This window comes from Hippichthys cyanospilos, chromosome 9 (assembly GCF_059441005.1).
Source record: "Hippichthys cyanospilos isolate Australia breed blue-spotted pipefish chromosome 9, RoL_Hcya_1.0, whole genome shotgun sequence".
In the NCBI taxonomy this organism is placed as follows: Eukaryota; Metazoa; Chordata; class Actinopteri; order Syngnathiformes; family Syngnathidae; genus Hippichthys; species Hippichthys cyanospilos.
Window position 1 is genome coordinate 5,269,071 of NC_142377.1, and position 70,292 is coordinate 5,339,362.

General features: G+C 38.3%; 7 protein-coding genes and 1 long non-coding RNA gene across 13 annotated transcripts in view; 3 read left to right on the forward strand and 5 right to left on the reverse strand.

Annotated features, from left to right (window-relative positions):
* Positions 1-1,536: 1,536 nt before the first annotated feature.
* On the forward strand, positions 1,537-7,430 carry LOC148418601 (potassium voltage-gated channel subfamily A member 10-like). Of its 2 annotated transcripts, none has more exons than XM_088423185.1 (3): positions 1,537-1,663; positions 2,725-2,806; positions 3,567-7,430. In XM_088423185.1, exons 2-3 carry the CDS (start codon positions 2,777-2,779, stop codon positions 5,226-5,228), a joined length of 1,692 nt encoding a protein of 563 aa, XP_088279311.1. In that variant the 5' UTR covers positions 1,537-1,663; positions 2,725-2,776; the 3' UTR covers positions 5,229-7,430. The 2 variants fall into 2 exon arrangements, with proteins under 2 accessions (XP_088279311.1, XP_088279312.1); XM_088423186.1 differs by having other exon boundaries at positions 1,608-1,659.
* A 4,913-nt stretch (positions 7,431-12,343) lies between these two features.
* LOC148418602 (uncharacterized) lies at positions 12,344-18,585 on the forward strand. Its single transcript, XM_088423708.1, has 6 exons — positions 12,344-12,476; positions 14,748-15,340; positions 15,487-15,597; positions 16,098-16,159; positions 17,351-17,611; positions 17,842-18,585. Exons 2-6 carry the CDS (start codon positions 14,758-14,760, stop codon positions 17,863-17,865), a joined length of 1,041 nt encoding a protein of 346 aa, XP_088279834.1. The 5' UTR covers positions 12,344-12,476; positions 14,748-14,757; the 3' UTR covers positions 17,866-18,585.
* A 1,900-nt stretch (positions 18,586-20,485) lies between these two features.
* Positions 20,486-22,301, reverse strand: rplp2a (ribosomal protein, large P2a). Its single transcript, XM_088424496.1, has 5 exons — positions 22,156-22,301; positions 21,014-21,137; positions 20,866-20,914; positions 20,703-20,798; positions 20,486-20,612 (listed from the first exon to the last, which is right to left on the reverse strand). Exons 2-5 carry the CDS (start codon positions 21,134-21,136, stop codon positions 20,536-20,538), a joined length of 345 nt encoding a protein of 114 aa, XP_088280622.1. The 5' UTR covers position 21,137; positions 22,156-22,301; the 3' UTR covers positions 20,486-20,535.
* A 431-nt stretch (positions 22,302-22,732) lies between these two features.
* On the reverse strand, positions 22,733-27,066 carry LOC148418604 (uncharacterized). Of its 2 annotated transcripts, none has more exons than XM_088422530.1 (2): positions 25,931-27,066; positions 22,733-25,850 (listed from the first exon to the last, which is right to left on the reverse strand). In XM_088422530.1, exon 2 carries the CDS (start codon positions 25,822-25,824, stop codon positions 25,486-25,488), a length of 339 nt encoding a protein of 112 aa, XP_088278656.1. In that variant the 5' UTR covers positions 25,825-25,850; positions 25,931-27,066; the 3' UTR covers positions 22,733-25,485. The 2 variants fall into 2 exon arrangements, with proteins under 2 accessions (XP_088278656.1, XP_088278655.1); XM_088422529.1 differs by having other exon boundaries at positions 22,733-25,853; positions 25,931-26,607.
* Positions 27,067-30,069: 3,003 nt separating this feature from the next.
* On the reverse strand, positions 30,070-32,573 carry LOC148418605 (adenosine receptor A1-like). Its single transcript, XM_088423810.1, has 2 exons — positions 32,218-32,573; positions 30,070-30,742 (listed from the first exon to the last, which is right to left on the reverse strand). The coding sequence occupies exons 1-2, from the start codon at positions 32,571-32,573 to the stop codon at positions 30,070-30,072; spliced, it is 1,029 nt and encodes a 342-aa protein (XP_088279936.1).
* Positions 32,574-35,600: 3,027 nt separating this feature from the next.
* Positions 35,601-43,641, reverse strand: adora3a.2 (adenosine A3 receptor a.2). Of its 2 annotated transcripts, XM_088423959.1 has the most exons (3): positions 38,400-43,641; positions 36,811-36,843; positions 35,601-36,636 (listed from the first exon to the last, which is right to left on the reverse strand). In XM_088423959.1, exons 1-3 carry the CDS (start codon positions 38,750-38,752, stop codon positions 36,159-36,161), a joined length of 864 nt encoding a protein of 287 aa, XP_088280085.1. In that variant the 5' UTR covers positions 38,753-43,641; the 3' UTR covers positions 35,601-36,158. The 2 variants fall into 2 exon arrangements, with proteins under 2 accessions (XP_088280085.1, XP_088280084.1); XM_088423958.1 differs by having other exon boundaries at positions 35,601-36,843; positions 38,400-43,640.
* A 3,135-nt stretch (positions 43,642-46,776) lies between these two features.
* LOC148418607 (uncharacterized) lies at positions 46,777-51,167 on the reverse strand. Its single transcript, XR_015866643.1, has 3 exons — positions 50,500-51,167; positions 47,322-50,335; positions 46,777-47,224 (listed from the first exon to the last, which is right to left on the reverse strand). It is a non-coding gene; the product is annotated as an uncharacterized LOC148418607 (long non-coding RNA).
* Positions 51,168-59,539: 8,372 nt separating this feature from the next.
* tulp1b (TUB like protein 1b) overlaps positions 59,540-70,292 on the forward strand; it is a 15,327-nt gene continuing 4,574 nt past the window's right edge. Inside the window, exons 1-9 of one of the 3 annotated variants that reach the window (XM_088423846.1) lie at positions 59,540-59,728; positions 61,755-61,884; positions 61,972-62,085; positions 62,155-62,286; positions 65,070-65,189; positions 65,352-65,497; positions 65,568-65,645; positions 68,012-68,176; positions 69,764-69,876. In XM_088423846.1, coding sequence (XP_088279972.1) covers positions 59,624-59,728; positions 61,755-61,884; positions 61,972-62,085; positions 62,155-62,286; positions 65,070-65,189; positions 65,352-65,497; positions 65,568-65,645; positions 68,012-68,176; positions 69,764-69,876 — 1,103 coding nt within the window. In that variant the 5' untranslated portion in view covers positions 59,540-59,623. The remainder of the gene's footprint in view (positions 59,729-61,754; positions 61,885-61,971; positions 62,086-62,154; positions 62,287-65,069; positions 65,190-65,351; positions 65,498-65,567; positions 65,646-68,011; positions 68,177-69,763; positions 69,877-70,292) is intronic. The other 2 variants (XM_088423847.1, XM_088423848.1) reach the window with 2 other exon arrangements.

Consider the following 70,292-nt stretch of genomic DNA (forward strand, 5'->3'; position numbering starts at 1 on the left):
ATGAGTTGAGAACAATTCTGACTTTCAACGAAGCCTGTCGAACCCAAAAGAGCCGCTACCTTTGCCGACACTCACCAACATTCGCCCCTCAGTGATAGAGGCTTTACTTATTAACTCTTTTTTTTTTTTGTATTTCTTTCATGTATTTAAACATGGTCAAACTATGGAATTAAAAATTCTTATTTTAAATGTTTTTAGAGTCCAGCAGTAACCGATCAAAGTTAAAAAAAACAAAACACATATCATTGCAATCAATTATTTCCAGTCATAGAAGTGTTTTTTTTTTTAATCACTTTAATTTTAAATGTCTTACTTTCTGCTTTCTGTATATTGACCCAGTTTTACTCAAAGGCCTTCTTGTGCTTCAGTTGATGGCCGTTTGAAAACAACGGTCAATCACACCCTGAAGTGGACATTAATTGGCTGTCATAATGTTTGGCATAACCTGATTGGCCCCCTTTGTGGGTGGGTTTTTGGTTGTGTGAAGAGTGAATTTAACTTAAAAAATGCCCTAACAGCAATTTTGACAAATTTACACTGATATGAATTCTTTGTAAAAAAAAAAAAAAATTGGATGGATGGATGGATGAAAGGAGTTTGCTTGCACAGAAGCTCGAGTTTAGCCTCCCACATAGATGCGAAACAGCCAGGTGGGACTGACGCCATAGTGAAAGATAAGTAACAAAGAGGCTAATGTAGCCAACTGCTGTAAAGTTCTCTGCTGAACTAAACTCAACAACACCAGCTTTTGAGCAAATCTGTGAGAGACAGGAAGAACTTTTTTTTTTGCTTTATTTTAATGTTAATTTCAAACTATTTGGTTGAAACTAAATACAAGAAAAACTGGTTGAGAGTTTCTTTAAGGCGAGAAGAAAAAGTCATTAATTAGATCAGTTAATTACTCATTTTAATTCAGTTCTGTTTTTCATCTTTGACAATTCTATTTTTGTGGGTGACTGGTGGACTTGATATTTTTTAGCCCTGTAAAAGATACGAAATGTCACCTTGGAGTCCAATAATGAGTGTCGACAGCACATTGATAATCTCCTACTCGCTCCAAATCTATAGCTCACACATTGGGCAAGGTCAGTGAAGGAGCTGTTTTCCCTAAATAGAAGTGGTGCATTTTTACCGCGCTTAAGTGAGGGTATTTCTCAATCATGATGCCAAAAAAAAAAAAAAAAAAAATCAATATTCCTTTGATGTGCTTTTACATAGCATGAGACAGTTGCACAGTTTATGCAGGTGCTCTTCAGGTATTGTCCAGTATTCATTGGAGTGGGGGGCACAATGCAGTCTAATCCCCACGGTGATGCTGGATTGGACGATCCTAGCGTCTGTGCATGCTTACTTTGCGGGAAGGACAAAAAGAAAAAAAGGGGTGGGGGTGGGGGTGGCCCTTCCTTCACACCACGTCAGGCGCTAAATCTCCTATCACGGAGCTGATGGGAGGAGGGGGTGTGAAGCCAGGTGACCCCCTCCCCGCAGCATTTAAACCCTCGCACGAGTGTGTTTTGCATTTGTGCACATGTGGCAGCTCTTGTTTCCTATCAGGTGTTCAATTACCCAAATGGGAGCTTTGATAGAGACGCTCTTGAGTGGTAGTGCGGCTGAGGCAGGAGGGTAGAAGAAGAAGTGGAGGGCACCCCTGCCGAGCCGGTAGGTAAGTAAGTAATTCTGCAAGATCGATTACCTTCGTATGATGCTAAAGTTGTTTGTGTCTTTGCTCAGTGTCAGCTCACAGGAGGACGCAAAGTTTTGTTGTTGTTTTGTTGACGTCGCACGGTTTTTATTCTCTATGCTCTGAAGTGTCTCTGCTGAATATTTGGTTTTGTGCTGCAATGCAAACTAAGACAAAGAGGACTGAGGGTCAAGGGAACGCAGCCAAAACGTCCTATACAGGACACATGGGAACAAGAACAATAGAGTGATCAGCAAATGTTGAATTGAAACAACTGCATTCCTCTTGAAACAAACAAGAAGAGGTTCCTCGATGTAACCTTTAGAGAATACAATGACCTGAATGACTCTTGTCTTCCATGGGTCTTTTCCATGGCCAATAAAGAGAGTGTACAACAATTCCGATGGCTAGATTGCAACCAATGTTTGATTTGATTGGAAAAACTCAAACGTACATAAAAAAATGGCTATATGGTTTATATACTATATATATACATATATAAACACAATCATGTTCTTTTTCTAGTTTGATTCATTTGGGTTTTTTATATTTATGTTTTTCATTTAAAAAATCATTAATATTATTAGTATTAAATTTTAATTGAATGTAATCATAACTTCTTTCAAGTATATTTGATATAATACTGCTGAAAACCAAAAAAATGTAAAAATTGTAAGAAAACTATAAAATTGTAAGAAAACTATGAAACCAGAGAAACCAAAACAAAATAAAAATGGATTTGAATAAAAATGGATGGAAAAAGGGGTTGAATCAAGCCTAAAATTTGCATGAGATATCATTGGATTACAGGCACAGGTGTATCTAATGATTCACCTGATCAGCACACACACGCACCATGCACACACATTCATTCCGTGTAAGCAGTTTCCCGGGCAAACCTGCCGAGGTTTCACTTCCGTCATGAGCCCAAGTCAGAACATTGGGGGTATCAGATGGCGAGTTGTGTGCTGATGCTAACAAAAACGGACAAAAAAAAAGCATTTAACACAGCAGGGTTGCTTTTTGCTCCTCCATCCGTTCAGATTACGGAGAGGCCTGAACCGCCCTGGATGCCAGCCAGTAGGACAAAATTCCATGTGGGACCCCTGTGGGACAGCAATGGAGGTTTGTACAAAATTAATGAACAGTAGAAATAGTAGAAATCCGCAAAAAGGTGCTTATAAAGGCATGTGTAGATTGGACAAGATAACCAAAACACACTTAAAGTTAAGAGTAACATCAAGCATCAGCACCATGCGTCTGGGATCAAGAATCAATCAAGAATATCTTACACAAAAAAATACATTCATTCATCCATTTTTTAGAGACAGTTATTCTCGCAAGGATCACAGGCTTGCTGATGCCTATCCCAGCTGGCTTCGGGCACTAGGTTGGGGACACCCTGAGCTGGTTGCCAGCCAATTGCAGGGAACACAGAGATGAACAACCATTCATGCACTCAATCACATCTAAGGCCAATTTAGTATCTCCAATTAACCTGCCATGCATGTTTTTGGAGTGTGGGAGGGAACCGGAGCACATGGAGAAAACCCACACATGCAAACTCCACGCCAGAAGGCCGGAGCCTTCTGAACTGTCGGCCAAATGTGCCATCCCATCTTCCAGAGGGATGCTAAATCTCAAACATACTAAGACAAAAAAAAAAAACTCAATTAAGTGAAGCAGCACCACCAAATTTCACAACTTTTTAAATGAAGAGCTTCCAAAAAATGGTTCCACAAAACAACTGACAAGTTTATTCAATGTTCTTTTCATTCTTCTTCGAAACTGGCCTTGTGTATGTCATTTCTTTGTTAGTTATTTCTAGATTAGTAATACAAGCAGATCTCTAAAGTATTAATACATCTGCTCTATTTCTCTCAAGGTTCCACTAGTTAACTTTGAAAACGTGGATGATGTGGGCATCAACTTGGGGGACCCCAATGACTCCGGCTACCCAACCTCTCCCACGTCAGAAGCCCCGGATCCCGAGCCATCGCCCCGCCGCCTGGCATCGCCGCGCCCATCGCCACGTCCATCCCCTCGTTGGGGCCGCCGCGAGGGAGCGTCCCCGTCCACACCGTCCAAGGCCACCTCCAGTAGCTGCAGCCTGATCTCTAACTTAAAGCTACTGGTGAGTGGTGACTCGGGTTCCGACGGCGTCTTCAGCAGGATGCCGAGGGACTGCTATGATAACGAGGATTTGTTTGAGAAGACCGGCGTGGAGGAACGAGACCAAAAAGTGGTCATCAACGTGTCGGGCCTGATGTTCGAGACCCAGCTCAGCACACTCAGCCGGTTCCCGGAGACTTTACTCGGCGATCCCACCAAACGAATACGTCATTTCGACCCCATGAGGAATGAATATTTCTTTGACCGTAATCGGCCTTCCTTCGACGGTGTCCTGTACTTCTACCAGTCTGGTGGGAGGGTCTGCAGACCAGCCAACGTCCCATTAGATGTCTTTGCCAGTGAGATTGTTTTCTATCAGCTGGGCCATGAGGCCATGGAGCAGTTCCGTGAAGACGAAGGATTCATCAAAGAGCCCGAGGTCCTGTTGCCCACTAACGAACTCCAAAGACAGTTCTGGCTCCTGTTTGAGTACCCAGAAAGCTCCAGTGCCGCCAAGTCTGTTGCTCTAGTCTCTGTTTTTGTCATCGTAATCTCCATCTTTATCTTTTGTCTGGAGACTCTACCAGAGTTCAGGGAGGATGCCAATTTCATTTCTGGTATGGAGCATGTCCTCAACGGGACCGGGGAAAGTTCAAGTTCCCACCAAGCCGCCAAAAACATTGCAGCCTACCTCACAGACCCTTTTTTTATCATAGAGACCATTTGCATTATCTGGTTTTGCTTTGAGGCTGGAGTCCGCTTTGTCGTATGTCCCAGTAAGAGCGACTTCTTCAACAACATAATGAACATCATCGACATCGTGTCCATCATCCCATACTTTGTCACTCTGGGCACAGAGCTGGCGACCAGTCCCGACGATGACACCAACTCCAGCCAGAACATGTCGCTTGCCATCCTGAGGATCATCCGCCTGGTGAGAGTGTTCCGCATCTTCAAGCTGTCCCGCCATTCCAAGGGACTCCAGATCCTGGGGCAGACCCTAAAAGCGAGCATGCGAGAGCTGGGCTTGCTCATCTTTTTCCTCTTCATTGGTGTCATCCTCTTCTCCAGCGCCATCTTCTTCGCTGAAGTCGACGAGCCCCACACACAGTTCGTCAGCATCCCGGACGGATTCTGGTGGGCGGTCGTCACCATGACCACGGTGGGCTACGGGGACATGTGCCCCATCACCATGGGAGGAAAGATGGTGGGCACACTGTGCGCCATTGCCGGGGTGCTGACAATTGCGCTGCCCGTGCCCGTCATTGTGTCCAACTTCAACTACTTTTACCACCGCGAGACGGAACAGGAAGAGAAGCAGATGATCGACGCCGCCACCGAGGCGCAGAAGAATTCGCTGGAAGACAAGTACAGCAGTGCGGCGTCGCTTGACAAAAGCTCCTGGAATGTGGAGAAGAATGGTTTCCACTTGTAGAATATTTTCTTTAATGTTTAGTTTTTTTGTACTGCTGCAGAATGATAATAGTATTCAGCCTTTTGGACAGTCAAGTAATGTGCAAAAAAGTCAGCACAAAGGGTACCCTTTGACAAGTGCAATTTCCAATCATCCGTTTTAAATAGTGCATACCCACACACACACACACACACACACACATATATATATATATATATATGTATATATATAATTTGTTCTGAATTTTATTTTGAAGAAAACCAAATAAACCATCATAACCACTTTAAGTAGGATCCGCATGATACAATAACCCTATTTAAGGGCTTTCAGTTTATGTTTTTATATTATTTACAACACTAATTTTTTCTTTAAACAAGTTTTTGAAATAATGCAAACACATTTGAACTCATGCAATCTATTGAGAACAAGCAAAAGCAATGGACAACAAAAAAATACACATATTAGTGTATCAACCACACAAGTCCTTTTTTTTTTCTAATTAACGTTTGGAACTAACAACATACACATAAAAAATCATGTCCAAATATGTGCATTATAAATTTAACTTACAGTTCTCGCTTATTGTAGGCATAAAAAGCTAGATTGCAGAGGATGTCATTCAATAATTTGCAACAAAAACGAATTTGTTCTGAAAATTTGTATTTCTTTTTATCTTCTTTGATTCTAACTCAATAGTATGTGGTCATCCTGTAGTCAACAGTGGAGTTACACATAAAATAAATTAGTGGCACAACAAAACTATTAGCGTTATGAAAAAATAATCTGAGAAATAGCAGGACCGTAAACCCAGACTCGATGGAGGGGGCTTTACTGTATAGCTGAATACATTCCTACTTTACAATTACACGAGGAGGAATAAAGTCAAATCTGGTTTGAATAAGTGATCAGCGCAATTAGCTTGATCTTGTCATTTCCTTTTGTTTCCTCTAAATGGCTAAAAGGATTTTATAGTGCGGTTGTGTATATTAAACAATAACAAAACGTATTAATGTGACAAAATGAAAAAAAAATCACAAGAGGACAGTTATACTAGGAAAAATTATTTAAAATACAAATGAAATAAGTGTGCAATATTCACAAAATTATCCTTGTAAAGGCGTAATTTTCAGTATTGGTGGCATATGTAATGAAATGACCAGTGTCCTTGCAATCTGTCCTTGTGGAGACCCCTCGGCTATTCTTCTCCTGTATTACAAAAACAAACAAACAAAAAAATCATTGATTTTGCACATCATATTCAGCAAAATCTATGAGACTTTTAAGGAATGCTTAAAAGTGTCCACATTGTGAGGCATTAAATTGTAGTTGAACATATGACAACTAGTTTGCATGAAGATGAGCTGCCAAATATCAACTGCGAATGGAATTTGCATGCAAAGGTTTTACATTTGCTACGTTCTTGCTATCTGAGCATATTTATGCAATAGAGATCCTTTAATGTAAAGGTAAAAGAGCTAGTCAACTGATTGCACTGAATTTTAATCTCCACATACGCACTTTGTGAGGTTCTTTATGATGTGCAGTGAAGCACATTTATGATCACTGTCCACAAATGTGACATAATGTAAGAGCTATATAAATATGATGGAAGGGGGGCACAAATTCCTTTGCACTAATTAAATTAAATAAACAATGTATCATTTATACTGCATGGCATGAAGGAATAAGGCTCATACTAAAGTTTGTCTTAATGAATGTGGCTAATTATAAGGATTTTAATGGTCTAGTGATAATCAACGAAACCGTTAGATGCGCATGCTGCATTTCGATGACAGTGTGACTCCACGACATGTATAAATAGAGTTTCTGGCGCGATGGCCGAGAATGTCATTTTGCAATAACTGTACTGTGTGCAATAATGTTGCTACACGCGCATCGGGGAACCCTGTTTGACCCCTGGAACACAGCAATAATCCTAGGGAGGCAACAAGATCATTTAGTGACTTGGCTCCTCAGCACTTTGTAAGATAGAAACATTTATTCTTATTACAGTACAGTAGAACCACTGAGAACTGCAGTAGCTAACTCCGTTTGTCATTTTGCATGCACAAATTGGATTTACCAATCAAGAAAGGCGGTGAATGCAAAAGTGTGATGCACAGAATGGAAACTGGAACTAACCCTTGACTCTGACCTTGAACTTAACGACCGGCATGGAGTTGGCCAACTTGAGTTCTTGGTGGTTCAGTTCTAACGAATGAATGAGCGGATGACATGGTAGTTATTGTACAAGGAGTGCCTTTCATTAAACATGTATGCAAACTGTGTGGTGTCTCCTGATCATTGTATGGCTAATAAGTAGAAAAACGGTGTTTTTCGCCTTCAATTAGCAATTTAGCATTGGCACCGTGTACTTACTTTTGCGCCAACATTTACTTTTGTAATAATTTTGACCTAATATATAGTACTAAATTACGTCTAATTGAGGTGATCAGAACTGATATTCTTTTACCTACTTTAAAAAAAATGTATTTTTTCCTAATGTTTTTGCATTAGTCATCCAATAGCTATTTAAACAAAGTTTTGTCTGGTTTTGTACCTTTCTAAAAAAATGTCAGTATTTTTCAATAAAGACTGTGTTTTTTTTTTTTTCAAAATATTTATGTTTTCTCCAAATAGCTTTGATTAGCTTTCATTTTATTTAATTATTTATTTATTTATTTATTTATTTGAATTCATCATCAAATAAATTTGATTCGACCGATAGCTCACGCACATTAAGCGCAGTGTTCTTGATGGTTCACCTTCTGACTCGGTTTTAAACGGCCGATTGAGTAAGAGGATGAATAATTTATAAAAGCATCCAATGTTGAGAACAACTGTGTCCTTGTGCGGACGGTAGATCACTGACTGGATGGTGAGCATCAGGCACGCAGACACACACAAACTAATGTGCACACGCCCACACACAGGTGACTCTCACAAGGTCAATGCTGATGTGATGCTGCTGTCATATATAATTCATCAGGTATTACACCAATGGAATCTGGAGGATTCCATGCAAAGGTCAGCTGAAATGTAACACGGCAGTTTTACACCGCAGACTGACTATATTTCATATTTTGGGAAATTTTAGCTCATGTTATATATATATATATATATATATATATATATATATATATATATATATATATATATATATATATATATATATATATATATATATACTAATTATGATTATTTCTCATTGACTTTGTTTGGGTTTAGGGTTTTGGATTGATATTTTGTGTACGTGATCAATGTTTTTCTGTTTTGTTATATTTGTAAATGTTTTCATGTGTTTGCTTTTTGTGATCTATTTTGAGTATGGTTTCCTCCAATAGCCTAGTATTTTTAAAAAATCATGTTTGTGTTTGTTTTATGTAATATAATGTTGAATGGTTAAAAATGTGTCTAAATTGTATATGGGTGTTACTATACTAACATTTTGATACTTTTCCTAATTATTTTTCGTCGAAAAAAAATTGGCGTTTGTTAACTATCATTTATTATTCTCTAATATGTGTCATGTTTTCATCCAAATATCTTCTCATTTATGTTCTTATAAATAGTTTTGAGATATATTTTTTTCACATTTATCTATCATGTTTTAGTTTCAATTGTGTTTTATATTTTAGTTGTAACCTTTGTTTCCAGTATTGCATTACACACTTATATTACGCAGCATTTTCACGCCACCGTCTAAAAATAGCACAGTCTCATGACTGGATAGCCAAACTCCTCCTCCTTGGAAACAACGGCTGGGTCTTGCACAAAAGGCGGGCAAGTAACAAATCAGCGTGTCGGATTTCTGCTCACTCAGCACACGGTTCAAGAGCAGCATGTAAAACAGGCGTCAAAGTTTAGCGTTTGAGTGAAGTACTGTATGTTATGATGATGCATGGATTGACCTTGATCACAACGTGACCACCTTGGAGCCGCCGTGTCTCATTGACTGGCAACTGACTGGAAGAGTTCCTGAAAAACTGCATGTTAAAGTTTCCCATTTACAATAGGGCCAAGTGAGCAATAAACAATGACTGTAATGTGTTTGGACGCCTCCGGTGAATTGCCACTCTTAAGTGACCGAAATGCATAATGCAGTTAAATGTTAGCGCGCTCTACTGGTAAAAAGTTTATACAACACTTTACAGGAGATAGCTTCCACAGTCAAATGTACTGTGAAGAATTATAAACTTAACATTCACAATTGTTCATTTCTTTGTAGGCTAGAATTACAGCTTTGACAACAAAGTGTGAGTGATTTAATTGATAGCCTGAATATTCATATGTCTTTTGCAGTGTTGGGCAAGTTACTTCAAAACTGTAATGCATTATTTATCACTTATTTCACAGCAATTAGTTACATTACAATATTACTGTATATGAAATGCAAGGCATTACAGTACTACAGCATTACTTTTATATTGCTTTCACCAAAGTAACTGGAAATATGGATTTGCCATTCTAAATGTAGCTCATTACGCTCATTACACATCATGTGGAAGGTTGACTTAAGCCTAAATACAGTACAAATCATTTCATCTGTATTCCATTGCAAACCTTTAAAGACAAAATACAAAATCGTTTTGTACTATTTTAATCCCTTTATTACTTAGCTTCACAGCAATAGTGATGCATTGTTTATGCTTTGGGCCAAAACAAATATTCAAATTCAAGTTCAGTTGGCTAGGCTAAGGACAGACGTCTAAAAAATAGATGGTTTCGGTGGGGCTAATGTTAGCAGGGTTTGTCAAATTACTGGTGCTATTTGGAAAAGTGGACAGCTCTTTAGGTGTCACGCACAAAGTGCACCTAATTATTATATTCTTCTTGTCTTTACCTCTGACGAACCAAAAGTAATGGGCCATTTATGTACGTATTGTGCAAATTTAACCTGTCGTCTGCTGCAACCACATTCATCTCTTCTGTTGTAGACACTAACAACAGCAAGTAGGCATTTTGTCCCGGACTTTTCTCCTCAGATCTCGCTGTGTTTTTGGTGAATTGGGGAAAATAAAAGACCACTTTCAGGCTTTGTACCGAGTAGAATATTACTATTCTGTGTGTGTGTAATATATTACATTACCATGTTACAGCATAAAGTAATACATTACAGTAATTACATTACTTATATAATGCATTACTCCCAACACTGGTCATTAGCATGCCATCCTCTGATAAAGTGTTGTATTATTACTGTAGAGTACAACACCAAAAGTGTTTGAACTTGCTTTGTATGCACTTCTTAAAAAGTATTTAAAAATTAGCTCAGCATGAGATCCAATTTTTATGACTTCATTGGTGTAATGACTTTATGAGTATGACAGACGGGCAGCGCAGTAAAAAAAAAAAAAAAAAAAAAAAAGAGTACCGGTGATAAAAAAAAAAAAAACAGGAATTCCCCTTGACATATAGTCAAATTCATAAACATGATTAAATAACCACACAATAAAGGGAAGACCGTATTGGTGTCCTGAATGCACGAAATGGTGTAAACAATCCAGACTGCCAGTGACTCAAGATGAGGTCATGATAAAAAGAGAGGGGTGGCAACATTGTAAGAACTGGACACTCTTCCCGGAATTTAGCCTGGAGTGACATGTAAGGAAAATCTGCTTAGTTAGAAGTTTATTATGACACTTTTTTGGTTATTGTATTCCAATTTAAAATATTTTCTGTGTATCTTCTTAAAAACTCGATCAATGTTTTACTTCAATAAACAAAAGATTTTCATAATGACAGCACAATTGTCACACATTGGTTGAAATTTGAGGGTTTTGATTCACAGTTTTGTCTGGTGTAAATGGTGAATATGACTTTTGCTAACTGGAGGACGGAGCTCAGGCTTTGCAACAAAGCAAGTCAGGCTTATTAAGCAAGCATTGATATCACAGTACTAGAACATTTGAAACAAAAGTATTCTAACACAAAATATGTAGAGGGAGTCTACAACATTGTCCTCTAGCACAGCGGTTCTCAACATTTTTTCAGTGATGTACCCCCTGCGAACTATGTTTTCCGCCAAGTAGCCCTTAACCAGTGCAAAGCATTTTGGATCAAAGAAGAGCTCTGTTATAAAAAAGAAGTAACGTAATTATTAATAAATATTTGTCCACAAAAAATAACAAAGTGTCAGACCTGTTTTCAAAAATAAATACTTTAAAATAAATATTAGTCCACACAAAAATATTCAACATTATTTTGGTATTACATTAGATATCTGTTCAAAAAATAAATCATTAACTCTTTTCATTAAATTATTAAGACAAAAAAAATCAAAAGAAAGTGTCAGACCTGTTCTTAAAAAGAAATACTAATGAATAAATATTTTTCCGCAGAAAAATATTAAACTTAACGTGTTGTCTTTTGGGATCATAGTAGAGATGTGTTCACAAAAATAAATCATTCACTTAACAGGTAACGAGAGTTGGCGCTTGACAATTTGGGTCGAACCATTCTAGTATGGGGGAGAATCTGGGTTTTAATAATCATGAAATTGAATAACTTACTGAACACACAATTTGTTTCATGAACTTATAGATCTCTGAAACATTATTCAACTTTATTCAATGTTTATTTTGAAGTGATTTTTGCATGTTTGATTGCTTCATTTAAAATATTGAGTACCACCCCTGGAGTTCCTTCAAGTACCTCCAGGGATACCTGAACCCCTATTTGAGAAGCACTCCTCGAGATTATATTCTTTATCATCTGCGAAACAAAACTACTAACATTCGCTGTGTTTCAGCATCACATCCACCTACGATATTTTCAAGATTGCATTCCAGCCTGTGCATTTTGCAAAAAAAATAAAATAATAATAATAATAAAAAGATTTCAAGTTAAAAAAAAATTACTTGAACATTATTCAAAGCATTCTTAATTTTATCCACAGGCCATTTATTCATTCCATTTTAATTTTACATACATAATTGTATATCCTATCATTCATGCCATGTATGGAAGCAAATGTATGATTGAGTGGTTCAGCCAGGTTTTGCGTGTGCGAGAGCCACTTCATGGAAAGGTTGCGTAATAGAGGCATGAAATCTAGTTCAGGTGAAGGGGGAGTTTCCGTTCCCGCCCCCTGTCTTACATTTGTGGTGACGTCACAAAAACTCAGGTGAGGAAAAGGAAGTGGAGCGCAGAGGCGGCCAACAAACAAGAAGCAGCAAAAGGGTAGACTTCCTCTTTTGAAATAGCAAACAGAGGAAAATACGCTGTCAATTTTACACAGCTGACCTTCATTTCATCGAACTGATCTATGTGAGTCTTTCAATGTTGTCTTTTTCAAACAACATCAATCCACAACAATGTTACTATTGTGTACTGTTTATTACGTATGTTGTTGTTAAGGATTAATCCTTTTATGCCGTTACCTTGATATACAGCACTTTCTACGGATAACTTTTAATTGGTTAGCTGTCTTGTATTATCGATGACAACATTTGTATTTATTGTGTATCAACATCAAAAGCTATTGTCTTCTGCAATTTCCTTTAATTTTACGTCACTGTATGTTTTTTTTTTTTTTTTCCCACACTACACTGATATAGGAATGAGGTTGAATTTTGTGTTTTCCGATTGTAAATTATTAGATTGGACCAAATTATTTTTGCTTGCTTTAGATCACAGGTGTCGAACTCCAGTCCTCGAGGGCTGGTATACTGCATGTTTTCAAACCTTCTCTTTCAAACACACCTGGTTCAAATGATTAGGACCATTTGCAAGCTCCTGCAGAGGTTGCTGATGAGTTAATTGTTTGAATCAGGTGAGCTGGGAAGAGAAAAGTTTAAAACATGGAGGATATTGGGAACTTAGACTGGAGTCTGACACCTATGCTTTAGATTTACAGTATTTACAAAGCACACAGAAATGCTTGCAATCCAATCAACAAACTGTACTGTGGCAAAAAAAAAAAAAAGAATTCCAATTGAAGTAAGAAATAAGCAAAAAAAAAGCTAAAGTATATATCAAACATGAAAATGAAAAAAAATTCAGACAGACAGACAGACAGACAGATAGATAGATAGATAGATAGATAGATAGATAGATAGATAGATAGATAGATAGATAGATAGATAGATAGATAGATAGATAGATAGATAGATAGATAGATAGATAGATAGATAGATAGATAGATAGATAGATAGATGGATAAACATAGTACATATTTTTGTCCTGAATGCAAAAGCCGAGAGTAAGTTAGAATGGATTAAACTGTCAAAAATAAGTTTAGAACATCCAGTTGAAGCAAAACTGAAACCCAAAACCCAAGCAACTACAGTAAAGCTCACACAAACACACTTACAAACATATGCACACACCAAAGGAAAATATAAGGTTTAAGAACATCCCCCCATCCATTATTTTAATATTTATATTTTGTTTTGTATTGTATACTACAAACAAATTTAAAAAGAATAAATTCAAAATGATTTAAGCCTGAAAACATTTCTTACACAGGATTTGAAATGTACATTGTTTCTTTTTGTCTGAGTGAATCTATGTCCCTTGTTAATGCACAATAAGACATTGTCAAAAAGTTTTATTAATGAGCAAAAACAAGCCTCTACTTCAACATATTTCGTTCTAATGATTTCCGGCAAAGAGTCATTCACAATATATAGAAATATTAAAACTCAGGTTTATAACGTGATAATTTTTGCTTTATCCATGTCTTTCTTAAAATGAATGAATGACATTGTTTTTCTTTATATAGCCCAATTCGGAATTCATTGCTCCAATAGATGTTAAAATCCAGTCAGCATAATGTGTAGCATAGTGGTTTGTACATGGTAAAGGTGTGGAAACACCTTCTTATTCAAATGATCTGAAGAAACATTGAGGTAAAACAAACAAAAAAAATTTGTCAAGTTGAACACTGTGGACTAAAAGTCATTACTGGTTATTAAGTATCATCTGCATCATCAAACTGACTGAAAAATTACCAAGATGTGCAAAGCTGATTTCTGGGCAATAGGTGTCTACTATGAAGACTCTAAATTATAAAAATATGTTCTGATTTGATCAACGTGTTTGTTGGTTTTTGTTTTTTGTACAAATGTATACCATCATCATATAAAAGACATATACATAGCTAAATTCCACAAAACATAACAAAAAATCCAGTCAAGAAAGTTTATTACCTGTTAATAAAAGAACAAATAAAGCATAGCTAAAAATAAGAAACAAAGGCATAAAGGAAACACTATAGTAAATTACTACATTATTTTGTTTACAGAAAATAAGATTTGAATTTTTTTAAGTGCATGAATGGTGAATACAAATGTAGCAAGTGAAGAAAAAAATGCTAAAAACAAAAAGCAAAAACCTACAGTTATCCATTTATCCATTATATTAGGCACTTATCTAACGAGGGTCGCAGGAATTGGAATTTATCCCGGCCCGTTTCAGGCAGTAGACAGATTATACCCTGATACCTTGCAAACTATTCACGGATACAATCATTCATGTATACAGTATTTACCGCTTTATTTGTGTATAAAGTCTGCTATATTCCCTTTGTGGTTGCAGTTGCCCCACCATGGATACCCAGACATCCCAGCGGTGGCCCAACGACAGTCCTGTGATTTTAGTGGCGCCCAACGACACCCGCCGTCTCCTGGAAGTCTACGTCAAACGTAGCCTAAGCCTCACCGACGGGTCACAGGAAATCAAACATCCTGAACGCAAACTCAAGTGGGTGACCATCCCCAAAAGGCACCGGAGACATTCAAGCGATCCTTCCCTTCATTTGGCCGGGCACTTAGACGACGGTACGTTCCAGTCACCCGAAGCCACTGAAATTCCCCAGGATATTCCGCCAATCGAAAAGTCCAGCAAGAAGTCCAAGAAAAACAAAAAGCCATCCTTGTGGAAAAACTTCCTGGGCCTGTTTTCGCGGAGGAGCAACGAGGAGAAAGACGACGATCAGCATTGTCCGACTGACGGTCGGGAGGCATCTGACGATGACCTGGACCACGCCCCCGTGTGCCTGCCCGCCTCGACTCCGGCCTCCTCGACAAAGAATAAGTCCTCAAAAAAAATCGGTTTGAAAAGAAGGCTCTCCAAGAGGGGTCTGTCCCTCATTAAAATCAACAAAAAAGAGGACATCACTGGAGTAGAAGGTACGATTCCACAAGCACATCTAGTGGACGAGAACTTGACATAGATAGACCAATCAATAGAATCACTTCCTGCTGGCGCACTGGTTGGGAATCTTACATTAGAACATGTGTGGCGTTTTTACCAATGTCCCAATGTTGACTTTCAGCTGTGGTGAGCGTGGAACCGACTCCCTCCTACTACGAGAAGGTGTCCGAGGAACTGGAAAAAATTCTTCATGAGGTCAAGGAAAAAGAAGAAGTGGTGACGATGTCAAATGGTAGGGACATTGTGCATTGTTGCATTGTTTGTTTGGGGACCCCTGGTAGTATACTGTCGCTAAGTTAAACAGGGCAACTCAGATGTGAGACCTGTTCTGGGTCAAGTTAGTTAAGCTAGGTAGGTAGGTTAATTGTCAGTCAACAGACAGATGCTTAGACAGGTAGGTATGTCAAATTGATAGTTTAGGTAACATAGTAGGGATAGGTTGGTATATGTAGTTAGGTTTATTGATATGTAGGTTAGACACTCAGTTAAAGGGTAAATTAGAGGGCTGGCCAGGCAGATGGATGCATGGATGATGGATGGATGGATGGATGGATGGATGGATGGATGGATGGATGGATGGATGGATGGATGGATGGATGGATGGATGGATGGATGGATGGATGGATGGATGGATGGATTAGGTATGTAAGTAGGTAGGTTGTTCCGTAAATGGATGAATGGCAGCTGCTGCTGTAAGGCAGAACAACTCAACATTTTGTTCCTTCCCTCTAGAGGAAGTCATCAACCGGATCATTGCTTTGACAAAGGAGCAAGGAGATGCTATTGATGATAAGGTAAGTGGGTGGTCAGCAGCCAAATCTAAATAAATCTACTTTGCATTTCACATATTACTCGTGGACACATGATTTAACATCAATCGGGTAGGATAGGTTACATCAGGAGGAATGTTTGCTTGGTCATTAACATTGCATCAGCAGGGAAAGCAATACTTTGGAAAAAAATAAAAAATAAATAACACACGTGTGGACTGACCAATGTTTGTCAAAATTAATTTAGTAGGTTAGGGCTGGTACACACCCATTTTTTTTTTGTATGTTATGCAAACTCCACACAAAGATGAAAAATCGTGCATTTAATACTTTTGGTCGTATTGTGTGTGTGGTTCTCAGATAATCTATAAATAATAAATCAAACTATAAATAATAGCTGAGGAATAGGTGACACATCTGACAGGTGTAAGATGTAAAAGCCAAGCTGTTCTGCGCAAACAGAACCGGAATGAACCGGAATATCACTGCTAGCTTGCAAACTGAAGAGAAACCGAAACTCACGGTGCGCATGCTCCGCCGCCACGTTGTCAGATCGGGGAATGCGGCGGGAGGGCTAGCCCTTAATGTTGGATCTTCCTGATTTAAGAAAGCACATGCTTGGACTGAGATGAGCAGAAAATAAATGATTAAACATACTAAAGCGACTAAACACCGTCGACCACATTGAGTTTTCATGACAGCCCTACTAAGTAGACTAAAAAGATAAGTAGAAAGCTTGTTATGTAGGTCAGACTTTATTATGTTTGCACAGCTTTATCACAAAGATGTAGTCACGGAATTCAAAGTTCAAGCTTCAACCTGCCTGTGATATTATTTTGCCTTACATTATGCGTCCTTGGCCAGTGTTGACTTTCAAGCTTGTAAATAATGCCACACCAAGAAATTAGCATGGATGCTGAAGTAGGGGATACAAACGTTTTGAGGAATTCTTTAGCACTGTTAAACTATCAAAGGTAGCTGTTAGCGTTAGCTAAAGTAAGAACACAATCTCCAGTTTAACTGGCGATTAAATTTGTGATGACTATATCCTGGAGAACATTGGTTGTACATTTGATATTAAGCAAATTTTTGTGTCCTGATTTTTAATTTGGAAAGGGGTCCTCCTAAACAAAGCAGCAGTTTTATTAGAACTCACCTATGACAAGGGTTATTTGACAGATGTTTTAATGTCCTTTGTTCTGGTTTTCCATGCAGATTAGAGACAATTCCACTCTGAGCAATTTCTTCCAGAGAATGTCATACTCGTCCTTCCAGAAGTTGGCTGATGCTTATTTGGAGAAGGAGGCATCACCCACACGCAGCCAGCCCACCATCCCATCCACGGCGCCCGAGCTGGTCAAGCTTGCCTTCACGTTGGACTTCACAGCCCGCATCGCGAGCCTCTCTCGCCAAAACGTCGGGCACATCACCGGCCTGGGCAACCGCTACCTGCAAGATCGATTTGAATACAAACAAGTAAGATATTGATCAAAGTTTGCAAACTTCTTATATTGAGTCAAGGCATGCAGTATGTTTTACACTAGAAGACTCTCACAGCACAGCACTAAAGAAAACATATCACGAAAAGAAAACATGGTTCCTCGGTTGCAATTCACTATTTATGAATTCCCCCATTTGTAAATTTCTGTGGATGATTGTGTATTTTGTGACTTACTCATTCTATATTAATCTGTGTCCCTTTGTAGGCGTGTTCAGACCATCCTTGTTGATGGAGGAGGCGACGATAAAAATTGCTGAAAACATTTCCAGGAGTGAACTCAAGATGAGGAGGTGGTGCAAGTTTCCCGTTTGGCTTATTTGTGTTGAAGCCAGAACAACATCATTTGCTGACACGGGTGCAATAAAGACATTCCAAATAGAACTTCATAATAATAGCTGGAGCTACTACTGGGTTGGAGTCACACTGCAGGGTTCTAGTAACATAATTGAATCTGGTCTAAATATGCTTCATCGGAGGTTCATAGATCATTCGATAAGCGGAATAACTGCTGACCAGAGGAGTAAAGCACATAATGTAAAGCTCATTAAAATCAGGGATGGTAAGAGAATCAGTTCAAGCCAATGAGACACTTTAGATTTCTTACATAGTGTTTATGGAGGTTTGTTTACTTCCATAATTATGCTTTGGGACTTATTTGCAATTTGGACATACAGCATGCCGCATTCCACCCGAAATACAGTTTGGAGAACAAAAATAATCACATTTAGCAATGAGTTGCCATCGGGTACTTGGACCGTGTAAATCCAGACTTTGTGTGATGAATGTAATTTCTTGTTGTTAAACGACCCTGTGCAATAATGTTTACAGTCCCACAATTTCACAACTAGGAAAGTGTTAGTTGTTTGTGTTAGTCTTATTTATTATAAGCTCAAATCAAGATGTGAACTGTTGTTTTCAATGTAAATGCAATAAATAAAAATATGGAATCAACAAAGGTTGTCCTGTCATTTTTAAATTTTTTCATTTTCGAAAAACAGCATTAGATTTGGTTGACCTATTAACACTGTAAACCAATGGGAGAAAGTCAAACAAGCACCACGCCTTTTGTCAACCTAATTTATACCGCCTGACTTGTACAAACAGCATTGTGTGGCACGTAATGCGAAATTCTGAGACCAAGTCGAGACCTTTAGGGAACTTTTGGCGTCGTGTTATATAACGCAGAGCCTTGCCACACCCTTTATTGGCCCAACGTACGCTAGTGTGTAATCAAGAGATGGAATGTGACAGTATGTCAGAAACGAGGAGGAAGCGTGCGCCGATGGATCCCACCTGAGGAACAGGTTTCTCCCGCAGGCAGTCCAAGAGGAGGAGCACCTTAATGTCCCATCGCACGACATGCTACTTCCGACTCGGAAATACTACATGGTTACTGGAAACTTATGTACAGATTTTGAAAACAATCCAGCATAGGAAATTCTGAAGCGCTGAAGATCACTCTTTACCCCCAACACTACAGTACAGTAAATGAAATCTTAATGTTTCCCTTAATCTACTGTACGTGCAATGTTGATGTTCCAACAGTGCAGATTGGTGTGGTGGCTCACAATGACATTAAATTAACAACAACCTCTGCATCATTTCCGAACAACCCTTTCACATATATAGGGAAGCAGAAAGTTTTCAATATTGGTGGACAAAAAACATGCTGTACATCCCTAGTTGGTCCAAAATTACATTTCCAGCATAGTCGACTTCCCGTAAGAGCTAATGAGGAAAACAGAATGTGAAGAAAAAAATACAACAGTGATACCACTGTGACATCAGTGTGTGGTTAAGAGATACATGGTATGGTGCAACTTCCTCTAGAAACCACCTAACCTAAACTGATTACAAAACAAATAAGAACATGAATTATATTTATTAAGCAGCATATTAACATTTCAGTTTCATTTATGACATGAGCTTCTGTAACTAAAATATGTCCTTATACCCCAAAGCACTTTTTGTTGTCATTGTTGACGCACAAATTTAGATAAATTTCTAGTTTCTTGGGGGATTTTGAGTAAGAGCTATGGCAATTTCTTGTTTCATTTAGAATATAAACTACATCACAGGTGTCAAAGTCAAGGCCCGGGGGCCAGATCTGGCCCACCACCTCACTTTTTGTGGCCCTTGAAATGCTGATTTGACTTCAGGTTTCTGACTAAAATACCAAAATTGCTAGTTGTAACTTTTAAAAATTTGGGGGAAGAAAAACATTTTCGTATTCTCCAAATCTCTTTTGAACAGTTTTTGCCGGATTCTGATATCAAATCTTGGTAAATGTGTGATCAACACACTTAAAATGCATTTGAATTCAGTCATTCCAACCCTCTGACAGAAACTATCACTATAATGCGGCCCAAAATAAAAATGTGTTTGACACCAAACTACATGGTGTGTTCTTTTGCATTATTTTATGTATGCCACAGTACAGGTTGGGTTTACACAAAGACGTTGTGTAGTCTTGAGCGACTAACAAACAATTGGCAAAATGAGTCACTCCTTGTCATCACTCAGCCAGACTTACTTGTCCGTTGTCTTAGAAAAAAAAAAAAGTGTGTAGTTGTGAGGTCTCACAAGTTGTACGTTACTGCCTCCCACTGGTCAGTTGCGGTACAATAGACATCTTATGTTTCATGTTTCAGCTTTTAGCAGTGATTTTCCCCGCACCAATCCACCCAGAATAGATTAGGCCGACACTTGTAAATGTTACAAAAATTGCAAATTGTTTACAAAAATAACCTGTCAGGACTAATAATTTACTTGACATCCGTTTAAAAAACAAAAAAAAAGAAAAAAAGTCAATCATTTGGAAGCTTTAAAAAAAAAACTAAAACACTATATTCTGTGTAAACCTTTTACTTTTTTATTGCATTTTAGAAATAAAGGCAGATTAATCAAAGAGTCCGAAGCCCATGTCTTCATCTGACTCTTCTGATTCTTCTTTCTTCTCCTCCTTTTTCTCTTCCGCTGAAAAATAATTTTTACAGTTGAGTCACTACAGTATGTGTTTCCCGTAATAATTTAAAATGTATAATTCAACCAGTCACATATACATACCAGCAGCAGGTGCAGCCCCAGCGCTAGCAGCCCCACTTGCAGCAGCAGGAGCTGCCACAGCGCCACCCGCTGGAACGGAGGCTAACTTAGAGAGGCCTGCATGGGGGGAAAAAAAAACAACATTTTTATTTGCTTAACATTGTATTACATCAAATTGATGTACCTGAATTCATGACTTCATTGATGTTTTTCCCTTCCAGTTCACTAATGACCTGCACAGAAATACAGTTCAGGTCAAAAATTGTCCTTAAAAACAGCAGGTCAGGTGAAATTCATTAATGGAAGTAAATACTGCAACATAAACTGCAAACCTTCTTTAAGCGTTCATCATCAGCCTCGATCCCTACGCTGCTCAAAATGGCCTTGATGTCTTTGGCCGCGGGGCTGGTGTTCCCACCGAGCACAGCCAACAAGTAAGCGGCCACGTAACGCATTCTGTCAACAAAACACACACATTCCAGTTTAGTTGACCTCTTCCCTCTAAATACATATTCAATATACTATGTATACCAATCACATCTGGCTTATTTGTAATTACTCAAATACAAATAGAGTTGACGTTATTACATTAATACAAAAGATGCACGTCAGGAGCAACTTGCAAGTATTAACTTTTGCATTGCCAGAAAGAGGAAATTGAAGAAGGCTATGGTCCGTGTGGCTCCCCATTTTCTAGATGACAAATCATGAAACGATGTACCAGTACATAGATGGAGATATACTGTAGAGAGGAAATTATATACAAAATAAACCTCACGAGTGGGCTTCTGCACATTGAAATATTCAGGGCTTTTTATGGTCGAGTCTAGTAAATTACGGCAAATATGTCAAAATTCAAACTGAAGGAACACAATTTGGATGTTCCTGGTCGGATCTTCAGACAACTTGAGCTAATTGCTGTTTTGTTTTGTTTTTTGTTTGTTTTTTAATGTCCAAAGGGAAATAAATTCCACAAATATGTATGCCTAAATGACATTAATTACAACGTTGGCATAAGTCGTACCTGAGGACCTCATGACCACCGGGTGGTCCAATTCGAGAATCTATGTTATGCACGCTCGAGGACCAGTTGTCTTGTCCTAGCCTAGCATAGCATGGCATAGCTTTGCCTGGCCTAGCTTGACCAACATTAGTAGTTGGTGGTCCGATAGGCATTTTTAAACGACGTCACGATAATATTTTGTGTGTGGTATTTACTGTATAAAAAAATGTAATTCGTTTTGTTGTCATAATAAAATCACGACGATAAGGAAGCAGTTAGAACTTAAAACGTGCAGCATGGCGCAGTGTCGGGCCTCCGTTTATGACACAACCCAAATCGGCTGTGCCCCTGGCCCAACACCTTATTTAACGACTATGAAGTGCATGCATGGCGTGTGCGTTTCCATAAATCTTTTAACAGTCACTTAGCCAGCGTACACAAGTAAAAAAAAAATAATAATTTTGGACTTACTTTAAGTCTGAACAGACACGAAACGTAGGTCACGCTCGGAAAACGGAAAAGAGAGGGAAGGCGGGGCGTTGTTATTACCTATTATTGAAAGGCTGCGATCCGATTGGCCCGTTTACACGACAGTCAACAGGGTTACGCTATGTTGCTACTTCCGTGTTTGAAGTACCTTAACGCGCATGCGTAGCAATGACAAATCAACACCTCAGCTCGATGAAGCAAAAGGCAGCCATCTGACGTTGCCATCGTACTGTTAATTTGTTTTATTTATTTATTTTTTAAGTTATCTTTTTTTTTGTTTTGTGCTAGGATACCCTCTATTTACTGTTTGCATCGACCATCCAAATTGTATTATCTGTGTTTCGGGAATCCATTTTCAAGGCAGGTGTAAAAGATAAATGTGAAGGATTTAGACTTGTTTTTCATTACGGACAGCAGGAGGTGCTGCAGGTGTAGCATTTACCATTATTAGTAGCTATAACACACATAATAGCAACTGGAGCTATACCCCCCCCCCCCCCCCCCCCATATAAAATAATATAATGATAAATACACTTATGAATATATTTAAAACATACTGTTGGTTGTTAAGAACACATTTATTTGCAAGTTAATAATTTAATGTATTCCTTTTTAATGAAAAACGGTCGAAATCTTATACAGTGTCCCTTTAAAGATAACTGTAACTGGCTGGCAATCAGTTCAGTTTGGAACAGGCACCAGCAAGCCTGCGACCCGAGTGGAGATAAGCAGTGTTAATGAAATTGTACAAAATCATCTATCTGCATTTATCTGCTTAACTTCCAATAGTATTATCATAGTCCTGATACTACTTGGTTTGCAGCATTTACCACTAACTATATGGGCCTGGTCACATATGTTTAGCACACTGCACAGAAGCCTGCAACTGTTGATTGAGATGGCCACAGCACATTTCAGACAGCCTGGGGAATAAAAGTTAGCATAATTCCAATTGACTAAAAATTCAAAACCTAAAACTATAACACTGGAAGGAGCATTATATCCAAATGACTATACTATGACAAGAAAAGAACAGAATATGGAGAATAATTATAATATATATATATATATATATATATATATGCACACATGCACGCATTACTGGGCTATGCAGGCAATTTTTCAGAGCATTTAAACATCAATAAACTCGCATCAGCAATTAAAATTTATCATTCTATGAGCCAAAACTTAGGATAAGTAATAATAATTTCAAATTATTTGTCCACAAAGTTTGATGAACTCCACCAAGAGCAAGCAAGCTTTAACAATATTGTACACTGAATTAAAAAAATGGCAACTTAATATAAGTGTCACATTTGCGCATGGTGAGTTAGGAGGAGGAAGGAAGGGAACCCCAAAAATGCAGGAAAACTGAGAAAAATGTGTCTCAAAAAAGGAAGTTTTAACAAGGAAATGAGACAGGACCAAACCGGGAGCAAAACTGGATGGACAAAGTATCCCCAGACAGGTGGACCAAATAAAACTAACGAGAACCTAGACAATAAAGGCAGACGCGAGTGAAACAGAAACAAGAACAAAACCCCACAAACTCACAACAACAAAAGCCAACCAAACATGACAATTGAACATGAATGACATAAAATGACAAAAACATATTAACTCAGCAAAAATGGTTGTCCCCAAGTTTTTTCAGTACAAATCCATTCCTCTTTTTTTTCCTCAGAAAGACTTTCATGACTTGCTTGTATAGTTTGTCTTTACGTTCCATTTCCAATAATAGATTTTCTATTGACATGGACGCCAATGCTGAAAGTCGTGTCTGTCCAGTTTCTGTTTTGCTCTTCTTCAGCCATTGTGTGTTAAAAAAAAAGTGTCTGCGGGTCTGGCTTCGATGTGTGCTAACACTAACGTTAGCTGGTTGAGCAGCATGTTTTATTTTCTTTATTTAACTCCTTCCAACCTTCCTGCAGTGAGCGTCCACTTACGCTCAACATGAGGTTTCGTGAAGGTGTTATATGGGTCGATTGCAGCTGTCTAACAAAAATATGGGCCCGTACACAAGATGTCATTGCCAACTACACAGAAGCCTTCTAGTTTTCAAGCGAATGCACAGCTCCTCCAGACTCAGGCAGACATGAAGTCTGCCATGAAGTCTGCCTGGCGACACACAATAGCTGAATTATAATTGGCTTAAAACGCTACACTAAAACTGCGGCACTGAGGAGTGTAACTATATTGATATAATATGACACGAAAAGAACAGAATATGGAGAATAATTTTATATATAAAATATATATATATTTAGTAAAAATAAACTTAAAATGAAATTGACTTTTATTATAGTTATTATACTTATTATCGTTTATTATAGTTATAATTATGTAAGGTTAGGCCAGCAGAGAAGGCCTTGCTGGCCTTGATGATCCACCACTGGTATTATGAACGATTATATAAAGTTATAAATATCACTGTATGTTGAGACTGCTGGCTGACTATCTGCAGCAAGCTGCAGACAGGAACCAACACCCAGGCCAGCAGAAAGGAGACAAACCGCAAGGTTGCTAATCACACATACATCTTTGCAAGTGTTAACTTCATCTGTTTCTTATGTTCCCCTTCTCGTTTGCATGAAAGTCATTTTTTGTCAGTTCCCCTGAAGTAATACATAGGTACAGAGGCAACAGAGAGATGGCTTCAGAGAGTGTTGGAGATCATATCTGAATTGTCACTCACATTCTCCTCATGAGGAAAAAGACACAAGCGTCTTCACACCTTTGTGTCTATTTCTTGTAGATGTTGGGTGAGATCAATCCAAAAAGCATCCACAGAGAATGAATGGACTTAAAGTGACAACATGTAAAATTTCCACTGTTATTCATTTTGAAACCCACTATAAATGTCAATAAGGTGTAAATAAATGTGTTCTATCCGACCAACATATTTTTTTAATATATTTTCGTAGGTCTAGTAATCTCTATTTAGGTTACATGAGGAGTAAAATCGTTAAATCAGTTGCTTTGAATCAAAGTTGAAGTATTTAAATTCAATTCACTTTTATCCATTGTCACTTTATTGCTGCAATTTATTTAAGTAAACATTCAAAGACTGCACAATGTATGGCATGGAAAGTTCAGATGCATTCAAATATGGCAGTTAAAATAAAAAGCCATCAAATGCATTAAAAACTGGTCTGAAAAATCTTAAATCCACTTGAATCAAACTATTTGTGTTATTTACGACGACAGATTGTTTTGTGACGAATTTATGCGTGTACAAATCGACTCAGTTTATAGAGTAGAGCTTTATTTTCCTAAAATGACAAACTCTGTTGAAAACAACTTCAGTCCCATTCAGAGTTCTGCTGGCTCCTCGTCTCCCTTCTGTCTGAGGAGCCAGTCAAAGAGGAAGACCATGGCGTCGGACACAAATTCCACAATCTTCCCGACGTTGCTTACATACCACATTTTGTACGCGCACTCGGCCAGCAACACGAGCAGGAAGACGACCAGGAAGCCGAAGAAGAAACGGTCGATGTAGTAGTTGACCTTCTCTCTGGAGGTCCACTGCGCCCACGGACGCGCCCGTCGGACTTCGCTGTATTTACTGAAGTGCAATAAGGCCGCTTCGGCTTCGTCCACGTCCGACGCCGGAGCCTCCACTTCCTGGTCTCCCCCGTGCGTGTCAGCCATTGCGCAGGCCTTGTATAAAGACCCTTCTTCTGATAACCACAATGAAAGCTTGTTTGGAAACCAAACAAAAAGGCTCTTGGAATTTGACACAAAAGGATGATCATACCTTATTGGATTACACTGGATGATGTAAAGAGAAGAAAAGGCCGCCGAAAAGGCAACCTTTGTTTTAAGTAGAGTGAGGAGCGTGTTGCAGAAGTGATAAATGTAAGGCACCTGGCCTCGCCAAGATGAAAGCTGAGGATTAGGACACACTCAGCACTTTTGAAATCCCTCATCAAGGATGAAGCTGGCAGATGGTGATACTGTTAAGCAGCAGTGTCATTATGTGGGTAATGTGAGACAATATTCGGTCGTATGAGAAGGGTTGGCGAGAGCCCTGTCCAAAACATTTGGGTTATGGTTTCAAAATGGGGGCTGCTTGTGAGGACTTCAAATAATGGTGTCAAGCCAGGTTTGGGATTTTGAAATAAGGGTTAAGATTTCAAGTTTAGGTTTGGAAATTAAATTCGGCTTCAAACCTGGATTAAAAGTTAACATTTGGTTTTCAAATGTATGTTATCATTTCAAAATAGGGTTTCAAACTTGGAGGAGGGGTTTACATTGTGGTTTGTTGTGAATGTTACCATTTCATATTGCATTTTAAGACTAATCCATGCATGAATTCAAATTAAGGTTTGCAGTCTGAGTAGGGTAGAGGTAGTGTAGGCACAGGCACTGATTTATTAAAAAGCAGCAACTGCGACGGTTAGGGCTCTGATCGAGGAAAGCCCAGGGCATTAAGGTTGGCATTAGAATTGGGGTTTTTAACCAGGGTTAGGATTTGAAATTAGGGTCTGAAATTGGTTTAGAGTTTCAAATTCAGGTTTTAAGCATAGTATAAGACTGGTTGGTTTTTGAGGCCAGCTTTAGGATTTCAGGATAGGGTTATGCTGTTAAATTAGAGTTTGAAGGCATGATTTGAGGATTCAAGTTTAGGTTTCAAGCCCAATTTTCAGACACAGCTTTGTCGCGTTCTGCGTTTAGATTTTTAGATTTTTAGTTTGTTCAGCCATTCATTTAGAATTGCAGCCCCGCGTCTGCCTCTCCTCCCCGTCCGTTAGTTTGATTTTGTTCACCTTTTGCCTGCATTTTCCTGCCCCTTGCTTGTCATCCAATCATCTTTTCCTGCCTCTTGTTCTCTCCCAGCTGTTTCGCGTTGTTTTGTAATTATTGTTGTGTGTACATAAGTTGTAGGTTTGTCTCTGCTAGTTGTCGGGTGACACACTCCACTCCACTCCACTCCACTCCACTCCAATGCCACTGCCACTGCCACTCCCACTCCCACTCCGACTCCCACTCCCACTCCCATCTCCACTCCACTCCACTCCACTCCACTCCACTCCACTCCACTCCACTCCACTCCACTCCACTCCACTTGGCACCCCATTTTGAGCATCAAAGCCAAAGAACTTCAAGCAATGTTTTAAGAACACATAGTGTTTTGAGCAAATGTTAGGTCTTCATATTCAGGCTCCAAACAAGCACCGGAAGCCATCATAGGTGTTAGCTTCTCTGGGGAGCTCATCAGAGGCATAACAAATGTTGTGGCCTGTACATCAGCTCCTCAAACAAGTTTTGTGCTGCTGGTGGAAAGCGCACGCATCTGAAACAGAGCTCACGTCCAAGTCAAGAAAAGCAGAGCTGACTCAGCTCACCGGCATGGCGTGAATCATCGCAAAGTGACGCTGCTGTGGCTGCTTTCAAACGCGTCCCAGCCTTCTTAGCCGCTGGCCGCATCCTGTGATCAACCGAATTGCCACTAATGGGTTGCATTCCAACACCGACATGACATCTTTGATACCCCCGGTGGCTTATGTTAGGTTTTGTGATATTATTTGCTGTGCAGTTGTTTTGATCATGTATTTGTTACTTTTGTCATTTTTGATGTGTTTTTTTTTTTTGGTCATATCCTATACTTAATTGTTGCATCTGATGGCATCTGCTTTGTTCGTTGATGTATCAATTGCCCTGCTGTTGCTATGGTCCTTTATTATCTTATATGTGATGGGTATCTGACAGTAATTCTGCCATGGGTTCTCATTAACTTGTCAGAATATTAAGTTCTGAAAGTGTCACAAGATGTCATGTCAAGCAGTCCTAATTTCTTTCTAAATCTTTGGATGTTTTTGTGTGTATTGATTTTACGTCTCCCCTTCCTTATCCCATCTGATTCTGGGTCCAAATCCTGCTCCTCTTGTAAGAGTTAAATTTTCTAATACGTTTTTTCTTCTTTTTTCAAATCTGTGTTTTTAGTTAAGATTAGGGTTTATATTAAGCGCTACGATTACAATGTAAATTTACAACCAATTTTCAAACAAGGATTATGATTATTGTTTGTAATATTAGAAATCAAGATTGGGGATTCAATCTGAGCTAACTGCTATGGTTTAAAATGGACATTTCATGCCAGTGTAAGGGTTTTAAGACATGGCTAAGATTTATAATTAGTTATTAAAATGGGGATAGGATTTTGAATTGAGGCTTTAAACCTAATAAGTTTAGGATTTGATAAGGTTTTGAATTAGGGATTCAAACGCAGTTAGGGTTTGAAATCAATGTTTGAACCTGATGTTAGTGTTTCAGTCTAGATTAGGGTTTTAAACAACGTTTAAGGTTTCTCATCGTAATGTTTCAAATTAGCTGATTCTGGGTTACGCTTTCTAATTACTAGAGTTTTTAATCAGAATTTGAAGACACGTTAAGGATTTTAAGCCTGGGTTTCAAGATAAGGACAGAGTTTCAAAATGAGATAAAGATTTGTAATTAGGCTTTAAAACCAATGTATTACATAAGGGTTTCAAGGTAATCTTAGGTTTTCAAATTAGGGTTTAGAGTTTTAAATTTGGCCTGAAGCAAAAATTAGATTTACAAACCTCCAAAAGGGTTTCATGACAGTCTAATAAGTATTTATTTTTCTGTCTGCACATGCACATGTATTGAACACTTCATTATACCTACAACAACTTTATAGATGAATTTTGGCCCCATTAAGATCGTGTGCGTTCTGTGTATTGCAATATAGTGTGAAAAGAAGAAGTAAATTTGTATGGCGTTATATTTGTGCCACAATTACGAGCACGCAGAAAAAACATTTTGAGCGTTGAAAATAAAACTAAGCGAGCGAAAACAGATTTTGAGCGCAGAAAAAAGTTCTTGAAAAGAAGTTTCTCGCTCAAAATTCCTTTTTGCTTGCTAGCAATAGCATTCTCGCGCTCAACATCTCGCTCTCGTTCGCGATACTCCTCCCTCCCTTGCTCAACATCGCGTTTGCTCAACATCGAGCTCTCGCTCGCTCGAGTTGTCCTCTGCGCTCGCTCAGTTCTGCTCACGCGTTACGTTTGTGCCACAAAACCAGCCAATCAGAGCTTGTAAAAGCACATTGATTGACAGCTTTGTATCCAATGAGATTGCTTGTTGTGTTCACCCGGAACGAGCAAACGAGAGTGCGTCACATCACCGTGGGCGGGAGGAGGTGGGCTTATATTATTAAAGTACAAAAACTAACAAGGTATTTCTGTCAAATGATACAATACAGTAATAATAATAATATTAAAAGTAATTCTCCAGCCCAAGTCCGTGTTGACGCACTCTCGTTTGCCCTTTCCGGGTGAACACAGGGCAAACAGAGTGCGTCAACGGATAGCGTACAAGCAATCTCATTGGATACCAAGCTGTCAATCAAAGTGCTTTTACAAGCTCTGATTGGCTGGTTTTGTGGCACAAACGTAACGCGTGAGAAGAACTGAGCGAGCGCAGAGGACGACTCGAGCGAGCGAGAGCTTGATGTTGAGCAAACGCGATGTTGAGCGAGGGAGGGAGGAGTATCGCGAGCGAGAGCGAGATGTTGAGCGAGAGAGGGCTATCCCGAGATGTCTGTGTTTTTAACAACTTATACATCTTTTCAACCAGACATTTTTTGGACGGACACAAGTGATGTCTTTTCTATGTTTTTTCAACCAGTTTTTGCCGGGTTGGGTGAATTGCACCTCCAAAGAACTGTGTTTATCCAGCCACTAAATAAATAAATAAATAAATACATTCGACAGACATGAGAAATAAAAGCTACGGATAAATTTCCCCCCCAAATTGCATAATTTACAATGTTGATGTTCAGCCCTACCCCTAAGCTACGTCTCACAAGCGCCCATGCCACCATTTTGAGAACAGCTGTGTCACTGAATGTGTCACAAAACTACAAAGGGCTCACTTAGCATCGTCTGCACGCTGCAAACCTTGCGGCAAGCCCGCGTCCACTTTCTCAGCAAGTGCTGGCGTGCTGCCGGGATACGGGCTGGCCCCCGCGCAGCGGCGGCACGCCATACAGCCCCGTACCACCTCCAGCAGCGTGACCCTGAAGCGCTTGATCCGGAAGGCGTACACCAGTGGGTTGAGCGCTGAGTTGACATGCGACATGAAGATACCCACGTAAACGGCCATCTTGGGCGTAGCTCGGCCCGGGCGGAAGAAGTCGAGGCAGTTGACTATGTGAAGCGGCAGCCAGCATACGGCGAAGAGCAACACTACCAAAGCCAGGGACTTGGCCAGCTTCAGCTCCTTCCGGTAGTAGCGCTCGCCGTCCGACGTGGCCTCTGCCCGCCGGTTGAGCTGCCGGCGAATGACGCGGAAGATCTCGGCGTACAGCGCGATCATGACGGCCAAGGGGGCCACCACCCATCCGAAGAAGTTGAAGTAGACCATGTAGTCCAGCCGCATGACGGCGGTGAACTCGCACACCATGTAGTCGGAGCCGCTCAGGTTGCCCAGGATGTGACGGTTGTTCCAGCCCACCATGGGAACCAAACCCGTCAGGAAGGAGACCAGCCAGCACAGGCAAACGGCCACGTACGCGCGCCTCTGCGTCACGATGCTGCTGTACCTTTTGAAATCACAATAAAACCATCAAGTGAGATATGGGGCAATGTAAAAACACAGCCTATGCCAGTTATTTGGGCAGACATTTCAATTTTGCTGAAAGCCTGCGATGTACAGTGCATTGATCGGCCAAAGGATATATGATGCTATGGAAAGCATAAACAACAGACTTATCTCAGCAGAATGAGCTGATGTTTGCTTTTGTGTTGCTGAAAGAGATTAAATGAGTGCGGCCGCTTTGCTTTGCAATCAAAATAATTCACAAGCCACTGTACGACCACTAAAGGAGAATTAACAGCAAGACGCCTAAGCCATGGTTGGGGTTTTTGGTTTTCTTTCCAGCCTGGCTTATGGTTTCATATTGCTGTATAAAGAAAGGGTAGATTCTCTAAGTTTGTTTCAAGTTTATGTTTCAAGTTTATGTTTCATTATGGAATTTCCAATTGGAGTTTCAAGATGGAGTTTGAGTTTGAAAATACTGTTTCAAGGTCTAGACGTACGATACATCATTTTTTGCTTCAAATCACGGTCTGTAGCCGCAGTTAGGCTTTAGAATTAAAGCCTCAACCTTGGACTATGATTGCAAATGACAGTTTTGAGTTTCACGTCTCGATTTTATAGAGTTAAAAGCCTATAACCTGACTTTGAATTAATCAATTGATTTTAGAAATGGCCCATGAAAGGTAAAACCTTTCCATCCATCCACTTTTTTTGATCGCTTATCCTCACAAGGGTCACGAGTGCACTGCAGCCTATCGCAGGCAGTTGGCAGGGTACACCCCGACTGAACTGGTTGCCATGCCAATCGCAGCAAATTATATTTAATCAGGTTAGAGATTTGCAGTCACATTAGTTTTTGAAGCAAAGGTTGGGCTCTCAAATTAGATTTTCAGTTCAATAATAGGGTTTCAAATTAATGTTTGAAGCCAGGACTACAGTTTCAAAGTGGCATTTTAGACAGTGGCTGTGTCTCATGTAAGATGTGAAACTTGGGAATGGCAATCAAATTAGGGTTTCGAGACATGCCTCAAAATATAACATACAAGGGTTCCAGTTTCAAAATACAGTAGCTTTTCAAGGCAGGATTGGTTTGAAATTAGGCTTTCAATCTGGAGTTTGTTTTTTATGCTTTCAAGCCTGAGTTAGGGATTCAAATTATGATTCAAAACCAGTATTTGCGTTTCAATCCTGGGCTTGGGTTTTCAAGACATGATTGGAAATCAGGATTTTTAGTCTGGGTTGGGGATTCATACAAGTGTTGGGTGTTTTTAATTAGGGATTGCTCACTAGGTGCCAGAGGACTTTGCTCATTCACTATCAACCCAGCTAAAATGGATTTCTGCCAATGGAATTAAACAAGCAAGACCACTAAAACTTACATTGACATCTAGAGCCATCAGTGGCAGCAGATGAGTTTATAGGAAATGATCACAATGACAAGAGAGCAAAACATGCAGACCCCTTTTTTTTTCCCTTCACCTGGTGGGTATCTTGACCCTCAAGTAGCGGTCAACGGCAATGGCGAGCAGAGACAAGATGGAACCCTGAGTGATGATCACCAGCAGGCAGGACAGGAACAGGCAGGTGTAGAACCGTGTACTGATTCCCAGGCTGATGGTGATGGCCAGTGGGATCACCAGGACACCCACCGCGATGTCGGCCACCGCCAGGGACACGATGAAACAGAATGTGGTGTTCCGCAAGGCCCGGTTCACGCACACCACCAGCACTACTAGCACGTTGCCCACCACCGACGCCAGGGCAATGGCCGCCTCTACCGAGATGTATACGGTGTCCACATGCTCCCGTACCTTCACCCCAGGAGAGGAAGGCATGGTTCACCCCTATGGACGCAGATGGGCCCAGGTTTTGGCTTCCATTTCCCTACAGTCCATTGCGTTCTTCCTGAGATGCTGGAAATGCCGAATACTGGCAGCGACGATTCACAAGTCGAGCACTCTCTCTCTTTCTAGTCTGTGAATACAGGGCAGTGATTGAGGGGAGGGATGTTGTTTTCTGCTGTAGTTGTTAGAATTGTGTGTGTGTAGGTGTGTGCGCGTGTGTTCTCCAAGGATGTGGTCTCAGTGTAATTACTGGAAGGATGCTTTTTGGCAAGGCTTTTTGAGTATAATTTTAATTGGAGATGGATGCATTAGTGCTGATTGCGATGCATGTACATGCCAACATGAGCAAGTGAGGCACCGTCAAGAAATTTCTTGAAGTCTTAAAAAAATATATCTTTGGTTGATGAACTTTTCAGAAGCATTAAGGAAAGGTCCATAGTACTATTGATAGAACTTAAAAATAATAGCCAATTGTGGTGAGTTGCTCAAGCTAACCTAATTTAAGTTGCCTGAGTACTATTGCATTTGTGGTCGGCTATAAATTCACTTGGTGGTGATTTATTTTTTCATGAGAACCTATCCTCAGCTATTTTCTGAAAAACTCGCATATGGCCAGATATCAGACGAATAGGCTGGGTTCACTGTATCGCAAATATAGTCTGATTTCATCAAATTTGGAACTATATTTGTAGTTGTATCTCTAGGTGTATTTTATTCATCAACTCAAAAAACTAGCTTGTATAATATCATCAGTTTATATTTCTGTTTCGTCTGCTGAAAAATTGCATTACGATGACAATGGGTGTCCTTATTCATCTTAAAGGCGCCGTAACATGATACATAAATACTTTCCACGGTATGATATTTGCATATAAATTATGTTTGGCACAATGGCGATTTAATTTCTTAATAGATATGAGTTTTATGGTACTGATCTTTCTAACCAGGGAGTACTGTAAAACATTTTGTTTGCACCACGTAGCTGCCACGCCACCTTGCATCTCGATGCTGGGGGCCACACATCATGCACTATGGTGCTTAATGATACAGCCATCATCTTGACTGCTCATCCTCACAAAACTCAGGTCTGATTAGGTCTATTTCAACAGTGTGAATAACAGAGCCAAAAACATGCTGCTAATACTACTAACCTTCAAATGTAAAACGGTATCTGTACACTACTCTTGTCAACACATCAGTCCTATCAAATCAGTCTCCGTGAAAACCCAGTATTCATAGCAATAGTTCTACCCATGGGTGAATATTTTTACAACTGAACATTGATTGTGCAACTGTGTGCTTCAAAACAAACATCTAGGCCACCTCAGAATTTTCTACAGTAACATGTTGTAGCTAACAATGAAACGCTGCTGTTTACTTGGCAGACTCGGTGCAAAATCCCGCATTCTCGGCTTGGTAACCAAAACGAAACTTAAGACGTGGAAAAGGTCGGTGTATTATCTCCTGCACAGGCGATGCAGGGAGTAGCCAACTGCTCCTGTCTCGCTCCTGTCGTCATAAGCGGACTTCAAGCCGTTTTCATCTGCACGGGTGGGGTCAGAATGAGAGCGCAGAAAAAGTAAGGAATGCTTAGAAATGCATCAATGAAGAAAATGTATTTGTTGGTTTAATGCTCCAAAAAGGTGGCTTTGTGTTTCGGCCGCTTTAACAAAAAATAGCACAATGTTCTTGTAGTTTAAAAAGAAAAATGAACATGAAAATAATTATACAAGATAAGCTGATACATAGAGAAATCCTGTTGAATTTTCATTTACCACTTAAAGAGCCTTCATGTACCCCAGGCATGCCCGTACCCGCATTTGAGGACTGTTGTGAAAAAGATTATATTTTGTGTTTTGTTTTGTTTTTTTTCTTCTCACAAATCTATATTATCAGTCGATCCATACGCTTGGCTGATGTTTTTGCACATTACTGAGCAATATGAAGTGTTGAAAATGCCACACTATCTTTGATGATGCAATGTTCTGAAGTATGGATCATTCATGAATTATAGGACATTGCCACCCATAAATTTTTACATAATCCATAAAGTACAGAGCATATGGTCCACCCCTGACTAATGTTCTTACATAGTTGAAAATGCTCCCTTATTTAATTAAATGTACAGTGGCCCTGAAGTGGAAATCACTAAAACAAAGAACCATAAAAACCAAAACACTAGAGGGCGGTAGAGTTGCGGATTCGGAGTTGCGGATGTTACAATCGTCCCGCATTGACCAGTGTATCTTGAATGGTGGGGACTGGGAGAGTAGTGGGGCGCGAGGCGATGCCGCGGTGTGATGACCCCAAGCAAAAGGATTTGTATTTACCATGTGAAATGTAATTGTGATAGAATAAGAATGGGCATCTTTTTTTTTTTTTTTAGCCACTCTGATGCACTTGGGGTTTTTCTGCTTAGCCAAACCTTTAACCTGTATAAATACTGTAAAAAAAAAAAAAAAAAAAAAAAAAAAAAAAAAAAAAAGTGAACAATTGTTGAAAGTTTTTAAATTGCTTTTTTTTAGGCCTTCTTAGGCCACTTAGGCCTTCAGTGATTTGGCCCCCTCAGAAGCATATGTACGCATTACAGGGCTACACAGGCTATTTTTCCAGAGCAGTTAAACATCAATAAACCCGCATCAGCAATTGAAACTTATCATCATATGTGAAACTGCCAGAACTTACAATAACTAATAATAATTTTAAATTATTTGTCCATAAAGTTTTATGAGGTCCACCAAGTGTCATATCAGTGCAGCATGTTGGCGACGGATGTGGGAAGTTGGATCCAAAATGCAGGGAGACAGGATGAGATGGGCTCAATAAAACTATGTATTACTCGCGGAAGCTGGGCGAAACATGAAACACTAGAGCTACACTAGAGCTGGAAAGAAAGAAAAAACAAATGTGGGGTAAAGTAACTGGGGAAAAAAACAAAAAGCATTTTCACTCATGGAGGCAACACTTTGTGCAGACCATTGTGTGTATATCATGCTCGTAAACATGACCAAAGACAAATACGCAAGTCAATTTTATTTATCAAGCATTTAGAAAAACAATTTCAGTTGAAAAAATGTTTTAAACAATTAAAAAACAAAAATAAAGCAATCAATCAAGTGATATTTATCCGAAGTTAATGATATTAGTTGAATCAGTTGAACTCTTCTGTGGCTTCATCAAACTGTTAACCTCCATTGCTACTGCCGCTATATAAAGCGAACATTATTTTGTACATCCAGCAAAACTCTAATGAGCCTGCTTTTAGTTTTGTCTTGAAAATGCCAGAGAGGGGAGTCACACTCGTTGGGAATGCAGGTGCCTCGGCATGATAGTCCTGCAGTGTTTCGTCCTTCTGTGTCCAGCCTGCATCTGATGCATGCACAAAACCCTGGCAAACTGGTGTAAATTAGCCAAACTGACATATCATTGGGGGTAGAGCTGCAGGTCAGCTTGCAAAGACACGTATTCAGATGTAGGATGATAACAAAAAAAGATTAGGTTGAATTTGTAATTTTGCCCTTAATGGATGTACATCCACTTCAGAAAACAACAATCTGTACGCATGCATGTATAATGTCAGTTTTCCATGAGATTACCACTTGAAGCATGTATTGGCACATTGTTGTCCATGATGTTGCTACTTTGGTTGTTGTCCGTGGTCTGGCTGGACTGAGAAATTTGGAGCTCGTCCCCGCACGTGAAACATCTCCTCCAGATCTTCAGGTAAGCCGCCCTGATCTTGTGTACCCTAAAGGCATACACCAAGGGGTTCACAGCAGAGTTGGCATGGGACATCACGATCCCCACATGGAAAGCGCTAACCGGCACCGTGGCCATTTCAAAGTAGGCGATGCAGTTCAGAACATGTAGTGGGATCCAGCAGAGGGCGAAGAGAACCAAGACCAGGACGAGAGAGCCTGCCAGCTGTCGTTCTTTCTTCAAGTAGATGTGAGATTTGGCCTGGGCTCTGTTGCCCGGCTTTTCTCGAAGATTGCTGCGAATGACGCAGAAGATGTAGCCGTACAGCATCGACATGACTACCAGTGGCGCCAGGCTGCAGAGGAAGAAGTTGAAGTAGACAAGGTAGGACATGGGGATCACGGCTATGAACTGGCAGGTGAGCGTGGAGTTGGGAGACCCCATGGCGGTGGCGTCTCTGTTGTGCCAGCCGAGCATGGGTGCAAAACTTAGAGGCAGCGCGATAAGCCAACACACAGCAACTGCGTACCATGAATGTTTTTGTCTGACCGTCCTTTTGTACCTGAAAACAAAAAGAAAATGGAAGTTTTATTTGGTTGCTTTCAGTGGCAAAATGGAAAATAAATGAAATGGAATTTAGAACATTCAATGTGTCTCAATTGTTGTTCTATAATAATTATAATAAAAATGTTTTTCTCCTTTTGGCTTTCTATCAAGATTTAGTATGCTTCTACCTATACATGCACTATCTCTCCTCCAGACAGGTCCAAACCATCTTAGTCTGGTCTCTCTGAATATTTCTCCAAAACCTCAAACTGTCTTTTCTTCAGTGACACTGTCTCCAGGCCGAACAGCATCGCTGGCCTCATCACAGTCTTTTACAGCTTTCCTTTCATTTTAGCTGAAACTCTTCCATCACACATCACAACTGAGACTTTTTCCAACCGGTTCAGCCTGCCTGCACACGCTTCTTCACCTCTTTTCCACACTGCGTTCCTCTGAACTGTAGACCCTAAATTATTAAAATCTTCCATTTCTTTATCTTCTCCCTTTGTCTTCGCTCCACCACTTGGATCCTTGTCTTTTACACACATATGCTCCATCTTGCCGCAGCTTCCAGGGCCAACCTCCACCACTCTAGCTTCTCTTGCATCTGTTGCTTAGTGTCACTACAGATCACAGTCACCTGTAAACTTCATAGTCCATGGACATCCCTGTCTAAACTCGTCTGTCATTCTGTCCTTCATCGTAGCAAACATGAAGGGGCTTAGAGCTGATCCCTGATGCAGTCCCACCTCCACCTTGAACTTTTCCGTCACTCCAGCAGCACATTTCACGACTGCCCTACTCTCCTCGTACATGTTCTGCACCTATCGAACATACTTTTCTGCACCTCCACAGTTCCTCCCTGCGTATCCTGTCTTTCTCCAGATCTACAGACATAGACCTTCTCTGTACTTTTCTATCAACATCCTCAAAGCAAATTTTGCATTTCTAGTGCACTTTTTTTTCGCATGAAACCATACTGGTCCTCACAAATGCTCACTTCTGCCCTTAGTCTTGCTTAAACTTCTCTTTCCCATAACTTAATTGTATGACTCATCAACTTTATTCCATTGTAGTTACCACAGATTCGCACATCTCCCTTGACTACCAGCGTGTGGTAAAAGTTGCCAAAGCTGAGTATATTCACAGTTCTGCAGCTACAAAATGTCATAAGCCACAGATTCTTTTCAATACGTCATAAACCCCCTACACTGCTTCAGCTATTGTGTACTCGCCTGCTCTCTGCGACCAATTTCTTAAATTTCATGTTTGATATGATCCCTGCTCTCAGGTCAGCCAATAAGTGTGTTTCCACCCCAGAACTACCTGAGCCACACCACCCTTGATTCTTTAAAGCCAACATGCTGGGTTCCTTCAGTGTACAAAACAGCATGTGCTACTGTTAGAAATCTTTATGTGTTATGATTTTAAATTTGACAAACATCTGTTGTCAGGATCTTTTTTTTTTTTCCCTGCAGAGGCTCCTAGCTAAAACAAGCCCTCGTTTCAACCCCCAAGTAGCCTGAAATAATGAAATCATTTAATTAAATTTCATTAATTGAAGGAATTTACCTGAAAGGGATGTACACACGGAGAAAGCGATCCAGCGATATGGCCATGAGTGATAGAATGGACACCAGGGTCAAGAGGATGACCACACAGCTGATGAAGAGGCAGGTGCGGAAGGACGTCTTCACCCTGCCGTCCACCAACACAGCCAGCGGAATGGCCACCAGGCCTACCGCGCCGTCAGCCACCGCCAGAGACACAATCAGACAGTAGGTGGGCTGCCCGATGCTTTTGGCAGTGTGCACGGCGACGATGACCAGAGCGTTTCCAAGGATGCAGAAGATGGCTATGAGCACCTCGAACGAGGTGTAGACCACCTCGCCCACATGCATCGCGTCTCCTGTGTGGCTTGCCATGTGACACGATGACACTTTGCACTCATGGGGAAGTCAAGTGTGGTTCTTTCTATTCCGGTACCAAGTAAGAAACTTTGACACTGGTGATTGTGCAGTGTCAGGAAGAGGCTTCTTTTTTTTTTTTTTTGAATAAGTGCTCTGCCCAAGCAAATTAATGCCATGATACATAAACAAATCATTGCAAAGATCTTCCGAATTCAGAGATAATAATTTAATACATGTTCGAAGATACTCGCAAAGACAAAAACCTATAGTATTCTCTTGTGGAGATCTTGTGTTATATTTTATTTTATTTTTTCAGCTAATTTGGCCCTGTTCCACTCTTACTAGTAGTGATGTGAATCCACCCCCTTCACTTCTGGAGAGTGCATCATCTTAGTACTCTATTTTAGTGCTACCTCTGTAAGTGGCTCTTTATCTCTAGAGCAAAGGTTCACAATTTCAGACCCTTTCAAACTTCATTTATATCGGTCCACAAAAAATAATCAACAAAAAGTGTCCTCTTTTTGATCATACAACAAATCTGTAGTCAAAAATTAATATAAATAAATGTCATCAAATTTCCTTTGATCCGGGTCTTCTGTGTCTGGGCAGATTTCGCAAACAAACAAAAAAAAAAGCCCTGAACTTCCCTAAGTGTTCAAAGGCCAACTTTCACATCTCATTATGATGGTTTCTCTTTCAGTTACACTTCTCCACAGTGCACATCAGATGCCTCTGGAATTACTTTCACGATTATTTACACAGTATTAAGTGCTTTACATGTATGATGGGCATGACATCACTATTCTGTGAGTAATGTGAAGCATAAAAGAACTGGAATTTCTGCCTTTTTTTGAGAGGGAATATTGAGGAGAACTAAAGAGTAGTCATACAGTTCAATACAGACAGTTTCATTCATTGAGTATATTATAAACAAAAAGTAACTCAATGTGCTTCAAATAATTAAAAGTACAATATTTCAAAGCATTTGCAAACAGAATTGTGATAAGTTATTTCAAGTACATTAAAGAAATGAAAAGTACCCTACTAAATTTACTAAAAGATCTACACTACATCATCGAGGTTTTAGAAAAATGCATCAAAAGAATTTAATCATGGGCATGGGGGTAAAGCATATAAATCTAGATTTAAAAGCATGTAACCCTTAGGTTGATCACCTTTGCTGGCAGTTTCTTCCATTTGCATTCAGCATAACAGTTAAATTGTGCTTTTTAAATGATGTGTGACAGTTTTAAACAGGAACAGTTTTTGCTGACTGATTTTGTCTTATCTTTAACAACAGATGTTCAATATTTTTTAGCCCAATACTAGTATAAATACTCAATTCGAGTAGTCACCAATACAATGACCCAATACCACAAACACTTTTACTACAAAAATTAACTCCTCGAAATAGATATACCATATTTTCTAAAAGATGCACCGGTATATAAGCCACAGCAACAAAAATTGAGCACAAAAAACCCCACATCTTTTGCCACGAATAAGCCGCACTGGACTATAAGCCGCAAGTATATGGTGGTAATATCAAACAAAAATTTTCTTTATATATTTTTTTAATTGCTACCAATTGCAACATCCTCTCTTTAACAGACTGAACATGCCTGCATATATAGTCCCAACATTATATTGATAGAATGGATGGATGGATATTACCAACAGAACACTGCAGAGTTGAATAGCAGCTCAAACTCGAAATCAATACTTCAATAGCATTCTGTCTCCTGTTGTTTAATTGATAGATTATTTTTGTGAACATTGCACACACTGGAAATAAACAATAAATATAACCATAAATTTGTAAATACAATCAATTATACTGTATACCGTATATCGAATTTACACGTCACAAACTTTTATACAAGATCTTATTCAATTTAGACCTTTTTTTAAAAAAATATTTTTAATAATATATTTTAAAACTCTTTCTGAGCACAGCCATTGATTCACATCTTTCCAGTTCTATTTCATAGTTGTTCCATAAACTGATTCCTTGAACACACATTTGCTTGACCGGTAAAAACCAGCAGATGAGCCGCACTGGACTATAAACCGCTCAAATCATGATGAAAAAGTCACGGTTTATAGTCTGAAAAATACAATAATTTTTAAGAAAAAAATGTATTCCAATCCAGAATTGTTCCTTAAATATTCACTAAAGTGACCATTTTCTTTTATTTTTCTGCTAATTTGCAATTTCCATTACATGATTGTAAAACTACAAGAGTGTGGCTGAGTAGTAACAGCTGCCTTCTCTACTTCTGATATACAATGCTCTTGTATTAACTCATTCAGAGCCATAGACAAGAATTCTCTTTTTCTTTTTCTTTTTTTTTTAGTAGTTAAAACAATGATAAATAATAAAATAGTAGTTTTTTTTATGGAGGGTAGTTGACTAATGCTTACCTAATATAAGGCAATTGAGCACTGTAGTAATAACTGTGACCATTGGATGACAGTGTTTCTGCACTTACAACACAGCTGTTACCTACATGCAAATGTACCGTATTTTCCGCACTATAAGGCACATCTAAAAGCCTTAAATGTTTTCAAAAGCTGACAGTGCGCCTCATAATCCGGTGCGCCCAATATATCAATCAATCAAATGATACAACAGCAAGCCCAACGCGATGTCTCTCAAGCAATGAAGCAGAAAGTCTTGCAACTTTATTTCAATTTAGTGGAGTGAGTTTCATGAACATGCAGTCTTACTAAAAGTAAAAACTAAATAAACATAACCCATTACGAAACAAACAACGCGCCACAAATAACCCGTGTGTATGGGTGTGCTCTGCATCGATGCTAACATTAGCTATTGCAGTGCTAAACAAGCAAGGTCGCGATCTTTTCGTGCGCTAATTAGATAATTGTCATGCGTATGATGCATATAAGTGTATACAGCATGTGTCAAAAGCTATGTCTAAAACAGATAAAAACACAGACTTACAGTCATTGCTTTCGGAAGAGTCTTGAATGAGAGAGTCGTCTGAATCAGCACGGCCTTCATGCTATAGTAATGACTGGATTGTAGGGAAAAGTACGGGAGCGATGACGCCAGGGGGACGACGAGATGAGGAGATTGTTTTGGAGGGGGTTAAATAATAAACGGGTGTCGGCTGTTCCACTTGCAAATGAATACAGTACAGTATACCGGTTCTGCCTTTCCTACCTGTAGGGACGAAAAACTTTGGGACACCTCTCACAAGTCACAATACACAGCGACCTCCTGACTGCACTCCCGGAATAAAGCTGCATAAACTAATCTGTGTGTTTGTAAACGCAATAATGCCATTCCAATCGCAAATAGCAATCTAACAATATATTTTAAGGTTTTTGGTTGCAATTTGATACAATTATTATTATAATATTATTATTATTATTATCTAAACAGTCTTTTAATGTAATCAAGAGGTATTTTCCCTCATTCTTCAGGTAGTGCTCAAATAAAACAGCTGTTTGTTCATTTTGGCAGTTGAGAATGCTTATATTGCATTAATAAAGTTTATATTCTGTGAATAAAGTTTGATGACTTAGCTGATGCTTTTTAATACATTCCTTTTAGTGCAGCACCGTCTAGTGGATGCATAATGCAAGTCTATCTCGTGGATGCATAATGTAACCCCAGCCAGTGCTGTAGTTTCAATTCTATGTGCGCTTTATAATCCGGTTTGCCTTAAATAAGATTTTTTTTTTTTTTTTTTTTTTTAGAAAAAAAGGCCATTCATTGAAGGTGCGCCCTATAATCCGGTGCGCCATATAGTGCGGAAAATACGGTTAATTGAAGATGGAAGTTAATATTTCAATGGGAGCACCCATCTTTACATAGACATGGCACACCATATTCTGATGGCCTTGAAAGGTGAGTGAAAATGCTAAATATAGTGTTCTTTCCTTTCCCAATAACATTTGGCACTGAAAGAGTTAAGGGGAGTACTGATCGTCCATCTCTAATTTGAAAACTCAGACTTGATCACAAAAGCATTTTTTTTTCTTTTCATGAAAGCAGTATCCGTAATAAGACATCTTAACCCAGAAATGATACATTTTACTTTTTTTTTTTAATGGAGGTTTAAAAATTAATGTTTTAGTATTAAAAACATAATTTTGGTGCAATAATGTGTACATGCTGCTGTACTAACTATTATTGAAAAATTATTTTGGCTACATGCTGTTGTTTTAGTCTTTACAGTCATGTGCTATGTACCAAGGGGAAAGAAACTATCAAGTTGATTATGAGACAGTATTATGCATATTTTACTTGTAAGTTCTTCATTTTACGGCCCTGTCAAGATTATATGGGTGCATTTTTGCAGTCATAACAGAGCTCTATTTTCTCATATATAGAGTACAGGCCAGATGTTTGGATATACCTTTTCATTCAACCTGTTTATTTTCATGACCATTTACATTAAAGATTCTCACTGAAGGCATCAATACTATGAATGAACACACATGTAGTAAATCAACTAAATAATAAACGGTAAAAAAAGAGAAAACAAACTGATTTCCTTTTATTATTTTGAAACTCAAGTGTTTTTCTTTTATTTTATCCTAAAATGAGACAGATGATCACCAGGAAAGCCCCACAAAAATCACCATTTGATCCCAACGTTGGCGGCGTGCAATGAGCTTCACTTTGTGCCCCTCAAGGAAGGTAATAGATTGTATAGTTATCACCTCTTGGGGGCTTGGCTTCATCCCACAAGCTATACAACCTACTACCTCACCTCGCTAGGCTCCACTCACTAATAAGTGCAAAGAGAGGACCGGCGCAGTTTGTGATGTTTTTGTCCACCGGCGAGCAAGCTGTCTCACGAGCAAAGACAGTAGATTGTATAGTTATCTCAGAGGGGACACAAACCCCACAACTATTCAATCTACTACCTCAGCCGAGAGGACAGAAGACAGGGAATGCAGAAGATCATAAGTGATTCGTTCATCTATAAGAAAAAGAAAAAAACGGGTTAGCTTGATGGTGTCTTTCAGTGAAAAATTTGGCAAACGTGGCAAAACAAATTCAGGAAACCAGCTTGAAAAACTATGCGCATTTCTTAGTAATACTGAGGATAGAAAATGTCATAACTATTTACTCAAATTGTGACTGAAAGAGAATAAAAATTCCAATAATTTCCAATAAGAAGTAATTGTATTTAAAGTTTAAGGTATATAAAAAATAAAAATTATATATTTAAAGGACTCAACATGAATAGTAAAAATCTAAGTTAGACGCCCCCTTAATAAGGTTGATAATCGCCTGCAAATGTCACAAGGTGGCAAAGCACTACTTTTGTCTAAATCAAGGTCTCGATTCACTTCAAATGTTTTCCTTGGCTACATGATGGCAGCAAATAACTACTTTTGTCTCAAGTCACTTTAACACAGTTTCTTGGCACCATGATACAAGTGGATTAAAAAAAACAATGGTTTGTCTAAATGAAGCTCCTCAACGCACTTCAACATAATGCCTACATGCCACATAATGCTTCCAAAGCAAGCAGTGCTTTAAGCCGCGACTTTTTTTCTCATGATTTGAGCAGTGCAGCTTATCTGCAGTTTTTCTCTTGGGCGAGCCACCAGGAGACAATATACCGGTTAAGCCAACGTGTGTATTTCTCTTGAAGGTGTCAATTTATGGAACAGCTCAAACGTGCTTTAAAAATACTGTATTAAAAATATATTTAAAAATGTCTAAATTCAATAAGATCTTGCATAAAAGTTTGTAATTTGTAAATTTGATATAGTTTATATGATTGTATTTATTTATTTATGAATGTGTGCATATATATTTTTTTAAATATATATATATATATATATATATATATATATATATATATATATATATATATATATATATATATACACATATGAATTATGTGCAATGTGTTTATATTTTCACTAAAATAATCTTTTAATGAAACAAAGGGCGACAGCAGAAGATACTATGGGAGTATAGATTTTGGGTTTAAACTGCTATTTAACTCTGCAGTGTTCTGTTGGTGTTATGTTGAAAATATCCATCCATTTTCTATTGATATGTTGCGACTAAACATGTAGGCAGGTTCAGTCTGTTGAAGAAAGGATGTTGCTATTGGCAGGCAATTGAAAAAAAAAAATAAAGAAATTTTAAAAACTTCCATATAGCATCTTTCTGCCTGAATGTTCTGATGTTATGACCTGAATCTGATGTTATGACCTGCGTGCAGTTTCTGTGACCAAAAGAACGTTTTTTTGCTCAAGTTTTGCTGCCGCAGCTGATAAACCGGTTTGGCTTATTGACCGGGAAACACGGTACAATATTAACTTCATACTTTATCTTTTCCCCTAAATTGAATTTATACGCTATGAAAACATTAGAAAAATATGAATTGTGAAAAAAAAACTACCTCAACTAATTCAGTCAATATTACTTATTTTCCAAATACCACATATAAAGTGATAGCCTGATAGCATTTTTCAACATTAAAGTCTATAGGAATTGATGAGAGCAATTGAAGACAAAGTAGCATGATACTAATAGGGCTACATTTTACAACTTTTTCGACTTGTTGTGGGTGCACTCGAGCTGTAACGTACTATCGCACAGGGCTTTGGGGTCTTTGCATAAATTAGCATGTGAACAGCAGTGTCTGAAAAGCGTCTGGGGCATTCATTATCATGCGCAGATCCACTTTGGCCCAATTCTTGGGGACAGTGATTGAAATGTTTTGGCGGTGGCGGGATGTAGTCATTGTTGGTGGTGGTGGTGATGGTGGGGGGGCTCATGAGAGTGAGACACCACAATTGAGATGGTGAATTAAATACAAGGTTAAAAAAACATAAAGCTTGATTGATTAATGATTATTTTTACAAATGGTCAAGGCTGCTTGCCATCTGATATGCAACCATCCATTTTTGTCATTCTTATTAGGTTGGCGAATGAGCTGGTTGCTGGACTGGTTGCTAGAGAGATGTTGGATGGCTTTCTAAGGACTACTGCAGTGCCTTTGAGCAAGGCCACAAACCTTCCAGTTGCTGCTAAAAAAAACCAAACTCTTCTTCTTGGATGGAGACGAACTCCTGCAGAACAGATGTCAACAAGTGTCAGCTTCAGACATATTGGGGAGCATCTGGCAGTCTTATTGTGGGTTCCTGTTCACCTTGTACCCCTTCTTCCAGCCCTTTATTTTGCCTCATTGACATTCAGCTCAGCATATGGACAATGTCCCAGTTTCTTGGCACCAAATGACCTGAAGAGAACCAAGAAAACAACTTTTTCCCTCTTTAACACCTTCCTCCAGGCTCAAAGAGTCCAGACCTTCTAATGTCTTCTCTTACCAAAATACAAATTTTTCACACAATTCTCTACTGTCTATTTGCTTTATGATGGCTCTGTTCCCCCACTTCAGAATGTTAATTGTCAGAGTGTAATCATTAACAGGGTTCACATCAAAATCTAACACATTTTCACCCTTTTCTAATGCAATGAGGTTTTTCGGGGGTGTTAGTTGTTTATATACAGACAAACTGTTCTTAAACCTACAAAATAAATGGAAAAGTACCATCCATGTAAATGTCATTTTCTATTAATCAGAAGCACTGTGTTGACAGAAATATATATATATATATATATGTCTCTAGACCTCATGTAATTTTTTTGTGTCCAGTCCATCCAAATGAATGAAGTCATTTTCCATGTAGAAAGTAGCCTGATAACCAACTAATGTAAAGACAAAAAGACAAGAGTTATAGTACATTTATGAGATCAGTTTATTCTATGATTACGAAGCAGATTGCCAAAGTCTATTACTCTGTGCAACGGATACAAGCCTCATTCTTCTACTGGCTCATTCTTGTCCCAGCACATACTGCCAATTGCGCAAATTTCCTCAGGGAGGTAAAGATGGACACTTCACAGTTAAAAATGTTCAGGAAAGGATCAGAATACAGTGTGTGTTTTATATATATATATATATATATATATATATATATATATATATATATATATATATATATATATATATATAAAGGTGATGTGTGTTTTTTTTAGAATTTAATCATGTAAATGGTCTTGTGAGGTTAGACTCACAGGAAACCTGAGGTCAAGGCAAATGTTCAGACATTAGCAGGACATCTGGACCATCCAGATGTTAATCGCAAGATGGAGTTCACATGTCTAACACACACACACACACACACACACACACACACACACACACACACTGTAAGAACATCTTCCCCCTTGGTAATTGGTTGCTCATTACTTCAACTGTTCATCGCTACAGAGTGGCTGGAGTCTGAGCGGGCCAATCAAACATAGGCCGTAACTCAGCGGCACAAGCAAACAGGAAGAGCCGAGTGTGTATATACATCTGTGTGTGAGTGTGTGTATGCATCCTGATAAAAATCCAAAAAAAGAGACTTTGATCCCACGAGTTTCAGCTTAGTGACGTGAGAAGCGGCGGGTTCACACCAGGAGAACAAAACTGCACACTGTTGACAACATACAATAACACGCACATGTATTCATTTCATGTGCGTGTTGGTGTGGGTTCTTTTCACACATGCACACAAGTTGCTATAATCTTACATTGCATTGCAAGCCTCTTCATGCAGCAAACAAGGATTTCTGGTTCCGTCTTTATCGGGTTCATGACACTTTGGAAGCACATTCACAACATTAAGGTAATTGGTAATAAGGTCATTGCGATTTTAATAACCACTCAAGTTTACATTTTTACTTTTTTCTGGTACATAATATAAACACAGAATGCATACAGTGTTTATTTTATTGTGGAGACTTCAAACCATTTGTTGGCAAAGCTAATCTTGCTCTCTAATGCTAACTATGTATTGCAAATTATCTTATATACTGTACTTTATTCTGCTTTTTTTCCTTTGATAATATTAGGTTTCCTCGCTACATCACCTTACCATCGCCATGACTGTGACTTATTCTATTGCAAGTTTAATCAGACTAGTCAAAAAAGTAGACATTAATTGAAAAAAAAAAAAAATCAATGTCCACAACATGGATTTTCAGTTATGACCAAATCTTGCAGGTATACCATATTTTTCTTGATATTATTCCTCCTTCTAAGTCAGACTAGACAAAAAAGTATCACTTACGTAGTTATAGTTTTTAACGTAAGAAACAAACTAAAGAAAAGAAGGGAACAAAAGCAAAGAACAAAAAAGAACAATCCCTACTTTGCAGATTTAGGTGACTGAGGGTATTTGTTGGAATGGAATTGATGGAACCCCTACGATAACTGAGGGAACACTAACAGAGAAATCTGCTGTATATTACAGGACCCTGCCATAAAGCGAATTATATTTCATCATATTATTTTTGAGGCATTTGTGTTAGAATGCATGTCAAAACTGACAATTCACCATTTCATGTTATCCACGATGTCTGGATTTACACTTCTTGGATTAAGTGACACAAACATTTTGGAATTCTTTGGAAGGTTCCAATACTTGTCATGACAGTGTAAATAGAAAAACAATATACAGTATATTCCATATCTAGATAGAAATCAGGCTACTTTTAAATGTGGACAAATCTTATACATCAAAGATATTTGTCAATATGGTGCAATGTAACCATACAGATAGAATATGTTCTCTCAATACCAACCTGACGAAACACTCAGATCGTCTGCAAATAGATGTCGATAAAAAGCACCAGCTGTGAATGTAAATTGCAGCAAAACCATAGACAATTAAATATGGTCTAAATATGCTAGATTAGAGATGTATCCACTGTTGAATAAACTGAATGTTACTTCAGATGCCAGCCAATGAACAAATGTAAGGGTTATCTTATTTAAATCAATTTAGGGAGACTTTTATATGCAATTTGAGCTTCTACTCATGCTGGTTTTTGTCAATAAAGAGCTCATTTGTACATGCAATCTATTTCACTTACAGTAAAATGAATGGATAGAGGCATTAAAATGGTATTGGTGCATTGTAATTCTAGCCTCAGTAATTATATCCTGGTAATTTACTCACATTTCGAGCCAAAACCTTATCTGGGATTTCCATATAAATAATGCGATTCAAGTCATTGGTTCAGCTCAGGTTCTCAAAGCTGAGCGGGTCATCTACAAATAATTAAACTTTTGTCCCCTCCGAAAACATTACGCAGGACAAAGTCCCAGCTTGTCGGAAATGCGAGGGTAGCCATTACTATGTGGGGAAAAGAAATGGGCGGGGGAGAGAAATGTCGAAATGCAGGTAAACGCAAAGATGTAAAAAACTTGTTGGTGAGTGTTTTATGAAAACGAGGCCACAATGTCACAGAGCTATGAACAAAAAAGCTTTATGTTTTGGGCTGTAAGATGATAAAAGACGGCGGGTAGTGGAAGCCATGCCCTTCTTCTTCTCTTTTCCTGCCCGCTTGGGGCCGGGAGGGAGGAAGTCGGCAAGTCGCAAAGTATCACAACACGTCTTGCGCCGTACCCTCATAGCGGATGCTATCCTCGAGCGACTGAGCGACTTCAAAAGAGGTCTCGGCTTAGGGCGGCCATGGCCTCACAAAGACGTCTCGTTTGTTTGCGGGATTACGGGATCGAGCAGGATGGGGAAAGGCAGCTTGAAAGAATCCAAAGTGAGTACTCACAGGCAGGATTGAAGCAACGCCAACAAGGTTTGACTGCGTTCCGGATGAAGCCTCCTAAACGGTTTCCCGACGTGTCTCGCTGCAAACGACTTGTTCCTCGCTAAGCCTTTTGTCAGCACTTGGCATCCTTCCCAGGTAGTCCATGCCTGGCGGATCCTATTCTTGGCTGCTTGTCTTTTTAGTCGTCCCGCACCTGCCTGGGTGCTTTTTTGTCCGAGATTTCCTGCCGGCAGTGTCATTCGAGGACATCGGTGAACATTTTCAATCCACCACTAAGAGTCAACAAGGTCTCCAAGATCGCACAACTGAGAAATATGAGCAACGCAAATAGAAGCATTAAAAAAAAATTCAGGACTCCTTTTCTTTACTAAGAAGTGTTCCGCCGTGTCACTCATCTTTCCTCAGGCGATATCCAAGACAGCTTTGCCGGTGACGTCAGCTCAAAACATCCACCCTTCATCTTCAAATGATTCACTTTTTTTGAAGCACAGAAAGAATGAAAGTAGAGGAGCAAAATCCCTCCTCTCTCACAAGCCTGGGCTCTGTGTCTTTTTGCCTTCCTGCTGGCGAAGGCTTGGCTTGTAAAAGTTGCACTGCGAGGGTTTGGGCCAGCCTCTGTTGGCAGCGGTTCAACAGATCACTGCTTATTTAGGAGAAACAGGGGTGACGAGGCAGCTTGCTCTCTCGCTTGCTCTACAGTCCTCCTTTTTTCTCTCTTGGGGATGCCGGGAAGTGACCACTCACTCTCAGGGACTTTGTGACGGAGCTTCAGTGCTAAAAGGAAGTGCGCACTACAAGTTCAACTTCCTGGAGGGCGTCAGTTTTGCGTCTTGTCTTGGGCCTTATTTCCGGGCTGTCAGGCCTTCATTTTACAGCTGTGCTACTGCCGCACGGTCTTGGCCAGTGGTGGGCCATGCTTTTGGTGACTTTCCTCTTCTAAGTCACCACTAAATACCACCAATGTCAAATCACAACTGCAGAAGTCAAAAGTATACAAAATAAAACATAAAACAGCATGCATCTCTGCCATGTGTGACAACTGGAGCAGTTTGGAATATTTGAATTAATGATGTGACAAAAACATAAACAAAACAATTAAAATACCTCTTGAATACCAGAGATTCTTATTCATACTTACATGATTTTGTTCGGATAGCTTCAGATGTGTTTTATTAGTTGAACTTGGCTTGGTCTGACCAGTCAGAGAATGAAAAAAAAAAAGGTGAAATCAGTCAATGATCTAACCCCCAAATATCCCTATTACTGATGTAGTCTAGTCTAGGTTCCATTAATCTGGACTACTCATTATGAAGGCAGATCTGCTTGACACTGCACACTGCACTGTCTTCGGTGACTGAGCATACTCTAACATGCAGAACGCCTTTTCTATTGAAGTGAACAGCATTTCTTAACCTGGAAAGATAGAACTGCCAAACATTACACACCAAAACATGAAATGTTTCTACACAAGCTGTGAAAATTTGAGGTCATTCTAACGAAAATTGTCAAAATTATTGGCCTACGAAATGGGGTCAAACATTTTGGAACACCCTGTATATCTTTAATCACACATTCAAGGATAAACGTCTTGTTAATATGCCTCCTCAAGCATGTTTTGCAAACTGACTCACTGGATATAAGTCATTGAATACCACTGGAGTCTGTTTAGAATCTAAGCCTGCAGCAGTCACGGGGAATCCAAATCTTTTGTTGACAAAAATGGGTCAGGAAGGGCAAGTAATGCTTGTAAATATGTTTTATTACCATGGAACGCTCTTGCTATTGTTTTCCAAAACGAGAAACAGACATCGCCTACATGCAGAGGCCGGCTCTTTCCATTTGGCACACAATTTTTGCTGGAGCTTCAAAGGGATATTTTTGGTTTGCCAAGCCAATCCTGATGGTCCACTGAAGACCAGATGAGACTGAAACATGAGAGTACATCTGCCACCTCCACACCAAAACAACCACATATTGTATGTGTAGAGGCAGGACATTGCTCAATGAAAAGATATGTGTGAAGTTCATATGTGAGTATGTTAGAGAGACAACAAGACACAGCATCTAGTTGGAAACTGTTAAGACCACTTTGACACACACTGTCACATGGTTTAGGCAAGGTTGTCCTCCCTGTGGGTGGGCAGTCAAGGCAGAATATGAGAAGGAACCCTTTTGTGAAACATTAGTCCTTCTTCTGTTTCCAGCAGAACAAGTCTGCACATCTGTGTATCTGTCTTTCAGGCATACAGTAAATAGTTTAACTGATATCCTGCAAGATACTGGTAATGACTTTTAACATAGCAAGCACCGAAGATGAGAGAACTGGGAAAAGGTTTGCAGGCAACCTTTACAATTGATGCCGTGACCTTGTGGTCTTATTCTCGCTCTTCATTGTTTTTTAACACATCAATTGGGCCCAAACATAAGGTAACCAGAAAGCCCTCTATTAATAGAGATAAACTAGATGGATCTTGAGGGTAGAGATCAAAAAGAAAAAACAAAATAATGAAAATTATAAAATAAAACAAAAACCCATTAAAAGCAAAGACATCAAAAAATTTTAAAAGGTCGCTGTAAGGAACGCTTGCGATATGAGGATAAACTGTGTGAAAAAAAAAAGAGGCTATATTTTTACGCAGTGTGTAGTCGTCTTGAAACCCAAGGAGTTATGGGTTTGATCCCTGGCTATTGTGACCATGGCATTTTGTTGAGCCTTGTCGTTGGAAATGTGTTTTGTATTGTAAGTGAAGTGTGTGTGTGTGTGTGTGTGTGTGTGTGTGTGTGTGTGTGTGTGTGTGTGCGTGCGTGTATGTGTGGAGAGAGAGAGACAGAGAGCGAGAGAGAGAGAGAGAGAGAGAGAGAGAGAGAGAGAGAGAGAGAGAGAGAGAGAGAGAGAGAGAGAGAAAGAGAGAGAGATGTGGAATCCAGAAGACAGTGTAATGGGTGTGGGTGACAGGCATTACAGCCTAGTGGCTTTCACAATAACTGCAAGTAGAAGTGATGCTGCACAACTGCCCTGACAAACTGGACAAACTGGCTAGCATAACTGCTCAAATGCGTCTAAAAGAGTAGTGGTGAACTGAGGAATATACACTTAAAAATGTTTATGAGTCAAACCAGAATCAAGCCCAGTTACAGAATTTTCAACACAGACATGGCATAGATTTTATAAACAGCTTAAATCGGGAAGGGAATTTGGTTTACACAAATGGACCGAATGATATGATAAACTCATGCCCGGAAAGTAAGATACAACACCCGAGCAATGGAACATTAGAGGGCTGTATGCAAAATAACTAAGAAAGGTGTGATTGTTGAATTTCAGGTGTTCAAAGATGAGTACTACTTGAGGAAACCAAGATTTGTTTACGTATCTTCAACTTAATGACTATTATTAAAGGCAGTTTGTATAAGATGTCCTCTTTAAGGTAGACCTTTAGAGAACCACTGCGCCATCCAGAGCAGGAGTGTCGTTTGAGTACCGTTTTGAGTTTGCGGCCGCATGGAGGAAAATCTATTCCAAAGTGGGCGGGACCAATAAAATCAGAATACGCATATATATATATATATATATATATATATATATATATATATATATATATATATATATATATATATATATATATATAAGTTTAAAATAAAAACTTCAATCTTATTATTCGTTTACAAATACTGTCCAAAATAAAGCAAGCACATCACAATTTATCATAAAATATGTACATTACTATTAATCATGAAAAATTTTGAGTTTTTCTTTTATTAAAAAAATTCAGCTCATTTTCGTATTTCGCAAAATTATTTTGTGGGCCAGTTTAAACCCATTTGCGGGCCAGAATGCGAGCTGAGAGTTTTATACCCCTGAGTCAGCCGCTATATCTGTCAACTAACACAAGCTCAATGCTGCGTTCTCAAAATGATCATTGACACAGAGTCAACAGACCATGAGCAGCATTATATTGCATGCAACTACACGTGAAAAAAACTACAAATCTCACTAGCAAAGTGTGCCTTGTTTATGTGGCGTTAATCCAGTAGCAATTAATTAATATAGTAATGCAAATTCCCCCGACAGCTGGTGCAGCAAACGAATATGTTTTGACACAAAGAATAATGTTAGCTTAGCATGAACTTATGTTGCCTAGTTAGCTAAGAGTTTATTTACCTCCCTCTTTCCTCGCTGCTGCGGCAGAATACCTTTCTGAGATCCATCTGGGAGTTACACTTTGATTCAATTCAAAGTAATAAACTTACCGACTTCCTCTTGTGATTGTCATATCTTGCAGATCTCCTGCCCCCCAAACTAAAGCTACACATCATAAATTAGCATATTAATTAGCCATGCGCACATTTTTTTTATGTCGAGTGAATACTGTAGCAACGAATTACTATACTTGGTACTATGCGGCATGTGCACTCTGTAGTAAATGTGGTTTTATATGTGAAATTTTTAGCAAAGCAGCTTATGCCCCAGTTACTGGAGCAGCTACCGTAGTAGCATGTTCACCAGTGAAATTTGTCTGGTGACGCGGCTGCTTCTAAAGGAACTTAGAAATGCTTCAAAATAAAATGTAGGCTATCGTCAGTAAAGTATAAAAAGAACGGCATTGGAATGATTTTATTTTGAAGTTTTTCCCGGAAGCATCCTTGTGATAACGATCTAATTATAGTCTATTTGATCATCGTGCCGCGAGGCTCATGATGAGAGCAGCATTTATTAAACAAAGCTGTGTTCGTTTTTTTTTTTTCTTGATTAACGTTCTTTTTTCTCCAAGATCAAAACAAACATGGCGGACGGAGTTGTCGAAAATGTTCTTAAGATGTCAACTTTTGTTGGATGACGATTAACCCTTTCAGGTTCAAATTAAGTTTCTCCTTTTTTTTTCTCATACGTTTTTTTCCTATCTAAAAAAAATAAATGCCTCAAACAATATTAATGTGGAATACCTAGGGGACTCTCATATTATTGCTGCAAATTTGCAACGCCTGCCTGGAGAGGGTTTTAATATTTTGATGTCCAGAAATGATTCGTCAGAGCGGACGCACTTGATTTGAAAGGATGCGATCCTTGTGAAAAATAATGGATTGGAGACCCAGGCAAACAGGAGCTCTGCATACAACATAAATTCGAAGAAAAGGGTTGCAGTATTTGGATTTGGTTTTCTCCTACAGGTTTTTTCTTCCGCACATCCTGGTTTTAGCAGCAAGTTGATGTTTGAATGTTTAGATAATCGGAAATGTTGGAAATGCAATTGATACTGGACTGTATTCTAATGTACATGGTGCTTATGAGTAGTTCAAAGTTGGTTGGCAATGTTGATCATCAAAAATGGCGGACCATTTTAAAATGGTGGTAGACCATGCCCAAACGAAAGCCTAGAGGAGATTCGTATTCTATTTATGAATATGACAACATCGTGCATTGAACCTTCTGAAAACCAACTGTTTGTTGTCTTAATCTTAAAGTAACCAAAAATATATATATATAATTCATTCTGAAGGTAGTATTTTACCACCAGAAATTACTTTTGACTTTTTCATGCCAGTTTTATTGGTAAAAACAACATGTTAGAGTATATTATCCAGCATTTTTTGGCCTATCTTGTCGAGTCTTGTCTCACGTCTTTCTGCTGCCTGGGCATGTTTCCCGTTCAAACAAGGCTCCTCTTTGGATATGTTGTAGATTCAGCAAACATAGATACTTCCTGTAGCGTGTTTATTGTTTGTCTTCACTGCCTGTGAGTTGATGATTCACTGAAAACTTACAGTGTGAGCCAGGGAACGTCCTTGCTAGTGTGTGTTCTTACCAGTGGACTGCTTTCAGTTCTAGTCAGCATTTTTCTTTTTTTTATTAACTTCTCCCAAATTTACCATGAATTTCTCACAAGGTGTGTGTTCTACCAGTATTAACACCAAATGTATGCAGCATTTATATTTATTAGTTATGATTATTTTTTTTTAGCTTTCACAAAAAGTTTTTTTTTTTTTTTTGGGGGGGGGGCATTTGTCTTCAGTCTCACTTTGACTTTAATGATGTTTGTTTTAATGTGTCACACACAATTTTTGGCTTCACTTCTCGCTATGACGAATACGCGGCAATGTTAGTCCATAAATTCAAGTCAGTGTTTAGGCCACCATGTGACATGACAATATAGTTAAAGTACGCAATTTTAGATTAAAATGAAAATGGACCCAAAGTTTCACCCAACCAGAATTCGCTACTTGCATATACTGTGCTTTCGCGTCTGTATTTTTCAAGAGGTTGACCCGCGATCTGCTCATATTAATGCAGCCTATGTTTATTGTCATGACACAGAGTTGTCAAACTCAAGGCCCGGGGGCCAGATCCTGCTGCCTGCCACATCATTTTATGTGGCTCGTAAAAGTGAGTCAGGTGTGTTAATATTTTGCATAATTTATGTTTTGTCACACATTTTACAGAAACCTAACTAAATAAGCAGCAATAACAGAACATTTATTCTTCTTGACTTCTGATTTAAAATGATTTATTAATCAATTAATCATATAAACTGCATCCATACTTCAAAAAGGCCACGTCAACCTTAGTACAATGCAGAAACACTTTTGTAAATTGGATGGGAGGGTCCTGCAAAAATTGAGCCATTTGTGTGAGCGTGAAAAAAATGACCTTTTCCTAGAAAAGGCAAACATTCCGAGAGGAGCAGGTCAAATTTAGTTTCTAGCTTCAAACACAGCTACTTAAAATTATCTAAAGATACCTGTAATTTTTGACTTAATGCAGGCGGAATTATTGGTGAGAAAGGCAGCGCAATAGGTCATGTACAAAAGATTTTTTTTTTTTTGTAAATTGATGTCATGCGTCATTTAGAAGCATTAGAAGTGTGATATTTAGAACCAGTAGAGATATGTTTTCTTTTTTTTTTTAATTCCACTAATGTGGCAGCACTGTGTCATGTTATTTATACAATTGTTTCACATTTGACATGTCTAAAGAATTTAAATTCTGATATTATATATTATAATATACATGATATGATCTATCATTATGGGAAGCAGGGACAGGCAATGAATTATATGTTTTTAATGTTCAAGGTTAATTAAAACTACTCTTTTATGTTGTATTTATTAAATGTGCAATCAGGGCAACTTTTGCTTTAGCACTCACATGCACAACAATGAAGAATTTAGAGTGTTCACTTTCAGTTGACCTTTTTTTTTTCAGGAATTTTTTTTGACAGGAATGGGTTCCGCTTGACAGATTCCTAATCAGAGGAACTGCCTCCAACTCTCGCGAGTTCCTGTGACACAGGCTGAAAATAATGCACGCCCATGATCGTGAACACAAGTGCGAATGTTTGGTAATGCTTCGGAACGGACAGCAGAGGGGGGGATTGCAAAACTTACTGAGGAGAGTCACTGGTTGGAATAACGACGACTGATTGGCCAGTCATTTTTAGGTTGTGACAAAACAAATCTTTTTTTGAACATTTCATTTTCAAAACATAGTGCGATGATTTGGTAAGAATACCAAAAATGTCAAGAATTATTGACACACCTTTTCTTGACATACTGATTTTGGCCTGTTAAATTGAAAGTACAAAATGTTTTAAAAATCTTAATTTATTTATAACAACCCAAACATAATTTCACATGCATCAGCGGTTTATCTGTGGTGGGACTAACCGGTAAACAGCTTGTATGAATCTGAAAGCAGCAACTTTTCCCAGGGTCCAGAATGGAATTTCAGCGTTCTGGTTTGTCAATGCATGTTGTGAGTATTTGAAAAGCTGATCCACAGCTTTATTAAAATCATTAAAATCTGAACAAACATTTAAAAGATATTTGGATTTTTTAGTATAAAATTATGTGTCAATGTGTGGCCTGCATTGATGTGCACTCGTCCAGACATCGATAAATCCATTAAAGGGGTATATCGTTACACCCTTAGTAATAACCAAATGCATAAGAAACAATCCAGCAATGAAAGCTGAATTTGGTCGATCTGTATTATGTCACCCACCTGTCATTAAAATCACAGTTAAAATCACACCATGGAAATAAAATATCACACAAAATTTGAACCAAAATCACTCCAATAGGTCCTAGTTCATCTTGTTGCCAGTTTGTAGCTGACCAGCATGACCCCCCGGCAGGATGCATAACCAGTTATGCAGGATCAAAATATAACCGGTATCTCTAGACGACGCCATACAAAGTCCAAATGTTGTGTATAAAGTTCAGATCATCATTTACACTTTGTTATTTTTTAGTAGTGCTCAGCCGCTGTTTGTAATCCATCCATGTTTAGTAGCAGGGTTTAAGTGTCTAACAGGGCTTTCCCGCTGTCTCAACTGTTGTACTTGCCTCACAAAATCCTCTCCAAAATCACGCTTTGATTTTGTTCCTTTTTCATTTAGTTAACTTTACTACTGCCCACAGATTGTGAGAGGGTGATTAACATAATCCAAACTGAAGGGCCAGGGGAGATCGCTTGATGGGGAAGAGGTGGGGGATGATGCTCTTAAAGGGCAGGTCATGTGACTCCTCTCCCAATGTTTATTGTGGAGCCTCTTCACATTATGGCGCCTACATCGGCCATGCCTGTCCAGGATCAGGCGGTGAGAGAGGCCTGGACACATGACAGGTATGCTAACATTCATTATCAGATGTACTCATGTCTTTTCATCCAATTGAGGAACTATCCTTTGATCCATAGTGATTTTTCAAGTTTGCTCTCACAACAACCTTGTTGCTATGTTTGCTAAGAAACCAAATATTAAGTCCTGAAAACAAACAACATAAAATTTTGAGAATGTTGTCCATTTTACCGAGTGCAATATTTGATCTCCTCCAACTCAACTCCCACAGATTGGCTGGGGCCCTTCTGGCTACACAGTGGTGCACAATCAATCAATTCCTAATGTCTTGATCTTGTGCATACGGGGCACATTTCTTTAAGGAATCAACATCTTATCTTGCTATCTCTACAGCACTTGGAAGAAAGTGAAACTACTGGTGCCATTGTTACAAAGTGAAACAACAAAATGTCTTAATTGGTGTCTGTAGGAGGCCCAAGAAAAAAGTTGGAAACACCCTGTGAAGTTGCACATTCAGCATGGAATCAAAGTTCCCCCACTGTACATTTTTACTGAAGCTCATCCTCATTCCCTCCCGCTTGTTTTTTTAAACTTCTCACTCAATGGTAATTACACAATACGACTTTCCAATAAAACTGGCCAAGTGGTGTTAAACCAATAAGCTCCAAAGGGAAATCTTATCCTGTCTCTGCCACTCAAATCAACTTACAGAACCTGCTCCAGTTTCACATGTTGACCTGGTCATTGGCCAGCCACAGGCTGAGATACTGACACTTTTCTGTTCAGCTCAAAATGAGCTAAAAAAAACAAAACAAAAAAAAAAAACACTTTTGAGCTTGACAGCATACACTTAGCAAACATCGGCATGTAATTGATGCCCACTGGAACGAATGTGAAATTTTGTTTGTAACTATGCAGTGCATTAGATTGATACTGAATATTTTCAATAATGGATAATGCCCAAAACACAAACACAAAAGTCTTCTTTATTTTAAAATGTCATTCAATAGTTCAAAAAATGGTTTAAAAAATTTCATAAAATGATTAACAGAAATAAAATCAGCTATGAAAAATGTTTCATATACTAGATTGTATTTCACTAGTATTTTCAGTTTAACCTCTATGTAATTCATCCCCTCAACAGCAATCTGAAGAAGTAAAATCATTTGTCATTCCAACAATTATCCACCAAGGTAAATATCCATTTACTGTATGCCGTTCACTTCAAATTACCAGCTCAACCTTTTTGATCAATAGGAAATCATTGTGTCCATATAGTCAAGTAACCACACAACCATTCATTCATGCTAAGGTGAGCTTCAGTGTATCTGACCAATTTTGGCCAATCGCAGGCCACATACAGTATACAGTAGACAAACGACCATTCACACTAACATTCACATGTGGAAAATGTAGGGCATTTTTGTGTGTTTTGGAGAATGCAGGAGGAAGCTAGGGAACCCAGATTCGAAGTCAGAACCTGTGAACGGTGATGTAGCCATGGTAACCACTAGGTCACCATGCTGGCTGTGATAAACAAATCGGTCTCCTCCCTTCATCCATCCTTCCAATTGTCGAGCCTGCTTGGTCTTACCCGTTGACGTGTTTCTACACAGCAGATGGCTTTACACATAAATCCTATTAACAACTTTCGGCCCATGGAGACACGCTGAACACAGTGTTTTCATGCTCTTTCATTACTTCCAGCGAGGAGCTCATTTTGTTGTTGTTGTATTTTCTAAGGTCTACCAAGAAGCAGGCAGAGGTCACCGCAACATGTCTGCAGAAAAGGTAAAGGGTGACTGCAAATCAACAAATTTTGTGTCCATCCAGAAACCGGAGATTATACTTACTTTGATTGAGTTTCTGGCTGTGATGCGGAACGCCGCTTCACTCACCACACTCTAGCAGACTGGAGTCGGTTGCTAACTACAGTATCGCTAAGGTCACATTTGTTGGCATTTTAATGTTTGTTTTTTTTGTCGTTTTTTAAGGTTTGGGAACCCTTCTGAAAAAGAAACTCTCAAAGGAGAATACTATATACTGTGTGTGTGTGTGTGTGTATATATATATATATATATATATATATATATATATATATATATATATATATATATATATATATATATATATATATATATATATATATATATATATATGTGTGTGTGTGTGTGTGTGTGTGTGTGTGTGTGTGTGTGCGTGTGTGTTTTAATATAATATTTGCCTGTGTTGTGAATATATTGTAGATAATACTGTCACACCATAAAGACTCAGTTTTCAATTAGACTGGAATCAATCAGAAACTGAACTTATTTTAAATTGAAATGTTCACATGCAATGTAAACACAATCTGATTGGCATATAAATTGCTTTTTTAGTACTGTTTTTTTTTTAGCTTTTGTATTTCATTTTATTTTTTGATGGTGAAGTTACTTTGGGGACATGCACCCTATACATTGGATTCAAAAAGTCAAAACTGCTGTTCATAAACCAATTAAAAAAGTAAAGGAAGGGAAAATAAACTTGATCAAAGTGGAGTGATTTATGAACAGTTCCAAATGCTAGCGCAAAACTTTCAGGCCTCTGCAAGAAAGCAAAACATAATGTCATGAGAAAGCGAGAAACCAACTAGAACGTCTGAACTTTAGTTGCAGCATGGTATGCTGTACATTTACCTTGAATTTAAATGTAATTGGTCCAATCTGAAGACAGCCACATTCCCTGTCATTCAAGGGTGTGCACATTTGTGCATCCACAATGTCAGTTGTTTATTTGTACTTCCCTCCTCAAAAAAAGAGTTAATTTTTTTCTATTGCAAAAAAATAGCACATGAACTGGGGTGTGCAGACTTTTTAAACTGAACTACTGAATCATGTTAAATTTGCCGCAGTATTCTCATTGATAGACATAGCATCAGTTGTGTTTACCATTTCATTTCATTTTCAAGAAAAATACGTCATTACAGTTAGTCTGGTCCTCTGCAGTAACTCGGTGGAGTGTTGGATCGCGAAAGGAGGGCCAGCATAAACCTGGCGCGTCTATGCAGGATGTCTCATAATCTAATAGGATTACATCCACTGTCTCCACTGACCTCCTTTTGCATAACACGTCGTTCTCACAGTGGAGATCTATTCTGAATAGTTTTCATTTGTTCACATGTGGCGGAGAGTCACATAATATTGTTGTAAAGTGGGCCAGCGATTTATTGACATTGTGACTCCTTTAAGTGTAATAAAACCAGTTGAAGTATTTATTGCACAATTCATTTTCCATGCTTATTTTGAGGACATCGCTAGGATATCAACACAGCTTCTCCTGTCAATTGATGTCGAACCATATAATCTCAGTCATCTGACACGTGGTGTTAATAATGTACTATAACTCTGTTTTCTCCTTTGCATTCCCTGTTCTGATTGTTTAATTGGTGAGTTGAAGTCACAAATACAGATGGATTCAACTTATTTTCATAATTGTTGTAATTTTCTGTATTCAACTTATTTTGCCCGCATTATTTTTTTTCTCACAAACTAAAGTTCACTGTTGGTTTGTTTGTTAAATTGATTTTTACTGTAAACAATTTAATTTAAGAAGCAAAATTGAACATTTTCAATGATTATTATTAGTTGCAGTACTGTGATGTATAGTTTTGTGGATTTATGTATGTGTATTGCTTGAGCTTCCCATTTTTACAATTTATTAGCTCTTGTTTGTGCTAATTGTTTAGTATGGGAAGAATATTTGAGGCTGTATTATCTGGGATTACTTGGTTTTTACTTTTTCTTTTTTTCAATGTGTGACAGAAAAATCTAATAAAAAGAAGCCTAAGAAAAAGAAAGATGAGACCAACAACACAAGTGAGGGCAAACTGAACGGCAGTGAGGCCAAGATAAAAAAAATAAAAATAAAAAAGAACGAGGAGGCCTCTGAGGAAAGTCCTGTCTTGCAAAGTAAGGGAAAATGCTTTTTTTGGGTGGTAGGGGCAGCATTGGTGCCTTTTAATCAGACTTAACCTTTTGTTTCTGACAACCTTGCAGTTGACAAAAAGGTCAAGAAAAAGAAGCTGGAAAAGAATAAAGAACTTGCGAAAGACAAGGAAAAGGACAAAGACACAAAAAAGAAAGTGAAAAGTGCCCCTAAAAAGAAAAAAAGTGAGGTACTTGTACTTTTGAATGTGCTTTGCATCTTGACAAATTGTCTAATTGCCTAATCAAAATCAGCAGGTTCAGTCACAGATGATGACGATGAAGAAGAGGAGGAAGACACTCCTAAAAAGAAAACCAAGAAGAAGACAACTAAAGACAGCTCCCCATCCCCAATTGCCACCAAAGAAAAGAAATCTAAATCAAAAGGTACCCAAAGAAAGACTCGTTAATGTGACCACACAGCTGATGTGTTGTTAATAGGATTACTACACATACTTTGATTGTGTAACTGTGAGGAGTTGGAACCCAATGATGGTCAGAATGTGGAGAATGGATTGGAAATATTTCCGCAGTTAAGTTGCAACTCTAGTCTGTGTAATTCTATAGAACATCTTGAGCTGAAAATAGCTATAGAGACCTCCTGTATAATATTACAAATGAGGTGGAACTTCAGCGGTTATTCCTGGATGCTGGTCTACTTATAGTTAAACAAACACGCACGCACACTTACACGCACACACAGTTCTTCCCATTAAAGGAGACATATTTTGCATATTTTTGACAATTTAAAACATTTCCAAGAAAAACCTTAGAAGAATCAGAGGTATTCTATAATTAAAGTAATCATTAAGCTCTGCATTAATGCCCTCATATAAGTATTTGAAAAGAAAGTTTATTCATGGATGAGCTAGAGAAAAAATGACCAAAGTTTCCGCTGACTAGTATGTGAGTATAACATTGTGCATGTCACTTGCAAAGGCTGTCAGGTGAAGTTTCAATGTAAATTACAGTAACTACCACTTTTTACCCACTACTGTTTACGCCATCAATTTAACTATAACTTTTTCTTTTAATTACAATTCATAATTCAAAGGTAACACCGTATCACACGTTGTGAAATGTATCACAGAAATCCCTACTATATTTTCAGAATTATGCAGGGTATTTTGTCATAATACATAATATATAGTATACAGTAAGTAGTGCATAATAATGTGCTACCTCGTCTTGCAAGTTGTCTGATCTGTTCCAGTCTCTGTGTGTAATTATTAAAAATACTAGCTATCTACAAAAACATAACAGAGAATGCAACTGGTTTCAAATGTAATGACTGTAATACTGTACGTATTTGTCTTTTGGATGTTGTGTGGTGTGTTAGTACTGTATCCCTTTTAAGGAGCGTGGTCTATCGAGTGACGTCAGAATCTGGAGTTGATTGGTGGCCCACACTTTGAAACATCTCACATGCTTCTAACATATTTAAAATTTTAAGACATATTTTTATAACACATTTAAATATATTTGCACACAAAAAGTGTGTAAATGTGTCTGGGAGTGAACACTTTAGCTTTATGATGTGTGCTTGTGTTCATTGTGTTTGAGCTTTCCTGTACTGTAATGTAATTTCACTGACTGTATCTGTGAAAGATTGAGGTGTATTAAGCTAAATTTGAGGTTGTCCTTTTTTTGTATAGACCATGACTGTAGTTACACTTAAGGTGCATTTCTCTGCCAACACTTTGCCCCTAATATAATCCATCATGGTGGCATTCATTCATGAATTCAAAAAGTGAAATATGTCGCCGCCAGCAAATATCTGCAAGTCATATCAGATGGTGACAAAGCGCTTCATCAGCTCTTTTTCTGCCTCAGCTTCTTAAATGTTTTAGCTGGCGCAGGAAAAGATCTGACGTTAAGTCATTTGACAGATGTGAGTGACTCTTGCTGAAGCTCCCACAAAAAAGAAAAACACCTGGAAAGAAAGCAGAATCACATCATCAAATGTTATTACACGTGTTCCAAATTTGTCCTTGTCTTTGTTAACTGATACTCTTAAAAATCATCCAGAATTTAAAAACCCTCTGTCAGCGTTTTGAACTCCTGTTTAAATTAAAAATAAATAAATAAATAAATAAACAGAACACGTCATAAATCAGATGACAACAAACATTTATGGAAAACTGGATTCTGTAAAAAGCAATTCAAATTAAAAAAAATATACAAATAATTTCAAAATGTTCTATGCACCATCACTAGTCTAAACACAGTTTTCTGATTAAGTTTTCTGATTGCATGTGCAGAATATGAATTAAGCAAAAAAAGAAAAAATAATAACACTCCCATTTTACCCATCTCAGGGGGCAGACATTTTGCCGCTTGCTGTTGACTGAAATGCCATATCAGAGCACAGCTCAGGTAAGAACAAATCATGGCCCAGCTTGTAAACGTCATATGAGCAAACTCAGAAAACAGCTGTGCTGTGATTGGCCATGAATCTGAGTCCTTGAACAACTTTGATGTTATTTTCACTCAACATCGTGGCAAAATGACCGCCGCCTGAGATGAATAAAAAAAAGTGCAGTTTTCACATCTTAATTCATATTCTCGAAATGTAAATCTAGTTTGAATAGCATGCTGAGACAAGTTGGGGCTCATAGTGTTTTATGATTGTAAAGAATATATTTTACTTGACTTCTCCTGTAAGTGCTTGTACCCAAATAGGTGGGTCTCTGAAGTGCCTGCCCACATGTGAAATTAAACAGCCATCTAAATCTCCTGTAATCATTTTCTACATTTTCTAAAATGCAAATGTACCATTACAACAAAATGTTAGTGACTGTATTCTCATAGCCGGTGATATAGTGGTTTTAGGGCCTGTCTGATTTGCGCTTATCCCAGGCTCTATTATTACCTAAAAGATAACAATAGATCTCAGATTAAAGAGTTAAGACTTCCTGTGAGTCTCGATTTGCTCTGACGCAATCATGCGAGACAACGAATAATAGAGCCTGGCATGAGTGCATAATTGATAGGCCAATTGTGGTTTAAAGGAAAACATTGATTCAGGAGAGAGGGAGTTTTTTAACTTTGTTTTCATTTATGGCAATCAAAATTAAAGTCTGTGATTCGATTCATTAAAAAAACTATTGATTATGAACGCCCTATCAATTCAAACATCTCTTAATAGTTCTTGTCCTTTGTTCTCTCAGAGGGGAAGGATTCCGATGTGAAGGAGAAGAAGTCAAAGTCAAAAGAGAAAGACAAAAAGAAGGAAGCAGCATCCCTGTTCCAGATAACCGGTGACAAAGACTCAAAGAGCAAGAAAAAAGGTGATTAAAAGAGTGACTACAAAAACACACCTGGTATTTTCCTTTAAATGACAGCTCATCTTTAATCATCACAGTCATTGTTTGTTGGAATAAAGGTGAAGTCGACACGCGTCAAGGAATCAATCAACTCTAATTTGTGTTCTTAATTACACCCCGCCAAAGCAGCCGCCAAATCGGAAAGTGACGATAGCGAAGAGGAGGCCAAGTCAACAAAGTCCAAAAAGAAGTCTGCCGCCAGTTCCACGTCATCTTTGTTTCAAACGTCAGGAGACAAAGACAAAGAAAAAAAGACAAAGAAGAAAGGCAAGGTTACATTATGTTCGACCTTTTCAACTACTGGCACTAACTCAAAAATGTGTTGTTTTTTTTTCAGCAAAGGCAGAAGAGAGCAATGATTCAGAGTCAGAAAAAGAAGAAAAATCAAAAAAGAAGAAAGGCAAAGGAAAAAAGAAGAAGGTAACAACAAGATGCTAAAGTTACGCACACACAACACTTTTCAACATCCTCAACATTTTTTCTGGTCAGAATCACGTAATCACACAAAGATTTGTTATCATAAATAGTAATTATATGGAATGAAACATTTAAGGTTGGTGGCCCGAGCTAAATGGGAATGAAATATCACTCCTAATATGCTACACAATTTACAGGATAATGTTTTCACTATGTGACAATTGTAAGGCAGGGCATAAACTCTAATTCGTAAAGATTATTGGTACGTGTGTGCTCTGCTTAAGGTTGTGCGCAAACTTGAGTTTGATACTCTGGCTCTGGACTAATTTACGCAAGATTGTGCACATGTTGCACCGTTGTCTTTTGCTAGCCATACATTTTTCAGACTTTCCAAGTGTGAATCACCTGCTAATGATTGAAGTGTACACAGTAACATTTTTGTTTTGTTGCTGTTCCACTGAATTGCTGTGGATGTCACTAAGATTGTCAACATGTTAACAACTAGCAAAAAAAACAATAAAAAGAAGCTATTCCCACCTTCTATGAACTGAGAATGCCAATACTAAAAACAATGTCAGACTGTGCCAAACATTCAAAAAAATTTAAAAAAAATTGCCTTTTTGTAGAAATTATGCCCACTGTCCAGTTATGGAAAAAAAAATCAACGGCATTTCAGTCAGCCAAGCACTGCCAATTATTCTTTGTTTGTAAAGTATCTCTCACTTCAAATTGGCTTTTGTCATTGGACCAAAGGCTGTGTTAGAGAAGATAGCATTTACTGTATCCAATTCTGATGTTTAGCTTTATAATTACAAGATTTTCAAATAAGTTGAACTCAACATAAAACTGCACACAGTGACGGACGTTTTTATGTCAAACCCTTGAAATGATCATCTTTGACACCAAGTTCGTCTTTGCCCGCCTTTCTAAGACAGAGGTCCACAAATGGGGGTACAAGTATCCCTGGGGGGATGTGCCGGCACATAAAGGGGTACGTCAAATTTTAACAGGGTTTCTGTAGGTAGCAAATTTCCCACATATTTTGGACTGTAAAATGCACTGGATTATAAACCGCACAGTTTTAACAAAAAAAGAATTTTTGTCATGTGTAGACCGCACTGGATTATAAGATGCAGGTTGTAAGGTCGATATTTACGCTGAAAGATGGTACATGGAAGTTTTTAAATTATTGATTTTCATTTAAAACTTCTTTCAATACAGACTGAACATGCTCATATGTTTAGAAATTTGAGCAGCGTAAACACACCTTCGACACAGATTGAACATAGCTGCACGTTTAGAAATAAGAGCAGGACCAACATATTTTCAGCATAACATTGACACACTCGGATTGTTAGAAAACTGCACCAACACAACAGTACATGCCTATAGTGTTTTCTAGCAGACAGTTACCCCTGGTGGCGAGTAAAATTCCAGTTCAAACTCAAAATCAATACTTCCATGGCAAGTTCTTTTGTCATTTCTTTGTATACCAGGCGATTGCCCCCTTGTGGCTGGTAAAAAGGTGCAACTAAGCCGCGCTGCACTAGAAGCCGCAGGATTCAAAGTATGAGAAATGGGCAGCTTATAGTCTGAAATGTATGATAATTAAATGCTTTTAAAACCAGGAACTGTTCTTTTTTTTCAGAGTAAGAGCAAATTATGTGGAATATGAAGCAATTCATAGATAAATTGTTTCTCACAAAAGTTTGTATTCTATACTTTTTTTTTTTATGGATATATATTGTCGGTAGTTATGCCGTTTTCCAACAGAGGAACCACAAATAAAACATATAATGTTACAAATCTATCTTCTAGAGTTGCAGGATAAAATACACAAAGAAACCATCACAAATGTAGTCCCAAAGTTTAATAAAACATCTAAAAATGTTTTGTGCTGCTTAGAGGGGTACTTGACTGAAAAAAAAAAAATCTCAGAGGTTGCATTTTTGAAATTTTTTTTTTTAAAGCAAAGCAAGCAAATTTACCCAAAAAAGTTGCTTCCAACCAAAATCGCTGTTGTCCTAATCAATTTCAGTTCTAAAGACATTTTAGTATATCCTTTTCCGAAAGACTTGCCCATTGTGTGGATTAGTGAAACTATTGTCAGGGGAGGAAAAAAAAAAGATTTCAACTTGTCATGCACTCGAATGAATTTGCCACAAATAATGTTCCAAACCAAATGTGTCATTTTCTGTTCTATTTCTGGCCTGGATCCTTGATACTTTTTCACTTGGCCTTTAATGCCCATCAAATTTTGTGTCATTGATAGTTGGCATAATTGTGGCAAGTGCTAACACATCCTCAGACAGCCTTGAATGTCCTCTGATTTGGCCTAAAGCTAACAATAATGAATCGTTTGTGAACAGGAAAGAGCTCCATCACCTGAAATTGAGTTTGACAACTTGGAAAAGTTTGTGATGGAGCCGGCGCCTCAAGGCGCGACCGTCAAATGCAGAGTGACTCGAGACCAGCGGGGGATGGATAAGAGCATGTATCCTCTTTACTACCTCCATCTTGACAACGAGAAGAAGGTCGGTTGGAATTTTGATTTCTTTATCAAAGCAATATGAGAGAACATGTCTACCGGTATAATCAGTGGCATTCAAAGTAGCGGCTTTTTCCAGACCTCTAAACTAGTGGTTTCCATAGTGGGGTCCGTGATCTGACTGTAGGGGGTTTGTGAAATATTTTGGGTTATTAATAAAAAAAAAACCAACATTATATATATATATATATATATATATATATATATATATATATATATATATATATATATATATATATATATATATATATATATATATGTATATATATATATATATATATATATATATATATATATATACATATATACATATACATATATATATATGTATATATATACATATACATATATATATATGTATATATATATATATATATATATATATATATATATATATATATATATATATATATATATATATATATATATATATATATATATATATATATATATATATGTCTTTACGCAAATAGATGGTATATGAAATGTACCTTTTTTTTTTAGTTATTTACATTTTTTTCTAATTGTCTGCTAACAGCAACATCCTCTCTTTAAGGGGCTGAACACACCTTCATGTTTAGTCCCAACATATTTATAGAAAATCGATGGATGGATGGATGGATGGATGGATATCTGTCAATTAAATAGCAGTTCAAAATCAAAATCAATACTTCAAAAGCATCTTTTTTTGTCTCCCATTGTTAGATAGTTTATTTTAGTGAACATAACACATTCTACATAATAATGAATAATTGATATACAATCATGAATACATCAATAAAATCACATATACTGTGTACAGTATATAAAATTAACACATCACAAATTTACCCAAAATGTTATACATATGTTGATTACATTTAGACATATTTATATTTTTAATACATTGTTTTAACTCTTTTCGAGCACAGCTATTTATTCACAACATTTCAATTCTATTTGATAGTTATTCCATGAATTGACACCTCAAGTACACACATTTGCTTGCTGGAGGCTAGCAAAAATAAATAAAAAAATAAATAAAAATAACAACAACAAAAACACAGATAAGCCGCACTGGACTATAAGTCTCAAAACATGAGGAAAAAGTCACAGCTTATACTCCAAAAATACAGTGTTCAGTATGGCTGAAAAGTAACATATTTGTTTGTATAATTGCTGTCAAATTGAATATGTTGGTGAACAAAACGGGCATTTATGTTTGGTTTAAATGTTTTTTTTCCACAAACATTTGCATCGGGGGTCCTTTGAAGTTTTATTTAAAAAAAGATTGGCCCCTGACTCCCAAACAAATTGAGAACCCATGCCCTCAAACATCCCCTTTGAATACACGCCACAAGATGCCACCAACACATTTTTTTTTTAAAGTGGAGCGTCTCAACTCACTTCAACTTAATTTCTTATAAGGAGTTGTTTTCTCATGAGTTCTTCTTATGTTAAATAATGAGGGAGTCCTTGGGAGGATGGGCGGGGGGATTCTTTATGGGAACCCTGGACCTTAAAAGTTTTCAAATGGTATATACATTTTTGAAATGTTACAAGTGTACAATTAATGTTTCTTTTCCATTTATAGACATTCCTCTTGGCAGGCAGGAAGAGAAAGAAAAGTGCAACATCCAATTATCTCATCTCAATTGACGCCACAGATTTGTCAAGAGGTGGTGATAACTTCATAGGAAAGCTGAGGTACCAGGGACATTCATTCAAGGTTGGATTCACACTGCAGGTCCAAGTAGCCAAGTCTCTCCACTATGTATTAAGTGCCAAAGCACACAAAACTATATATGTGATGGAGTATGCCCATCACATATATTTGTAAATATCTAATCCTATTTTACATGACACTGAAGATATAGTTGTATTGTATAGATTGTTTAACAATTGAAATTTAACAATTGAAATTGACAGTGCCCTCGAAAAAGGTTTACACTCACACATTCATGTCTGCTAGCCAAAAATGTGAGAACTCATCTAAGGGAAAAAATGTTTCAACTGTGCCCAAAGGTTCAGTCAGTAATTTGTATAGCCACCCAAAGTTGTTGTACAACAACAGATTGTACCTCCTCCCTGTATGACTTGAGCCATGCAGTGCAAATCCGACC

Bases quoted from the DNA above. Each gene is read 5' to 3' on its own strand.
- LOC148418601 (XM_088423185.1), top strand. From the start codon at position 2,777: ATGTGGGACCCCTGTGGGACAGCAATGGAG. The intron at 2,807-3,566 runs GTTTGTACAAAA...ATTTCTCTCAAG, and splicing joins CCTGTGGGACAGCAATGGAG to GTTCCACTAGTTAACTTTGA.
- LOC148418602 (XM_088423708.1), top strand. From the start codon at position 14,758: ATGGATACCCAGACATCCCAGCGGTGGCCCAACGACAGTCCTGTGATT. The intron at 15,341-15,486 runs GTACGATTCCAC...GTTGACTTTCAG, and splicing joins GGACATCACTGGAGTAGAAG to CTGTGGTGAGCGTGGAACCG. The intron at 17,612-17,841 runs GTAAGATATTGA...GTCCCTTTGTAG, and splicing joins ATCGATTTGAATACAAACAA to GCGTGTTCAGACCATCCTTG.
- rplp2a (XM_088424496.1), bottom strand. From the start codon at position 21,136: ATGCGTTACGTGGCCGCTTACTTGTTGGCTGTGCTCGGTGGGAACACC. The intron at 20,915-21,013 runs GTTTGCAGTTTA...ATTTCTGTGCAG, and splicing joins ATGATGAACGCTTAAAGAAG to GTCATTAGTGAACTGGAAGG. The intron at 20,799-20,865 runs GTACATCAATTT...CCCCCCATGCAG, and splicing joins CAATGAAGTCATGAATTCAG to GCCTCTCTAAGTTAGCCTCC.
- LOC148418604 (XM_088422530.1), bottom strand. From the start codon at position 25,824: ATGGCTGACACGCACGGGGGAGACCAGGAAGTGGAGGCTCCGGCGTCG.
- LOC148418605 (XM_088423810.1), bottom strand. From the start codon at position 32,573: ATGCCTTCCTCTCCTGGGGTGAAGGTACGGGAGCATGTGGACACCGTA. The intron at 30,743-32,217 runs GTGAAGGGAAAA...TGATTTCAAAAG, and splicing joins AGGGTCAAGATACCCACCAG to GTACAGCAGCATCGTGACGC.
- adora3a.2 (XM_088423958.1), bottom strand. From the start codon at position 38,752: ATGGCAAGCCACACAGGAGACGCGATGCATGTGGGCGAGGTGGTCTAC. The intron at 36,844-38,399 runs GTAAATTCCTTC...TTTTGTTTTCAG, and splicing joins CGTGTGTACATCCCTTTCAG to GTACAAAAGGACGGTCAGAC.